The following is a 69067-nucleotide window of genomic DNA, read 5'->3' as shown; positions in this document are numbered from 1 at the left end:
GAGGATCTGAAGTAATGCCCTTTTTCATTCCTGATACTGGTAATTTGCATTTTCTCTCTTTTTTTCCTCTGATCAGTCTTATGGGTTTGTCAATTTTATTAGTCTTCTCAAACAACCAGTTATTGACTTTGTTGATTTTCTGTTTTTGTTTTTTCATTGGTTTCTACAGTTATCTTACCTGCTTTCTTTGAGTTTAATTTATTGTTTTGTTCTAGCTTCTTGACATGGAATCTTAGATTATTGATTGTCAACCTTTGGTCATTTCTGAAAGATTTTGTGTGTGTGTGGGAGGAAGAATGGCCCTGAGCTAATGTCCCTTGCCAATCTTTCTCTTTTTGCTTGAGGAAGATTGTCCCTGAGTTAACATCTGTGCCAATCTTCCTCTATTTTGTATATGGGACACTGCCACAGCATGGTTTGATGAGTAGTGTGTAGGTTTGTACCCAGGATGCGAACCCATGACCCCTGGGCCACCAAAGCAGAATGCACAGACTTAACCACTATGCCACGGGGCCAGCCCCTGACGCCCTGACTAGTTAGATGTTTTTAAAGCTATATAATTCCCTCTAAGCACTGCTTTGGCTGCATCCCATACATTTTGATATAACAGATTTTCATTAATTTTCAATTTAGATTACTGTCTATTTTCCATTGTGAATACTTCTTGGAATCATGAGTTGTTTAGAAGTTAAATTAAAATTTCCAAAGAGGATTTCTAATTATCTTTGTGTTTTAATTTCCAGTTTGACTACACTGTTCTCAGAGAACATACATGTATGATTCAATTTTTTGAAATTTATTGAAAATTGTTTTATGATCCAGAATATGGCTTATTATGGTAAACGTTCCATGTATACTTGAAAAGAATAGGTGTATTATGCAGTTTTTGGCTGTAGCTGGTTAATCAGATTGTTCAAGTCTTCCATATTCTTGCCGATTTTTCCTGTTTGCTTATTCTATGAGTCACTGAGAGAGGTATATTAGGATCTCGAACTATGATTACGTTTGTCTATTTTTCATTTTAATTCTGCTAATTTTTTCTGTATATATCTTGAAGCCATATTATTAGGTGCATACAAATGTGGGATTCTTATGCTTTTCTGTTGAATTGATTCTTTTTTTTTAAATTAAGATTGGCACCTGAGCTAACACCTGTTGCTAATCTTTTTCTTCTCCTCCCCCTCCCCCTTCCTCTCCTTCTCCTTCTTCTTCTTCTTCTTCTTTCTCCTCCCCAAAGCCCCTGAGTATGTAGTTGCATATTCTAGTTGCAGGTCCTTCGAGTTGTGCTGTGTGGGACGCCACCTCAGCATGGCCTGATGAGCAGTGCTAGGTCTGCGCCCAGGATCTGAACTGGTGAGACCCTGGGCCACTGAAGCAGAGCACGTGAACTTGTTGATGCAAATAATTCATAACCAATTTATAAATCAAAATTGGGGTGAGTTGACCCTGAGCCAAAACGTGAGGACCATATAGCCTGGGAGAGTCATTCCAAAGAGGAATGGAGCACTCCAAAGAAGTGGGGGTGTACAGAGTGGTAATACACTGTCAAAGAGCATGTATCACACATGATTGAAATGTCCGTTTTACAAGAGTCATGAGATTGTCCTGTTGGCACAGTGACTGATGACACAGCAGGTAGTAGGTCTGCTGTCTCAGTGGACACAGCAGGGTGGCAGGTCTGTTGTCTCAAGCTGGGTGGTCACAGGTGAGTGCAGCAATCAATTCCTAGTCTAGGGAGAGATGCTCACCCTTAAGGAAATGCTTGTGTGGGGGAAGTTGCACCTTTATCTTAAGGGCATTTGTTCTTGCCTTTGGGACATAGGAAATGCTTAAAGTGGATATGGCCACGTCAGGTCGTTTTGGGAAAAAAAAAGGTTAGGCCAAGTCAGCTTTACACCAAATGGCTTCCTCATATTCTCCAATATATCTTATTGCTTGTCATTTTTATCAACCTTAACTACTCAGCCCTGGGGCCAGCCCCAAATGGATTCTTTTATCACTATGAAATGTGTCTATTTGTCCACTAATACTTCTCATCTTAATGCTACTATGCCCAGCACTAATATAACCAGACCAGCTTTCTTTTGATCAATCTGTATACTGTGTTTCTCTCTACTCTTACTTTAGACCAAACTATTTTCCTATATTTAAAATTTCTCTCTTATAAGCAGAATTTAGTTGGGGCTTTTTAAATTCTTTTTGCACAGAGAAGGTTTAATTACCGTGTGGATACATGGTACGTATAAAATCTAAAAATCACTTTTAAATGAAATATTCTGTTGGATCCCATTACATAGTATGCAAAAGACTGATTTCATATTTCACAATGATTTTTTTCTGTAATTTTCCAGTTGAACAAGATAACTTCAATTACAGATGATGCATTCTGCAAAACTGACACGTTATATTGACCATATTGAAGAGAAATGCCTGGAGGGCAGTCTAATCATCTTGGGAAAGCGTCTAAATAGTTTTACCTCTAAATGTTTAAGTATGTGCTTACATTTATTCACACCACTCCTCAAAAAAGTGTAAGCTTCTGAAAACCATGAAAAAATAGCTTCTTTCTTCTGCTTTAGACACAAAACGTATTTACTTAATTCTGAGTATTCTGTGAGCTCCATTATCATATTGAGGTCACTAGTAATGAAAGACGAACTCTCCTCATTCTGGATTCCCAGAATCTGAAATCCCAGTTGAAATGTAGCCACGTGGCAATTTCCTGATAATCTGTGTCTTTGTAGAACTTTCATTGTACTTTTCTCCGTCATCTCAGTGCTTGCTAAAACCTCTGTCTTCTTGGAGTAATTTCTTACGTTGATGCCAGTAAGTGTATTTAGAAATGAAAGTTCTGATTCTAAATGTCCAAGCTGACCTCTCAGATCTTTTGAAGACTCCCATCCTTCAGAATCTGATTGATATATTTCTTGAAATGATTTTTGGACTCTGGAAGTTTCTTCCCAGGGGGTTGGCAGCTCCTTGTGAGGCAGGTTCAGAGCTGCCATCTCTGCTTCCAAGATGCAGACCTTGGGTATTCATGCATGGCACTGAGAGGTACTTGGTCCCAGGGGGTCCTCAGTCACTTCCTGACTGCTGTACACACCTCACCCAGTGCAAGAAGCCTATGCTTACTCCTAGCAAGTGTGGATTATTTTCCTAGCTTGGAGGGGGGATGGGAGAGCAGCAGTGACTCCAGCACCGGCACATAGAAGCCCACACTCACATATCTCATGGTCACTTGTGTCCCTGCTCACATTGCCATAGCTGTCTATAAGCAGCCCCCCACTTCAGGAAGTTGGATTGTTCCAACCCAAAGCCCAAGGGTGCCACAGCTTGTATTTCTTACCCAGTCTAATAATCTTTGTCTTTTAATCAGAGAGTTTAGCTCATTTACATTTAATAAAAATATATGAGGCAACAGCACAAAACAGGGGGTGTAAATGGAAGAGTAAATGGAGTTGAACATTTATATGCAGTTTTTTTTTCATTTTCAAGAAGTATTACAGTTCTACCTTAAGATAGGCTGGAATAAGTTAGAGACGACTTTTGAAGTTTCTAGGATAAACAGTAGAAATACAAGAAAACATAACTAAAAAGCTAATGAGAGAAATGGAATTAAAATAATACTTGATTAATAGAAAAGAAGCCAGGAACAGACCAAGAAACAGGTATAACAAATACAAAACAAATAGCAAGATGGTAGAATTGAACCCAACCATATCAGTAATAGATACCAACCCAAAGCTCTCATATCATTGAATTGCCAAGCCAGCCCTGACCTCCTACATGTAGACTCTTTTTATTTATTAAGATAAAATTCACATAATATTCACCAGTTTAATCATTTTAAAGTTTACAATTAGTGGCTTTAAGTACATTCACAATGTTGTGCAACCATCACTACTATATAGTTCCAGAACTTTCTCAACACCCTAAATGGAAACCCCATTTCCATTAAGTGATCACTCCTCATTCCTTTCCCCTTCCCCAAGCACTAATCTGCTGTGTCTCTCTGGAATTGCCTATTCTGGATATTTCACATGAATGGAATTATACAGTATGCAGTCTTTTATGTCTGGCTTCTTTCATTTTGCAAAATGTTTTCAAGTCTAGGCTTCTTTTTTTTTTTTTTCTAAGGTATTTCTTTTTTGTTTTTTTAAAGATCGGCACCTGAGCTAACAACTGTTGCCAATCATCTTCTTTTTTTTTCTGCTTTTTCTCCCCAAAGTCCCCCAGTACCTAGTTGCGTATTTTAGTTGTAGGTCCTTCTAGTTGTGGCATGTGGGATGCCACCTCAGCATGGCCTGATGAGTGGTGCCATGTCCTCGCCCAGGATCCAACCAGTAAAACCCTGGGCCACCGAAGTGGAGCATGTGAACTTAACCACTGGGCCACGGGGCTGGCTCCCAGGCTTCTTTTTATGTGAGGAAAAGATACCCTGACTTCTACTCTTGGTAGTGCCAGACTAGGCACATCAGACCAACACTTCCAATGAAGAAAAGTGGAAAAGCTGGACAAAAGTTAAAAATATATATGTGTCCAACTGCTTGAAAGTTCATGGATAATTATAAGACCTTGGAAAAGACATAAATCTCGAGAGCTAAACCCAGCATTTGGATCTGTTTTTTCCCCTAGAGATATTTGCCAATTTCAGGAGAGGCTTCTGCAAGGCTGAGAATCTGAGTAGCATTTTTGACTGACTCACAGGGATAGGGAGATTAAAGTTTGACCCCAGTACCTTTCAAATAGGGATGCTGGTAAATCTCTGTTTGGGGTTGGGACCCTGAGAGCTATACCTTAGGTTTGGGTGCACCAGAAACTGAGCAGCCCTTGGAGGAAGCGGAACCTAGCTTCTGTTATCTCAACCCTTAGAAACTGGTTTGAGGGAATCCCAGGTTGCTACTGCTCCCCAGGAACCTGACATATTTAAACATTAATCCCCTCTGGAGGAAGATAATATCATTCTCCACCTCAATCATTCTGTGAACAGTTTTCTAAAATTTTTTGAATTTTTTATTGTTTTTGGCACACACTAAAAATAACCAGAAACATGAAGAGACATGAGACCATAAACAAGAAAGACCAGAATCAACAGACAATAAAAGCAGATCTACAGAAACTCCAGACACACACGTGATGAAACAGAGATTTCAAAACAACAATGCTCACTATGATCAGCTAGATAAAAGAAAAGCTTCAGAAATTGGCAGGGAATTGGAAACTATAATTTTAAAAAAGAAGATAGTATATTTGAAAAAACTAAATAGAAACTTTAAAAATAAAATAATTAAAATTAATAACTCTATGGATGGGTTTTTCAACAGATTAGACACAGCTGAAGAGGAAATTAGTGAACTGAGAGATAGGCAAGAAGAAAATATAAAAAATAAAGCACGGGGAGACCCCCTTCCCCCTAAAGAAAAGAAAAGAAAAAGAAAATATAATGGAGAAGGTAAGAGACATAGAGCATAAAATGATAGAGCCTAGCATATGTTTTTGAGTCCTAAAATGAGAATAGAGAAAGAATGGGGCAGATGCAACATTAGAAAATGTAATGGGTGAGAATGTTCCCACCTTGAAGAAAGTCATCAAGAGTCAAACTCAAGAAGTCCTACAATCCCAAGTACAATTAAAAAAAATCACATTTAGGCATATCAGAAACTGATGAAAACCAAAAACTTAGAGAAAATTTTAAAGGCATCCAGATTTTTTATAAAGACATTATCTTCAAGAGAGGGGCAATTAAAGTGACAGTAGACTTCTCAACAGAAAGAATGAAAGCTAGAAGAAAAAGAAATGATACCTTTAAAGAGCTAAAAGAAAACTAGAATTCATATCCAGTGAAGATATTCTTTAGGAATGATGGTAACATAAAGCATTTCATAATTTATCTTCTTAAAATGCAAAGTGTCAAATATAAACAAGACAAATAATGAAATTAATCTTCTGGACAATAATCTAAAAGAAGATCTTCATGACCTTGGTGTAAGGAAAGATGTCTTAAATAGGATTCAAAAATATCAACCAAAAAATAAATTTGACTGCATTGAAATTAAGACTTCTATTAATCAAAAGACAAAGTGGTGGACACTGTGATGTGCCACCCAGATTCCTGCCATGGAATAAAGAACTTTTCACTCCAGCTGCTGGGAGAGCCAGCAGCAGACATCGTTCAGCTCTCAGCCCCTTGGGGATTGCCTTACCTGTCCCTTCACAGGGTGGACTGCATCCCACGATCAATCAATTTGAAAGCATAAAGTCCCGGTCCCCTCAGCTGAACTTGGGATAGCTTTGAAGGAGAGAGTCAGCTATAACCTGCAGACTACAGTGCCGCTCAACTTTTCCCTCTCCTCAACTGCTTCTTTTCCCAGATGTTGATCCCAAGAGCATTCTCAAATAAACTTCCTGCACACTCGTCTCCATCTCAGAATCTGCTTCTTGGGAAACCCAACCTGCCACAGATACCATTCAGAAAGTGAAAATACATTCAGAATATATCATGGATTTTGAATTGTTGGAAACAGAACTAAGAATAATTTATCTTTCTGTTTTTCTGCTCTATAACAGGCTTCCCCCATGAGACAAAGGGTGCATTGTACTGTATGTCAATTATAATTTAATAAAAAAAAATGCAACCTCCACCAAAAAGATCCTCAAACCAACCAAACAAAAAACTCTTCAGCAGGGCCTATCATACCCTGCAGAGCTGGCTTGTCTTCCTTTCCTCCTTTTGTCCCCCCTCCTCCTTCATGTGTACAGTTTCAGCCACTCCGGCTTCCCTTGAGGCATGGGAGATTGGCCTCCATATTTACTCAAATGGTTCTCCCTCTCAATTTTTATGTGAGTGTCTCTGCTTTATTTTACATTTTCTATTTTTTTATTAAAGAGTTCCTCGATCTGTTCTTGCAATTTTCCAATTCATTGTTCACCTCTGTTCCATCTATGGTGCTCTCATTTCAGCTATTATATTACATATATATGTTTATTTACACATGTATAAAACATGCTCTTTTTCCCACCGGCACAGCGAGGCACTCAATCAACAAGTGCTGAGTTGAAATGATGAGGACAGGAAGGATATAGGGAAGGGGACAGAGGGACAGTCACATTTTTAGGCACCTACTCTGAGCTGGGTACTTAACCAATACTTTCTCATTCAACTTCAAAAGTCCTTCCAGATGGGTATCATTAGCCTCAGATGCTACCAAGTCTGAATCCCAGATCACGATGCCTCCAAAGCCACAGGAGCTCACCCCACCTCCTGCACTGGCCAGCAAGTCCACTGTCTTCTCTCCCGCGCCCTGTGCTCCTCAGCTCAGCTGCCTGGCCTGGAGCAAGCCGAGTTCTGGAGGACACGACTCTGAGTTCAGCCAGCCCCCTGGGAGGGGCCATCATGCTGGGCACAGCCAGATTAGACCAGATCTGCAGCTGGCCTGCAAATTGGGGAGGGGTTTCCTCTACCTGCTGCCGGACTGCAGCCTGTCAGGACTTTTCTTTCTCCAACCAATCAAAGACCATTTGGAGCAGCCAACACTTGTGAAGTGGAATATACCTCCAGATCTTGAACCATGCCAGGTTTTCTTGAGGAGATATTTCAAGAAACACCTCAGAAGTCCTGTCCTGGACCCTGCTCCTCCCACTTACAAGTCGGCCTAAACTAACCTCTCAAAGCATCAAGGCCGTCACCTGTGAGATAAGGATGATGAAGATGGTGGTGATGATGCTATCTGTCCTGCCTGCTCCATAGAACTGCTTGATGTTCAATCTGTCACCTGTAAACATCTTCGTGCACATAATAGGCAAACCATTATTACTGTAACAAAAATATACAGCATGTAGCCTTTTACTAGCTGTGTAACTCTGGGAAACTTACTTTCACTGTTCTGTGCTTCAGTGTTCTTATGTGTAAAATGGGGATGGTGATAATGCACACCTCTGATTTATGTGAGAGGCTTATACAGGGCTATGAAGCTGTGTTCTATCACCACCCACCACTTACGAGCTGGCAATGACAACAGTCACCTACAGAATAGAAAGACTTGGAGCTCATTTCTGTGTGTGTCCGGGTCTATGTGTGTGGTATGCTAAGAATATGTCTGACAAGGAAAGGCTGAAGAACTGTTCTGGATTAAAAGAGACATGACAATTAATATGTCATATAGACATAATGATTAATATTTGATCCTAAATTGGACTCTGGATCGAGGGAAAATACTATGAAGGACAGTTTTGGTACAGTTGGTGAAATTTGAATTTGGACTATCTATGCGATAACGTAAGTATTAAAATTAGTATTAAAAGAGAGATACACCTGGGAAATCTGGACACCCACATGTAAAAGAATGAAAATAGACCATTCTTTTACAAACATTCACAAAAATAAACTCAAAATGGATCAAAGACCTAAAGGTAAGACCTGAAACCATAAGGCTTCTAGAAGAAAATATAGGCAGCATACTCTTTGACATCAATCTTAAAAGGATCTTTTCAGACACTATGTCTTCTCAGACAAGGGAAACAATAGAAAGAGTAAACAAATGGGACTTCATCAGGCTAAAGGGCTTCTTGAAGGCAAGGGAAAACAGGATTGAAACCAAAAAACAACCCACCAATTGGGAAAAAATATTTGCAAATCATATATCCGACGAAGGGTTAATCGCCATAATATATACAGAACTCACACAACTCAACAACAAAAATTCCAACAATCCAATCAAAAAATGGGCAGGGGACATGAACAGACATTTCTCAAAAGAAGATATACAGATGGCCAATAGGCACATGAAAAGTTGCTCACCATCACTGATCATCAGGGAAATGCAAATCAAAACTACACTAAGATATCACCTTACACCCATTAGAATGGCTAAAATAACCAAAACAAAAAGTAACAACAGATGTTGGAGAGATTGGGGAGAAAAAGGAACACTCATACTCTGCTGGTGGGAATGAAAACTGGTGCAGCCACTACGGAAAACAGTATGGAGATTTCTCAAAAAGTTAAAAATAGAAATAGCATATGACCCAGCCATCCCACTACTGGGTATCTATTCAAAGAACTTGGAATCAGCAATTCCAAAAGAACCATGCACCCCTATGTTCATTGCAGCATTATTTACAATAGCTAAGACGTTGAAGCAACCTAAGCGCCCATCAACTGATGATTGGATAAAGAAGATATGGTATATATACACAATGGAATACTACTCAGCCATAAAAAAGGATAAAATAGTCCCATTCACGACAACATGGATGGACCTGGAGGGTATTATGTTAAGTGAAATAAGCCAGATAGAGAAAGACAATCTCTGTATAACTCCACTCATATGTGGAAATTAAACACATAGACTAAGAGAACAGAGTAGTGGTTACCAGGGGAAAGGGAGGGTGGCGGGTGGGCACAAAGTGTGAAGTGATGCACCTACTACACGACTAGCAATAATGCGCAACTCAGATTTCACAAGGTTGTAAACTATCATAATCTCAATAAAAAGTTTAAAAAAAAAATCACCTAGAACAGTGCCTGGGCTATAGAAAGCACAATTAATGTTACCCGTTATTACCTACTAGGATGTAAGCCACATGAGGGCATAAACTTCATCTATTTTACTCACTGCTGTATCCCCTGGAACAGCCCTGGTACATAATATGTGCTTAATTAATATTTGTTGAATGAATAAGGGAACTGGCCTCTGAAGCAAGACAGTTAAGAACTATGGTGAGGTATTCAGGGTCAATTGTCCTCACACGCAGAGACTGACATTATTCACTCTGGTTCCTGGTCATTGGTTACCCTGGTGACCCCGGTCTGCAAAGCATCCTGAGATTAGTCCAATTGTTCCCATCACCTGGTTAACCAACCGAAAATGCACCTAGCAACTCCCAAATAAAATGCATTGTGATTGACTAACCCATGATTGTCTGACGTCTGTCCTAGTTCTGCTCCTCACTGCCTTGCCTGGTAAAGGGAGCGGGACTGCATTTTGCTGCCATCTTCTCTCTGCTCCTCAGCTGGCCAAGACAGGTTCTGACTGGCCGAGTCCGAGCCTCAGGCCAATGCTCACGTACAAGGAAGAAGGCTTGCCTTTGTAAGGAGCTTCAGTAGGCAAATCTCAGCTGGAAGTCATGCTGCAAAGAGGTCTCGGAGGGCTGGTGAGTCACCGACATGCCAAATCTCTTCTCCGAGCCCTGGCTGGCCAGCCCCCGCTGCCCAGGTCAGCCTGGATGCCAGCCCACCCTATCACTGTGAGTATCCTCATTGCTTACCAGATGCCGGGGAGTTGGGATGGTGGTCGCAGAGTCCCAGAGTGAGAGACCTCAGCTGTCCTTTGTTCTGCTGCTCTCCTTTGACAGATGAGAAAACTGAGGGCTGGAGATACAAGGTGGCCTGCCCAAGGCCACAGCAGTGACTGGCAGAATTGAGACTTAGAGCCAGCACTCCCGATTCTTAGAAGATGCTCATTTCACTTGGCTCTATTGTCCTATATTGAGGGGTGGGGCCCTCAAACTGAGGGCTTAGAGACGACACCTGGAGGCCCCTCCAGCCTCACCGACCCTGTTGAACATTCCCCATATGGGAAATCTGGTTTGCCAATCCCCAGAGTGAGCAGAATTAGGGGAAGAAAATCTGCTCAGCGCCAACTCAAGGGAAAGCAGTCATTACATTTTAATGAGGTATTTTCTAGATAAAAAGAAGTAGGAGGCAAAATTAAAAGTCAATTGTGTGCAAATTAAGTGCAAAAGAGTAGCATTCATTGGATGTCACTCCTTTCATATTTCCATAAGGTGAGTAACTTCATTCCAAAAATATTTGAGTCCAGGCTTGGTTTCATGTCAGTCCTAGGAAAGAATTCTTTGGCTCAAACTAGAGAAGGGTATTCAGATAAACTCTGTGGGATTCAGATGGAACTAACATCTTGGAACACTTGCCTTGGGTTGGGGACCAGGCCAAGTACCTTCGTGTCTCATGACCTCATGCCACCCTCACAGCAACCTACAGGGCAGGTGGTGTTCTTCTCATTTTACATTTGAAAACTGACGTTCGGGGTAGTTAAGGGGCAAGCAGCAGGAAGTGCAACATATGAATGGGGAGAAATTATACAGACCGAATTCAAATGCCACTCTACCATCCACCAGCTGGCAAAAGAGCCCCCTGCAGGAAGGCAGAAAGGATTGGAGTTCATTCTTATATGTTTAGGCTTTTTTCCACCCCTTAAGAACATGTCTGTCTATAAATAATATAAGAATCTGTATTTCTCTCCATTTGTGTAGGTAAGGGAGGGCGCATAAAGGGAACTGTGACTAAACTGATAAATGATCCAGAAAAACGTAGAAACTGTACAAGAACAGGAAGGACTGATTGGCACCAGCGAATACAAGCAATAACCAGGTGGAAAGTACAAGAAGGTGCTGCTATATGATGGATTATTCACAACTCCTGGGAGGAGAGCTGGCCATCTGCACCACGTCCTCTCCTCTGTCTGCCAGAAAAGGGAGACTCTGGTTGCTCCTCCAGTTGTAATGGGACCGTAGGAGGGATAATAAACCAGATAGTCAACCAAGGTGAACTCTCTTGGGAGTAGAGTTTGGAGGACATGGGGGAGCGGGAGAGGGAAGAGGCAGGGAAAAGGTTGTGACTTTAAATTATATACCAGCCAGAATCCCCAGGGGCACTGAGGCTTGACCAGCCTACAGGTTCCCCTGTGCAAGTGGGAGTCCTTCTGACACGCCCATCTGGACATTTTATTCTCCTGCTTATAACTCTTCTGGATAAAACCCAATTCTTTAACATGGTGCCTTGGGTCCCAGGCTTTCTCTCTGACCTCCTCCCTTGCCTCCCTTCTCCCCCATTAGACATTTCCACTTCTACAGTTCCGGGAACCTGACATGCTGTCTCCCACCTCTGGGCATTTGTACACGATCTACTTCGTGAAAACAGGCCCATCTATTAAACACGTGCATGAATTAATAAGTCAAATTGGAATTGATTCAGACACAGTCTGCCGCCTCTTTTGGACTCTGCAGGTCTCAAGCAGCCACTTCCAGTCCAATATAAAGGATTATTCCATCCCCAATGCCAGCTGGAGCCCAGTCATGGTGGGGCTGTATAACGAACTCATGGAGAAGACTGTGGATGGGTCATGGACGCGACTTCCAGGTTGTTGGCGCTCTCTGCAGTTACTGAAAGAGGCAGACCTTGCTAGGATTGCTAAGGCTGTCCCCAGTAAGTTCAAACCCCTGTATCAGGATTGCTTAACCTGGGCTGGAGGGGGCTCTGAATAATGCAGAACTTTTGACAAAACTTTGCCTATGTGTGTGCATTTTCCCCAAGGCGCGCTGTGTCTCAGCCCATCTGCCATATCTCTGGTGTGGCTTGCATTAGCCTGAGAGTCAGGTACAAGGCAGCCTGGACATGGTGATCCTAGACTCACATGACATTAGGCCAGAAAAGGAACTTGGAGGACACCTAGTTCAACCTGCTCATTTCACAGATGAGAAAATTGAGACCTAGAGAGCTGACATAGGGAGTTTTTGGCAGAGCCTGGACTAGAATCAGGAAGCCCCGACTCCTGGTTCCGTATTCTCTCCACCCTGTCAGCAGTCATTCCTGGTGTCTCCTTATACGTGCTCGCCCCACCACCTCCTGTGACAAGGGCAGCACGAGTGAGGAATTGAGAAGGGGCAGTGCCTTCACCCTCGTACACCCAAGGCTGGTAGCTCAGTGATGCTGCCAGTGGGCAACAGTCAGGTATCTTAGTGACCACTGAGGCCAGGAGCCAGAACCTGTTGGAGCAGGACTCATGCTCCCTCTAGTGGTCAGTTTGAGCTGAGACCCTGGTCAAGGAGAAAGGATGGAAAAGAATGGCAGAAGATGGGATATGGCATTGAAGAGACAGGAGGAGCCAGTTGGAAGACTTCTAATTTTATACACCTAACCTTTAATTAGAAATTCTGCTTTGATATTCCTGGAAAAAAATGCATGTGTGCATAAGCATTTGGATTTTGTGTATCGGAGGTTTTACCCTTGACCTCCAATTAAGGCCTCCAAACCCTTCCACTTCCCTTGGAGTTCATACTGTACAGACAAATCTCACGTAAATCTCAGACCTGTGGGAATTAGAGGAGGGGACATATTTGCTTATTTTACAGGAAGGGTTTTCACCTGCTTATGCCTTGATCTGCCAAAATCAGTGCATTTCAGATTAGCACTGGTTATTTAGTTGATAGAAACAGTCGTCTTCTGATTCCACGGGCAGTTCACTCCTCACCGTCCCTCACACTGCTGATCTCTTCTCCTCCCCGGAAGCTGCTCCTCTCCTTCAGAGGATGATGGGGCCATTCCAGGAGGCGCAGATGGGAAGCTGAGGGCGGTGGGTTTTCCTGAGGACCTCCTCCGCTCAGATCCTTTCTGCCCAGGAGACCCCCTGCACCGCCCAGAGGGTCAGACTCCAGCCTGAGGTCCGTCTCACTGACTTGACTCTTCTCTCTAGTCCAAATGATTGAAGATGCCCGCCTCTTTCTACGGATCACAGATACAGAGAGACTCGGCTTTGAGTATGTCATCTTCCACAGTGACTCGGAGAAGAAGTGTGTCTGCTTGTTCCAGCCTGGGCCCCTCCTGGAGGGGCTGCCTGGGTGAGGCATGGAGGACCATCCCAGTTGGCAGCTCAAATGGGCTTTTTCTTGGTCAAAGGACAGGAAGGGGGTGAGAAGCCAGTCGGTGGGTCCATGGCTGCCTTTCGCAGGTTCTTGGTTACTGCAGCGCAGAGGAGCATAAACCTCATTTTACCAGCTTCTCGGGCAGGGTGACTCCGCCAGCCCCTCAGCCACTTACCCAAGGTGTGGCCTGTCCCTATTAGGGACTTCTTTCACTGATCCTCAACCTCCTAAATAGCACTGGAATAAGCAGTGGACATTAAAAATGAGAAGGAAACGCTATTCTTGCTCAGTGGCTAGAATATGCCAGACCCAGTACACGGAGCTTTGGCTGTGTTAATTTAATGCTCACCAAAATTCTTAGAAGGAGATACTCTTTTTTTTCTAACTTATAGATGAAGAAACAGGTGCTCCAAGTGCTGACTCCACAGGTGCTCCATGTGACTGAGGTCATATGGCTAGAAATGTGGGATTCGGAGTTAGGTCTCTCTGCCTGCAAAGCCCATGCTGTTTTCTCTGCACCCTTCTATTTCCACCTGAGACTAACCCAGGAGGGAACACAAATTCATCAGAATTTGAGGTTAAAACGGGCCGTGGGTGGAAGGCTCCTTCCGCCACTTTGAATAGCTCATCCCCTACTAAGCAAGTGCAACTTAATTAGACAACATTGCTTGTCTTCCCCTCCCATTGGTTTTCCTCTCTCTGCTCCACCCTGAGTAATGTAAGAATGTGGACCTGGATGGCAGGGAACTCTTCAGCATTTCGCCTCACCAGCACCTGGCCATGCAGAGTGGGGTCCTGGGTCAGTATTGCTTCCACTTTCTCTCCTTGTCTGGCCCTGCAGGATCATCCATGGCGGTGCGCTGGGGACCATGATAGACACCACGTTTTTCACAACGGCATACTACAGTGCCAATGCAGTCTTTACAGGGACCATGACCATCACCTTCAGGAGGTCTGTTTCCTTGCCTGGGTTCAAGTGAGGAGTAAGCTGGTGTGGGGTTATTCCATGTGTTATGATGGCAAATAAGGGCTTAGGCGGCAATCTGATTGCAACGAGGAGATTTAACTTCTGCTTTTCTCATGGACCAATCTAAACTTTTAAGCTGTTCCTTTTTCATTCAAGGACAAGGCAACAGGCTTGAAGATGGGTTATGTGTTCGAACAAAATAAAAATATTCTACATAGGATGATGACGAACTATTTTTGGCCCCCGGTGACTTAGAGAAAATCAATCAATGTGCCCATAAATATTTAACTCAGTCCACAAATAATTATTGGGCCCCTACTGAAATGATAACTCCTTAGATTCGATTAGTGTCTTACTAAACACTTACACACACATTATTTCATTTGATCTTTACTATAACGCTGGGAGATAGGTACTATTATCTCCAATTTGACAAGTGAGGAAGCTGAGGTGAATACCCAGCTGGCAAGTGACAAAGCCAGGATGAAATGCAAGCATCGCTGCCTCATTCCAAAGTCTGCTTGCTTTGCACAACACTGCTCTGCCTTGGTGAGCTCTCAAGAACACACAGAGAAGGGCAAGACACAGCCCTTACTCTCAAAGGAGGGGAACAAGGTGTATTGGTCAGAGTTCTCTATAGAAACAGATGTAGACACAAAATATTATATTAATATATTAATCGATGTAGCTATTATAAAGAATACTAATATATTAACATACACATAGATAGATTTATTTCAGGGACTTGACTTATGCACTTGTGGGGACTGGCAAGTCTGAAATCTACAGGGCAGCCCATCAGGATGGAAACTTTTGGGCAGGAACCGAGGCTGCAGTCTTAAGGCAGTATTTCTTCTTCCTCAGGGAAGCCTCAGTTTTGTTCTTAAGGCCTTTCCACTGATAGATTCGGCCCACCCAGGTTATTGAAGATAATCTCCTTTACTTAAAATTAACCGAATCTACAAAATACCTTGACAGCAACTCCTAGATTAGCGTTGATTGAATAACTGGGGATTATAACCCAGTCAAGTTGACATATAAAACTCACCATCACATAAGGAATACTTGTTTACAGATTAGAGCCATTCTGCCAAAGAAGAAGAAAGCCTTCCATGTGTGGATAGAGCTACTTGATATTACGCAAACTGCAACTGGGTCCTGCTCACCTCTGTGGGCAACTCAAAAACTGGTCAGCAACTGGGAGAACTGCGACCAGAAAATAGGTGCTAATGTTTATGAACTTTTAGCCAAAATGTAGCATATGTTTCCTCACTGGGAAGATGGCAGGAAAACAAGAGGAGCTTGATCTTTCCAGAGGATGGGGAAACGGTTTGTTACAATGTTGATCGAGTGGTTTGTGGCTTCTATATGATGATAAAACAAAATGCCACACAGCCTGGGCTTGCCTTGTGGCTCCTCTCTCCCAATGCCCCTGATACTCGGCGCTTGGAGTAGAATCCCAGGACCCCCTTTCTGGTAGGGGCGCAGCCCCCCACCCCACAATAGAGTCTTTCACTCCTTTCTCAGAGACCAGCCCGTGAGCTGCTCTACCTCATTGCTCTCTCACAGCCCAGTCATCCTCGGCTCCGTGGTGAGGCTGGAGGCAACAGTAACTGGCACAGAAGGAAGAAAGGTATTTCTCTCTTGTGAAGCCCAAAACAGTGACGGGACCATCCTCTTTGCCGAAGCTTCTGGTAAAGCCATTAGAATTCTTTGTTCCTGCTGTTTGTGCCCATCCTTGTGACCGGGCACAGAGGGCGACTTCCCCTACTGCTGACAGGAGTGGCTGCCCTTGGAGACTCTTAAGGTTGCTCTTTCAGATTGTGCAAGTTTAGGGTGGGAGGGATGTCCTAATGAAGAGCAGCCTCTGTTAGTTATAGGATGGAGATCACCATAACATACTCATTTACCTCTCTGGGAGGCAACTAGTCATAAAGAGGCTTATGCAGCGGAGGGGAGGGGCAGCACAGTGTGCATGGTATCTCCCCTCTTGATCCCCTACTGGCTTCTAAAATGCAAAGGTGGGCTCATTGCTTTGACAACAGTAGAGGGAATTTAGATATTTCCAGAAGCAGCTGGAAGTGCCTCCAGGCAGACAGGAAAGGACTCCTTGAGCTAGTTTTTCTGGAAGATGGGGGGCAACTCACCTGTGTGCTCTTCACCATTCCAGCCATCTTCTTCCAAATGAAGTGACACAGACACAAGGCACTGTAAGGCACATCTCCTCCTGCCCTGGAGGGCAGGAAACCAAGCTTCCTTTGGAGCAGCTTCTGTTTCCCCCATTCATCTCCCTTCCCATGTTTACTCCAGCTCTTTCCTTCTTGGATTGTGGAAACGCCTCCAAATGTCAAAGCTTGTTGTGAATAAAGTTTTAAGATGAGGGTCATGTATCCAAATTGATATATGTGTATTTCTTCCCGGATAGAGAGTGTCTACAATCACTGGGATGGGAAAACATCATGTAACCTTAACATCCAACTCAGAAAAAAAAGGGCCAGATTGGGTTTGAGGGACCCAATGTGTAACTCAGGGGAGTTCAGTCATAGAAGCAAAATCACCTTCCACTGACTGCAAACAAGTCAAGGAAGCCTTGCCTGATGTTAATGACCTTGTTTTTAACTAAAGTCACACACGATGTTTTCGCCAGATATTTTTCCTTTTATTTTTTAATTCACTCCTCCAAGTTCTGCCATTAAGTAAGTACTGCTCCAAAACTGTCACTCATCTGCTGATGGGTAATGCTCCTTTCAAATGATCTTATATGGCTCTGCGTCCCCAGGAACATGAGGGGAGGATAGAGGGGATGAGGGGAATCTGGGCTCCAGGGCTGTGAGTGTGGCAGGAACAGATAGAGGAGGAAAACCTGGCAGGCACCGACCGCTCTTGAAAGCCAGCCCATTTCTTCTGAGCCCAGAGCCAAGCCAACACACCTGCTGAGGGTGGGGCAACGGGGAACAGGTTTTCACTCTAGGTCCCACCTCTGCCCACCCCCACAGTGGCCAAGAGCAGCCTCTGCAATACACCAATCCATTATTTCTCACAAGTAGGAATGCTTTAACTCAGTCAGTCTTCCTTTAAAAGGAAGTTTCAGCTTAGTTATCAACATTGCACAAAGAAAATGAGTCTCGTAGCTTAGAACAAGGAGTAGCAAAGTATTCAACAATTACCAGACAGGTTTGTAGACATATTTTTTTTTTAAAGATTTTATTTTTTTTTCCTTTTTCTCCCCAAAGCCCCCCAGTACATAGTTGTATATTCTTCGTTGTGGGTCCTTCTAGTTGTGGCATGTGGGACGCTGCCTCAGCGTGGCTTGATGAGCAATGCCATGTCCGCGCCCAGGATCCGAACCAATGAAACACTGGGCCGCCTGCAGTGGAGCGCGGGAACTTAACCACTCGGCCACGGGGCCAGCCCCAGTAGACATATTTTTTAATGTTCATGTTTTGCTTAATCTCCACTAGGGATAAAGAGCCCACTTTCTTGCCTGTCTCTTGGGTCTCAGTAGCACAGGAATGAAGCCTTCAAAAACAGCATCTTGCTCCCTAAATCATCAGTTTCTTTCCTGACCTAGATTTCCTGGGTGAAGAATGGATAATGGAAAGAAATGAAGGCCGTTGTTATGAAAAGTTTGGATTTTATTCTGCAAATATCCAGGGCCACTGAAGGTGCGTGCCCGCCTTTTTCAACAGGAGTGTCAGGATCCCAGCAGTTATATTTGGCCAGAGATTAACCAGACGGGAAGAATGGGAAGTTGGGAGATCAAAAAGGTTATGGACAGAGTCCAGATGAGAGAGAAAACCATAATCTTAACCGTCTAAAGTTGTCCAAGAGAAATGTAGTGTGGGTCACACGTGTAATTTTAAATGTTCAAATAGATATATTAAAAAAGTAAAAAGAAACAAGTAAAATTAATTTAAATAACATATTTCACCTAACCCAATATATCCAACATATCATTTCAACACGGCATAATATAAAAATTATTGAGATATTTTACCGTATTACCAGAAGTCTTAGAAATCCAGTGTGTGGATAACTTACAGCACATGTCAATTCCTAAATTAAATTTTCAGCGTTTAAGGGAAAATGTGGGTCTGCCAAAACAATAAAGTGTTAAAGCGAAAAATATTCCTCACTGCTTCAGTTCTTAATATAAATTAAAATTAAATAAAACTTGAAATTCTGGTCTTCAGCCACACTACCCAGATTTCAAGCGCTCAACAGTCACAGATGGCTACGGGCTCCCGCGTTGGGCAAAGCAAGTCTCTACCGTAAATACGTCCAGACGTTGCACCCAAAAGCCCAACTCTGCGTTAATACCCGGTTAAGTTGCGGGCGCCGGGAAAGTGCGGATCCTGCAGTTCCGGACGTCGTCAAGAGGTGGCACTAAGGAGAACGGCCTGACGCGCTCGGCAGGAGCGTCCAACCCCGGAAGCTAAATCCCCCCGCTCTGTCTAGTTCTTCCGGCTTTCTCCACCGGCTAATACACCGAGCCTGGTTTGCTCCGGTCCTGAAGGCTGCAGCGGGGCAGGATGGGCCGGAGAGCAGAGCCGCGGTGTGTGCGGAGCGAGTGAAGAGCGGCGAGTCGTTGCTGGGTACGGCGCCTGGAGCTGCGCACCGGCGGTGGGTGCTCAGGTCCCGACTCTCGACGGGCGCAAACGGCAGAGAGCCCCCGGCTTAGAACGCGTCGCCGGGTTACCGCCATCGCGTCGTCTTGTCCTCCAAGGTCGCCAGGGCCGGGGCTGAGCTCCCACCGACGTCACCCAGAGCCCGGTGCACTCGCAGGCCTCCTCTCCAATGATTCAGAAGTCACGCCCGGCCCTGCTGCAGCCTCAGGATGTCGGAGATAGGGTGGAAACGCTTATGGTAAACTGCGGGAAAGGAAAGGCAGGGAGGGGTTCCGGGACCGCCGGCTCGAGGAGGGAAATTCACGAGGTTGCCAAGGGTCTGCGGCTCGAATGCGCGCGGAACCAGTTGGGGACGTGGCAAGAGAGATGGAGTTTGACTAAGGGAATTGAAAAGGGTGGGAGGAGAGAGGAGGGGAGTCGCAGCCCAACCCTCGCGGCAGGCAAGGTCTCGCAGCTGCACTGGATCTGGGTAGAGATGGATGGAATTGCCAGAGCCTTGGGGAGTGTTGGGGGAATGTGCCTGCGCAGCCCTGAGCGAGGTGCGAGTGCTACGGAACGTCGCTTTGAGTTGCATGCCTAGAGTGACAGAGTTGGGAGGACACCTGGGCAGATATTTGGACTATCTCAAGGCCGGGTAAGAGTCCCATGCCTGAGAAGCGGTCGGTGCTCGAGTGAGCTGTTCCAGGACGGCAGTGCGCCCGCGGGCGGGGCTAGAGGACACCTTCTGGTTATCCACCTTCAAGTCTGCTGGGAACTCGTGGGGTCCGCGGGCGCCACGAGGCCACGCCCCTCCCGCGTCTGGATTGGTTGCTGTCATCGTGCCGCCAGGCCGCCATTGGTGGAGGCGGAGGCGGGGCTGGGTAGGCGGGTCCCGGAGGATCTGGCTGTGTCGCGATTAATGATGGGCGGAGGCCGGGTGCGGCTTGGCCTGGAGCAGCAAGGGCCCGGGCGGCGGCGGCGGCGGCGGCGGCTCTCCCTCCTGAAGTGCTGATTCAGGGCGATGGTGCGGGATTTTTTTTTCTTAAAAAATCTTCATTATTATTGTTATTATTGTTGTTGTTTTGATTGAGGTTGTGATAGTTTACAACATTGTGAAATTTCAGTTGTACATTATTATTTGTCAGTCATAGGGGATTTTTTTTTTTTAATCCTTAAAAAAGGCAGCGGCGGCGGCGGCTCTACGTTTACATTTTTTAAAACACGCTTACCTATTTCTCTTTCGGGGTCCTCCAGTTGTGGTCTTGAGATCTGAATTGGATTTAGGATTTAGTTTTTTAAAGCGGAGTAAGAACTGCTTGTGGAACCTGTTTGCCAACTATTTAAGTGCTCCTTACTGCCTTTGTGTTCCTGTGTTTTATTGTTTGGTTGTTTTTGCCCTCCCTCCTCAAAAAAAACCAAAAAAAACTGTATTAACTCATCTTATTTACCATGAATAACTTTGGGCTATTTAGAAAAAAATCAAACATGCCGTCAAAGGATATGCCATTTACCACTGACAATATCTTAAGATTATTCAAAATGAAAAGTGTAAATTCTGTTTATCTTTTTTAATAATTGTATTACCTGCTGTTTTTTAACTATTAGAGGTTAATCTATACTGCTGGTATATATTTAGCATCTACTGAGTGCTAATGCACCTGGAAAATTACAAAGTTTAAAAAGTTATGGACTCCATTTATTCAATAAATATTTATTGAGTCAATATGTCCAAGCAATGTGCTGTGAAAATAAAGACATAAAGAAGATAGTTCCTGCAGTGGGGGAGGGTGTGAGTGTGTGTGTTTGTGTGTGTGTGAAGGACAGCAGCCTTAAAACAAATGCCATACAACACCTGTGAGAGCACTGGGCAAGCAGCACCAAGGAGAAAGGCTCAGAAGCTATAAAATTGGAACTACGGGTCACTCCTACAGCCTTACAGGAGCTAAGGGCTGGAGGGAGCTGGAGATTACCCTGTCTAGGGATGGGGCATGCAGGGCCCACTAAGCTTTATCCTTTGGAATTGTGCTCAAGGGAGAGCCATGTGCAGATTTCCTGTTAGATGACGTGATTCATTCATTCTTAACTATTGAGCACCTACTGTGCACCAGCCTCCATGCTGGAGGTACCCGTGAACAGGACAGCCAGTGGCCTCTTCTGTCCTAGACCCTCAGTCATAAGGGAGCTGGGCTCAGGTGCAGTGGAAGCGCTGAGGAGGAGCACTGAACACCAGTGGGGGTTAGGGGGCTTTCCCAGAGCAGATGAGATCTAAGCGAGGCCCCTAGGGATGAACTAGACCTGGGAGGAGCTAGGGTGGAGTTTTCAGAAGTGAGAGGAAGGCAGAGTCCTTTATGGCTGCAGGGTGTGTAAAAGGGAGGAGGCTGAGAGAGCAGGCCACCTGATTCATGAAAGGCCTTGTAAGCCAGCAGATAGGACTTTATCCTGAAAGGAACATGAAACAATTCAAAGATGTTGTTTTGTTTTTTAATTGTAATTGAGTGAGTGTTAATGACATTTATCAGATACTTTATGGTTTCTAATCCATTTATCACTACTTGCACTTTTAGTCCATTGTTTATTTATTTTTTAAATTGATAACTTCAAATTGTACAAAATATTGTCTCTCATTGAAGGGTTTTGCATCTGGAAGCAATGTGGTCAGATTTGCAGTTTTAAAAGATGACTCTGGCCACCGGGTAGAAAATAGATTAGAAAGATCAAAGAGATAACATGACGCGTGGGTGAAGAGATGGTGGCAGTCACCAAGGCAAGACATGAAGGGGCTCTGAGCTAGGATGGACAGAAGCAGGTGAGTTTGAGAGCTGTTTAGGAGGTAGAATAAGGATGGTGCCCAGGTTTCTGGCTGGAGTAGCTGGTTAGATAAATGGCAGGGCATTCACTGGGACAGGGCACCCTGGAGGAGGAGCAGATTTGGGCGAGGGAGAGAGAAGAGTTCTGGTTTGGAAATGTTGTCTGAGGTGCCTGTGGGACATCTGAGTAGGTGGATATGTGGGTCTGATGCTCTGGAGAGAGGTTGCAAGTATGGATAGAAGGGTGGAAATTGAAGCTGTGGGAGTGGGTGAAGGGGTGTGGGAGCATTGTTCAGGAAAGAAGAACCTCTCCATGTAAAGGAGGAGAGGCCAGAGAAGTGAGAGGAAGACCAGGACAGTGTCAATCCCTGAAGCCAGAGGAAGAGAGCCTTTCAAGAAGGAGCCAGAAATAGTCAACAGTGGCATGCTGCTGAGCAGCCTGAGAAGTGCCCTGATTTTCACTTCAGACTAAGGCATATGGTGAAAAGAACATCGATTTTGAGTCCTAGCCAATGACTTCAAATGCTGCAACTTAGGATACATTTGTAACCTCTGTGAGCTCCAGTTTTATCTGTAAAATGGGTTTAAATATCTAGCTCTTGAGAGTGTTGGGAGATTTTGAGGTGGTATATATAGATGCCTCACCCGGTGCTGCTCTGGGAGCACAGAGGTGGGTGGGTTGGTATGGTTGAGGCTGGAGACCACCAAGGAGGCCACTAGGATGGATCGGTGGGGGTCAGGCTCTGGGAAGACTGGGAGTCATCAGGAGGACTTGGTCATGAAGCAGTAAGTAGAGTGAGGAGTCTTATGTGTCTCCTAAATTTCCCACTGGAATATCTCAGTGTGGATTGGAGAAGAGGCAAATGTGCGGAGAACTGTTGACCGAGTTGTCATTTGGGGGTTTGGGTTTGAGATGCCTGTGGACCATTTGAGGGGAGATGGAGGAGGCGTGGGGATAGCAGAGTCTGGAGAGAGGCTGGACTGGGTTGGAGATGTGGGCGTTGCCTGCATGTGTATGTGAAGTAGAGTGCAGTGTGGGTGTGGTGAGGGTGCCCTGAGAGGCTGCAGCTGTAGGAGATAAGAGCAACAGCAACATCTGCAGGCTGAACCAAGGAAAAGGACAGAGAAAGCAAAAACAGAGGAGAGGCGGTCAGCAGAGCACCAGCGCACCAGCAAATGCACCAGAGAGACCAAGAAAGAGAAGGCCAAGGACAAGAAAGGGTCCTGGGATGCGGCAGGTCCTTGGTGAGACACAGGGCAGCTTTAGTGGAGGAGCTTTAGCTGGAGAGTAGGCCGTGGTGGCCCGAGGGGTGACCAGAGAAGAGGGAGTGGAGATGACGTGGCATCAGGCTGGGAAGATGGAGGGCTTTTAAGCTTGTTTCCAGGCAGAGGAGAAGATGCTAATGGAAGGGAGAGGCTGAGTGTGCACAGAAGAAGGGCTCATTGGTGCCATACAGTCTAGGATGAGGCCAAGAAACACAAAACTCATGGGAATATGGGTCAACAAAAGGGGCAGGCTGTCTCTCCTTGGGGGAGAGGGAGTTGCATGCCGACGTGGGCCTGTTGAAGCATACACATTTAGCTGGGTTGTACTTGTTGTCTTATCAATTCTACCACCCTTTAATACTTCACAAGCTATTTGAACGTGGTTATACGCTCCAGTATTTATTATCTGAATTTATTTAGTCCTTTCCCCAACAGTCTTTTAAGTAATTCCAGCTATAATTTGAGACTTGCCTGTTTGGTGGAACGTGGAATGATCTCTCTTCTCTATGAAACAAATACCACAGATTACAGACCTTTTAGTTCTGGCTGTAAGCACTTATGTGAGGTGTGTAACAGACCACTTCATATTCATGTTAGCAGTGTTTTAGGACAACAGTATGCCATTTATTAAAAAATAGCACAAATGCCATCTGACGAGGAGAGAAGATCTTCTCAGATGGAGTTTGCCAAGTGTCTCCTTTGGAGAAGCGGGCTTTTCCTGGTTGAGTTTTTTAAAGCGCCTTTTCACAACCATTTGTGATTGAGTCTGGATTCTGGGGCGTGTGTTGCAGGGAGCACATTTGGTCTTTGAGAGAGTCCTGCCCTTCTGGGTGGTCCCTCTAGACTAGCCAGTGTGTGTGCCTGTCCTGGCTTAAAGGAGGGCTGGCAAACCCAGGAGAGGCTGCTGGTCTACCGCACCGTGTGCGCTCTGCTTATGTCTCAGCACGATAGGTGGGTATAAGAGAAGGAGAAAGTAAGGAAATCATAGGTTTTAGAGGAAGTGGCGCTTGTTTCACATTGCATCTGAGCTTACAGTTTCACTTCCTTTGTCTTGTTTCTGTAAATATCTACAGGTCCTACAACCAAGGGAGCCTAGAAACCAGCGGTTCAGAGTTAAAACACTATGTTTAGTTGATTTCGCTTTTATGAAGATGAGGAGATAGCCAATAACTTTTATTATCAGGACAAATAGGGAAGTATAGTCAGTGGCATGATTTACAGATGGAAATGGACATGTTGCTCAGTAAGAGCAAAGTTACTATCAATGCTAAGACCAGAGAGCTGCTTCTTGCAGTGTACTATGTTCTCAATAACATTCCAGCACTGTTAATTGCTGGCTACACTTTTCACTTCTCCAAAGTACAAAGATAATACAGGGCACCACCAGGTGAGTTTCTAAGAGATCCTTACAAAGGTGAGCCTCGCTCTGGCAAAGCCACCAACACAGTGTTCTCTTGTCCTGCAGTTGCATCCAGTGATCAAAGCTTTCCTGTGTGGCTCCATCAGTGGGACCTGCTCCACTCTCCTTTTCCAACCTCTGGATCTCCTCAAAACACGCCTGCAGACTCTACAGCCCTCCCCCCATGGGTAAGGCCTGCTGCCCCCCAATTTAGTGAGGAGCTGGTTTCAACAACTTCTCCCAGACACAGGAGCATCTTTACTGTGTTGTCAACTTACATTCTGTTGGATGCTCAAAGAAAATACAAACCGTGTCCGACTTTCATGTGTTTTTGTGTATATTCTTTTTTGTGAATATTTTTTGTATTTGACAATTCTTGTTAATTAAATGGGGTCCTTCCATGAGCAGCTTCCTGGGATCTGCCTTGGTGACATTTGCATTTTATTGTGCTAGCCTGTAATGTCGTAACTGTGCTGCCTGGTACGAGTAGTGAGTGGTCCTTGACATAATGTTAAGTATTGAGTGTCTCTTTTGTGCCCCCATATTGGCTCAGCACTGTGGGAAGTATACAAAATATATATATAACAGGAGGTTATCTCATTGCTTATGCTGTGAATGGACAGATAAACATGTATATGCCAAATCATGAACACTTAGGAAAGCCAAGCTTCCAAGATGCATTGTGGAGATTCTTAAGTGTTCTAGAAAAGAGCCCATACAAAGAAATTTTTGAGTGTGGAGTTCTTTTGTGAGGATGGGGTCTAAGTGATTTTTTCTTCCCTGCCTCCATTTTGTCTCCCTCAGATCCAGACGCGTTGGGATGTTGGCTCTGCTCCTGAAGGTGGTTCGCACAGAGAGTCTTTTGGGCCTTTGGAAAGGGATGTCCCCTGTAAGCTGCCTTTTGGGTCTTCTCTTGTTCCTTCTCCTTTGATAACTAGCCATTTCTCATCTATCTCGCGTATCCTCTCTGTTAAGGATCCAAGAGAGTGGTCAGTGGTGGGAGGAGCTGTGTGGTCTTCCTGTCTCTCTCACCGTCACTAACTTCTCTCTGAGGGCTCGGGGAAACAGTAGGTCTGGACGCCCTGGGTACGACCTCTTAGTGCAGCACAGTCTCTAGAGCAGACGCAGCTGGCGCCCCCGCCTGTCAGCCTGTCCTTGCCCTTACCCATCAGTGCAAGCAGGCTGAGACTGCCACACCTGCTCTTTGTCTGAACCCTTTTTGTGGCCTTAGGAACTCACTTTGCTGGAATAACCAGGGAATTAACGCCCACCCCACCCTTGCCGCAGCCCTTGGCCAATGAGAAATGAGAGTTGATGTTTAAAACCTCACTCCCCTCCTCACGCCTAACTCTGAGGCGTGTCCTCCACTGATTCCCAGAGGTCCCCAAAGGGATTAACTTGACCATGGCAGTAACTGGTTAGATTACACACCCTTTACTGACTGCCTCCTCTCTTGTTTCTCTTCCCTATTCTCCTATTAATGTTCCCTCTACACCTTAAGTCAACAACATGCATGCAAATCCTGGGTCTTCTTTTGGGAAAACCCAGCTAAGACAGTACTTACAGTGTTCGTCTTTTTTTGTTTTTCCTGCGGGGGAGAAAGATTATCACTGAGCTAACATCTGTGCCAGTCTTCCTCCACTTTGTATGTGGGATGCCACACCCTTTACTGACTGCCTCCTCTCCTGTTTCTCTTCCCTGCTCTCCTATTAATGTTCCCTCTACACCTTAAATCAACAACATGCATGCAAATCCTGGGTCTTCTTTTGGGAAAACCCAGCTAAGACAGTACTTACAGTGTTGGTCTTTTTTTGTTTTTCCTGCGGGGGAGAAAGATTGTCGCTGAGCTAACATCTGTGCCAGTCTTCCTCCATTTTGTATGTGGGATGCCACCACAGCATGGCTTGATGAGCAGTGTGTAGGTCTGCGTCCAGGATCCAAACCTGTGAACCCCAGGCCACTAAACTGGAGCGCTTGAACTTAACCACTACACCACCGGGCCAGCCCCAGTGTCAGTCTTTGATTTCTTTCCTTCCTCCAACTTTTTCTGCAGTCCATTGTGAGGTGTGTCCCTGGCGTTGGAATCTACTTTGGCACTCTCTACTCTTTGAAGCAGTACTTCCTGCGAGGCCATCCCCCCACTGCCCTGGAGTCGGTCATACTGGGGGTGGGCTCTCGCTCAGTTGCAGGGGTCTGCATGTCACCCATCACTGTGATCAAGACACGTTACGAGGTGAGTTTGACTGCTTTAGGCCCTCAGGGTGGGTAAACAGAGGCACTGGGCCCTTGAGTCAAGTGACCACTGGTGTCAACTCCTGATTTATAACCTAACGTAGAGGTGGATGTGGTCAGAGAACCCATTTGTGTAGGCAGGCCAAGCCACATGTGAACCAGAGCTCGCAGTGCCCTGGTAATGCCACATACCCTGAAGTTTGCTTGGTTCATTGCTCAAACCCAGGGCCGCTGTGCCAGTCACTGGTTCTATGCTTCCTTTGCAGAGTGGGAGGTACGGCTATGAGAGCATCCATGCAGCCCTGAGGAGCATCTATCGCAACGAGGGACACCGGGGCCTCTTCAGTGGCCTGACAGCAACACTCCTTCGTGACGCACCCTTTTCTGGAATCTACCTGATGTTTTACAACCAGACCAAAAACATCATGCTCCATGGTATGGATAAAGGAAGGTGTGGTGGGGAAGAGATATCCCTAAGACATCACCTCCTCACCACTTTCTTTTGATATGAGACTATTTGTTGTTCTTAGCAGCGCCAGATTCTTAGCAGAGTTAAGGAGCTGAGTCATATCAGCTTTATGTCAGGATGGGGCTGGGTGCAACGGTTGACATGACAGACGTGGTCCCTGGCCTTTCGAGTTGATAGCCTGTTGAGGCAGAGTACTGATAGTACTGTAATTCTTGAGTGGGGAGGGGGTGGAATAAAGCACGTTTTGCATAGGTCTTGCAACCATACTTCCCCAATTTGCCTGATCTTAAGATTGCTGGGTCCCACCCAAGGACTCCTCAATCAGATGCTTTAGGGTAAGACCTAGGAGTCTGTATTTTTGAGGAAGCACTTGAAGGTATTCTTATCAGACGAGTTTGGGAAACTGCAATGGGTTAGGAGCTGGAAGAAAAATATTTTCACGTCCCTTGCTGTGTTCCCAGTTAATGTGGTTTTGAGCCCTTCATTTGGCTGAAGAGAAAGGTGCCAAACCTCAGGCATTCTGGCAGGCCCACTACCTGTAAGATCATGTTGGGCAAGACATGGGCAGAGTCAGTGGGCAGTAAACATCCACCCAAGCAGAGCCAGGTATTGATAGAAACACATCCTGTAAAATGAATCTTTGTTCAATAAGGTTCCTATGGATAATTTGAGCAAAGAATTGCAACCAAGGTCATTTAATTGGGGAAGCTAGAATGCCACCATCAGGTGATCAGTGATGATCAGCTGCAATTGGGGTGTTTGGGAGATTTGCTGCTTCTCCCTAGGCACCAGGAGGTATGACGCTGTAGATCACAGCCTTATTTTGCAGTAGAAAATTAAGGCACTATCAGAGCTTGGATGTACCTTTTTAACTGCTCAATCCGTCTTAAAATTTTTTTTATTTGGTATTTAGAAATCATTTTAAACTTACAAAAAAGCCACGAGAATAGTACAAATAACTCCATAGCCCTTATTATTCTCTTTTTATATGTATAATTGCTTTTTCCAAACCATTTAAAAGTAAGTTACAGGGGCCGGCCCAGTGGCGCAGCAGTTAAGTTCTCATGTTCCCCTTCGAGGGCTGGGGGTTCGCTGGTTGGGATCCCGGGTGTGGACATGCACTGCTTGTCAAGCCATGCTGTGGTAGGCATCCCACATATAAACTAGAGGAAGTTGGGCATGGATGTTAGCTCAGGGCCAGTCTTCCTCAGCAAAAAGAGGAGGATTGGCGGCAGATGTTAGCTCGGGGCTAATCTTCCTCAAAAAAAAAAAAATTAAAATTAAAATTAAAAAAAAGTGAGTTGCAGACATGATGCCCCTTTCTCGTGAAATACCTCAGTGTGTATTTCCTGAGAACAAAAACATTCTCATATAACCATCCTACCAAATTCAGGAAATTTAACATAGTTATAATTCTTTAATCTATAGTCTGATCTATAGTCTTAATTTCACCAATTGTCCCAATAATATACTTTGTAGCAATTTTTATTTTTTATTTTTAAGAGTATAGGCCAGTTACATAACTTCAGCATGGGTTTATCTGATGTTTCCACGTGACTAGATTCAGTTATACATTTTTAGCAAGAGGACCACATATGTGATGTTGTGTCCCCCAGTGCCTTATGTCAGGAAACTCATGGCATCAGTTTGGCCCATTGTGGGGAATATTAACTTTTTATCACTTGCATAAGATAGTGTGTCCACTGAAAACTCAATTATTTTTTCTTTTGTAATTTGTAAGTATCTCTGTGGGGAAAGACTTTGAATCTATATAAATCTATATAAAACATCCTGTTCCTTTCATCCATATATTTTGGCATCAGTCAATGATTCTTGCCTGAATCGATTATTATTATGATGGTTGTAAAAAGGTGAATTTTTAACTTCATTATTCCATCCACAATTAGTTACACCTTTAAATTTTTAATTCTTAACCTCATTGGAATCCAACCCCTTCTGGCTTTTGGAAAGAATTAGTGGGCAACTTGGCCTTGATATTTATCTGATGAATGTGAGATTTGTTTATAACTGAATGTTGCCTTTGTCCTATTTCAGACCAGTTGGATGTGGCCTTTCTTCCCGTGGTAAATTTCAGCTGTGGGATATTTGCTGGTATTCTGGCCTCACTGGTAACTCAACCTGCAGATGTTATCAAAACTCATATGCAGCTCTCCCCAGTGAAATTTCGGTGGATTGGCCAGGCAGTGACACTCATATTCAAAGTAAGGATATAGAAAAAATACTGGTTCTTATTGTGGTTAAGGCCCTCTCTCTCTAGAGCAGTAGCTCTCATCCTTTACACATTAGAATCACCTGTGGAACTTTGAAAAATCCCCATTCCCAGGGTACAACCTGGGCTGATTATATCAGAATCTCTTGGGGAGTGAAATGCTGACATCAGTATTTTAAGTTTCTCAGTGATTCCAATGTGTTGCTAAGGTTGAGAATCACTGCTAAAAACCTATGGGTTTTTTTGGGTGGTGGGGGGGGGGGCGTACATTAGGACAACCTGTGCCATTTGTTAAACATGCGGATTGCTGGGCTCCACCTCAGACCTACTGAATCAGGTGATCTGGGAGGACTAGTAATCTCATCTAGGACCTAGGAAGAAATACAGTCAGGAAAAACCCACAAACACATTGTTTGTTTCTAGGCGCTTGCTCTAATACAAATGGACAAATGGTATTATTGAAGACAAAAAGTACAGTAGATGTAAAGTGTACTAAAGTGCTATTTAAAAGCCACTGAGTTGGCCCTTTGGAAACAAGTTCTTTTATCACACATCAAATATCCTTGTTCAAGGTAAATTTGTCACTTACATCTTTAGATTTTTCTGTACTTCTCAATTTTTCTGTGTAGCAGGGGAAACACAAGAGCATATGCATCGAGTATCTGTCTCACCCTGGATCTATGCAGACATTTGTGAATCTGATCAGATTCCTCACACTGCTTAGGTTGCCTGCTTTCTTATTCTCTACACCTAAAATCATAAAGTTTGAAAATATATTCTCAGTATATATGAAAATGGCAGGAATTATAACAATAGGAATGAAGAAATCAATCCAGATTATGAGGGAGGAGTAAGAGGTGTTTTGTCTTTGATTCTTATATAGGGCCACCAAGAACATACAGTCAGTTACAAAAAGATGTCCCTCCAGGCAGGCAAATTGCCAAAAGGGCACCTTGTCCTTCAGCCTGGAGCCTGGGCCCAGGGCTTGGCAAGCAGACCTTGGTCTGTATTTCAGCTGCCACCTGGGGCTGGGTACTTCCATGCACTGTACAAGCTGTACAACTGCACACAGCAACCCCACAAAAAGATTTTCAGCTAAGAGATAAATTCCCTAGGATAGAGCAAGCCTAAAAAGATAGAGCTTAGTGACTATGCAAAAATATATAGTTTTTAAGTTCATTGTCCCCTTGGACCCTAGCTTTGGCATTATTTATAAAAGTCTAAAAAACTAAGACTTAAAAATAGGGTAACACAGAGAAAGTCTCCTACTCTTGTGCCAGGTGTATAACTGCATTGTTACTTTGCTTCCAGAGTTTTGACGTTCGTTTTCCTCCTAGGACTATGGGCTGCGTGGCTTCTTCCAAGGAGGTGTCCCCCGGGCCCTCCGCAGAACTCTGATGGCAGCCATGGCGTGGACAGTCTACGAAGAGATGATGGCCAAGATGGGCCTGAAGTCCTGACTGAGAGGGGACTGCGAAAAGATGGGATCTGTTGCCCTGCCTGCTTTCTGCCATGGGCTGCCTCCTCTCACCATCCTGGAGTCAGATGAAGTCCTCTCTGGAAAGCTAGGCAGATACGTCACCTTTGGCTACCCAACTCAAGTAGAGAATAGATGGGCCTGACTCAAGCCCTCGGAATCTCCCCAAAGAGGAGTCACTGATACACGCAGCCCTTTGGGGAGTCAGGAGAAGGCTTTGCGTACCCTGCAAGGCTACTTGAAAAGGCATTTCCGGAGAGAGCTCTGCCAGGTGGCTCCATCTCAGCCACCCGTCTACACCACGGTGCCTCTTTGGATGTGTTCTTGGGCAAGGCATCACAAAGCCAGAAAGGCAGTATGCCTCGTGCTGTAGCCGAGGAGCTCCAGCAGGGGAGGCGGGGTCTTCAGAGAGAGGAGTCACTGTCACCAGGCTGAAGTCTGCGTCTGAGGGGATGTTAGGATGAGGAAGAAAAGGTTCCTAATCACCTTCCCAGAGACTCTGGAGAAGGGGGGACAGTGGCTTCCTAGCCTCTTAAGTGTCCAAATTAAACTTTTTCATCTTGGCTCCTGTACTGTTTCAACTCTAAGTTGTTCTGGCATTTTTGTGCAGCTGAAGTTCAGATAAATAAAATGAAGCACTTTATCACTGAAGACTTTGGCATACCTAGCGTCATCACTCTGTCCTGAAATAATAAAATAGTCTTAAGTTGGCTGGTTCTTGACCTATGTGGATTCTAAAACCTAAAAATTTTTTAAACAGCTTTATTTTATATATCATACAATTCACCAATTTCAAATATATGATTCAGTGATTTTCAGAAACTTTACACAGTGGTACAACCGTCACTCTAAATCAGTTTAGAACACATTCATCCCCAAGCAGGTCTCTTATTCACAATTAATCCTTGTTCTGAGCCCCAGCCAGCCACTGATCTGCTTTCTGACTCTATAGATTGGCCTTTTCTGTACATTTCATATAAATGGAATCATAAAATATGTAGTCTCTTGTTCTGGTTTCTTTGGCATAAAGTTTTTGAGGTTCATCCATGATGTGGCATGTTCAACACTTTGCCCTTTTTATTTTATGGTTGAATAATATTCCATTGTATGCCTATACCATATTTTATTTACCCATTCATCAATTGATGAATATTTGAATTGTTTTCACTTTTTAACATTCTTATTTTTTTTTTTTTTGAGGAAGATTAGCCCTGAGCTAACTGCTACCAATCCTTCTCTTTTTGCTGAGGAAGACTGGCCCTGAGCTCACATCCATGCCCATCTTCCTCTGCTTTCTATGTGGGCCGCCCACCACAGCATGGTGTGGCAAGCAGTGCCACGTCCACACCCGGGATCTGAACCGGCGAACCCCAGGCCGCCGAAGTGGAACGTGCACACTTAACCGCTGCACCACTGGGCCGGCCCGTATTATTATTTTTGAATAATGCCACTATGAACCTTCACAAGTGTTTGGGGGACATATATTTTCATTTCTTTTGCATATATGTCTAGAGTGGAGTTCCTGGATCACGTGGTGACTATGTTTAACCACTCAAGAAACTACCAGACTATTTTCCAAAGTGGCTCCACCATTTACATTCCCACCAGCAGTATATGAGGGTTCCGATTTGCCCACATCTTCCTCAACACTTGTTATTGTCTGTTTTATTTACTATAGGCATTCTAGTGGGAACCCAAGTTTTTCTATCAATTTTCATACTTAGGAGAGGGCTGTTAGTTCATCCAAACAGCAGAAGGGGCAAGTCTGGCCTCCTGGTTAAGAACATGGGCTGTGACCCAGGGGGCCCAGGTTGAAAGCCTGGCTCTCTCCACTTCCTCAGACACTTTTGAAACTGGGCTTGGGAAACGAGGTTAGTAACATTTCCTCCCTCCTGGGGGTGGGTGGTAGGGTTAAATGAGCAAATGTTTCTGGCACATTTTCTTGGTGTCCTAGGGCTGCCACAGCAAACTCCCACACGCTGGGTGGCTTCTGACAACAGAAGTTTATTCTCTCACTGTTCTGGAGCCTACAAGTCTGAAATGAAGGTGTCGGCCGGGCCACGCTCTCTTCTCAGTCTCTATGGGAAGATGTTCCCTGTCTCTTCCAGCTTCTGGTGCTTGCTGGCGATTCTTGGCAGTCATCACTCCAGTCTCTGCTTCTGCCTTCACAATGCCTTCTCCCCCGTGTGTCTGTCTCTCTGTGTCCAAATTTTTGTCTTCTGTTAAGGACACCAGTCATTGGTTTAGGGCCCATCTTACTCCAGAATGACCTCGTCTTAACATGATTACATCTGCAAAGATCTCTGTTTCCAAATAAGGTCCATTCATAGCAACTGGGGTTAGGGATCCAACATACCTTTTTGGGGGATACAAATCAACCTATAACATACATATTAAGCTTAATGATTTATAAGTTTGAGTTAAGTTTATACTTTAGGTTTTAGGTTAAAATGCCCTATTCAAGATGATATGGGGAGGAGTATGGGAGAAGACAAAGGATCCTAATCTCATAGTGGCACCTAAGCCACTGGTGCTTGGTGACCTGTGCGTGAGGCCTTGTGCTGGAAAAGCAGGAAAGTGCTGAGCACTGGGAATGGTGCTGGGCCAGGAATGAGGGAAGGCAGTTTACACAGACAATGGATGGAGTGGCTGCATCCTAAGAACTTAGACTCTGAGGCAGGGTGTCAGGTCCTTTCCCACCACCTCTTCAGTCTCCTTTGACCCTCATTTTGGGCAGTGGGAGCCTAGCGCTGGTGAGGGCCCTGCAAGGGGGCAGAGATGAGGCCCAGAAGCATAGGCTTCATCCCAATGCAGATCTGCTCACCTTATACTTGGCTGGTGAATTTAGGCCACTTAGAGACCCCTTCTGTGCTCCTCATTTGTTGTTCTGGGGCAAATAATCACAAGATTTGGAGAAATAGCTAATTTTCTCTAAACATAGGGTAAAATTGAAATTTGCCTTTGTGAATCCTGACTGCAGAGGCAAGTGACCCCGGGGTCTGCATATGCCAGGTCCCCAGGCCCTGTTTCTTCCTCTCCTGCGTCTCCCACGAGTATTATTACAGTTCAGAAGGAAGTGGCTAGTGAGCTGCAGCTGGCTTTGGGAACATTGCCCAGTGTCCTTTTTTTTGATTGATTTGTTTTGGCTGCCTCAGACTTAAAGCAAATTATAGAGGCTGGGCTTTGTGGGAGGAAACAGTCATCTGGGGACTAGAGATAAGGCTCAGGAAAGCAGGAACCAAAGGAGGACAGAAGCAAAGCTTTGAAGCTGCTATCACAGTCAATTTCCAAAAATACATCATGAAGCTTTTCAAACAATCACGAGAGTACAGCAAATGGTGCACTGGCCCTTCATTCACATCCTCCAGGTGAAACAATTATCAGGATTTTGTCACTCTTGCTTGTCTTTCCTCTCCCCCCCCTCCTTTTTTCTTTCCTTTACGAAGCTTTTGAAAGCAGATCCCAGACATCACACCATTTCACCCTTCTAGACTTCAATATGCATCTCCAAAAATTATGGACATTTCTCTTACATAACTACAGTGTTATCCCACCAGGAAAAAGTTAAATTTTTTGCATATCATCCAATACGGAGCCCATAGTCACATTTACCTGATTGTCTCAAAAAAGATTTTTTACAGTCGGTTTATTTGAATCAGGATTCCAACGAGGTCCTGAGATTCTTTCATCAGCTGTTCGAAAGGGTAAGTCTGAGGCAAACCACGATTGGAGTGAGTCAGTTCCTGAGGGCCCAATCAACTCGGGGAACCCAGCAATAATGACTGCGGGGTTGGGGGGTTGAAAAGCTGAGGTCTGCTCACTAAGGCAATGTCCCTTCCACGGCGCCCCAGGCTGAGTCGTGTGCATTTCTAACTTCTTGCTGACTTCAAATTCTCAAATCTTAGCCTTTGTCACTACGCCCTCTCCAAAAAAAGCTGGCTCAATGCAACAGCCTCCAGGTGTTACTTCAGCGTCCAAGTTCTTCCCGCTCCTTGGGAACCACCGGCTTGGGTAGCTAATAAACACTCTGGAGTCTAAGATCAGTGGTTCTGAAACTTGGGTGCACACCGTTATCATCTGGAGAGCTTTAAAAACTACTAATGCCTGGGTCTGCCGCCCAGAGATTCTAATCAGCCTAGATTGCGGCCCGGGCACTAAGAGTTTTTAAAGATCCCCAGGTGATGCTAACACGCAGGCAAGGCAGAGAACCACGGAGGAGCCCTCCAGAGCCACTTTCACCCCTCAGCTCTCCCAAGCCGGCCTCCCACGGTTAAGCAGGAGCTCTTTCTGCGGGCGGGGAGAGCACAAGCCCCGGGCTGCGGCGGGGGCGGGACCGCGAGCGCGGAGGCTCGGATACGGGGCGTGGCTCCGCGGCGGGGGCGGGGCCCGCGGGGACGAAAGGCGGGAGCAGCCTGGCGCGGCAGCTCGCCGGCCCCAGACCAGCGGAAACGCCTCCGTTTTTCAAAACAAAGAGGAGAGGCGGGAGGCGTGTGCGGTGCGCAGGGCTGAGACTTCCTCGGGTTGGTCCCTCAGGCACAAGCGCTTCAGCATCTTTGGGTGACAATGGAGGGAAGCATGGGGGGCGGCCGGCGCTCGGGGTCCGATGGCCTCCGGTGGCCTTCGAAGACCATGCCGGCCATGGAGGAGCTGCAGAGCAGCTTGCAGGAGACCCTGGACGTACTGTCCCCGCAAGAGCTGCGCAGCTTCCGTCGCATCCTCAAGACGGTGGACGAGGAGCCGCGCGTGAGCCCGCTGCAGCTGGAGCTGGAGGGCGGCAGCGCGTCGGGGCTGGCCAGCCTGCTCGCCAAGCACTACTACCTGCCGGCCGCGCCGCGCGTCCTCGCCAAGGTGCTGCAGCAGCTGCGCCGCGCCGACCTGCTGGCCCGCTGGCAGAATGCCGCCGCCGCCGCGGACGACTACGGCCCGGGTGAGCGCGGGGACTGCCCTCCCGCCCGGGGATTCCCGGCCTTGGGTGGGGGGGCATGGGGGGGGTTGGGTGAGCGCGGGGTTCGGCCCTTCCTCCCCGGGCATCCAGGACAGCCCCGCGCCCAGGTTAGCGGCGGGGGACCGGCCTTGGATGGGGGAGGGGTAGAGGAGCAAAGAGGGTGCGGGCGTCCGGGGATCGAGAAAACGCGCTGCGGGAGGTGGGAGCCCAGGGGTAAGTGGGCAGGAGAGTCACCTTCCCAGGCACGGAATCCCAGTGACCAGTTAAAGAGTAGCCATCAGGGTCTACCAATTCATTTTGGGGTCGGCTCGGAAATCAGACTGACTTAGCAGGCCTGGGATACATTTTTAACGAGTAGCTCCAAGTGATTGTGATGTGGGAGGTTTTTAGACGAGGCAGAGAGAAACGGAGTGTTAGAATCCCCACGGCCACATCTTCAGTGGGTGTGTTTATGGGGCGGGGGTCCCTCTTCTTGCACGCCTTTAGACCATTTGCCATAAATCTGGGAAGTTGTGGTTTATGATAAAGAAATGTAGTATGTAACAGGATGGGGGAGGTTGGGGCTTTCCCCGCGAAATTTAACGTGTGTGTGTGTGAGAGAGAGAGAGCGCGAGAGCGAGCAGCCCTTGTATGCAAGGCGTTGAGGTGGACGCTAAAAGGTGCCATCGCTGCTCTCTGACCTCAGCATGCTTATGATCTGGTTGAGTTTTGAGGTCTGTTGCTGATTTTTCTTAAGATTTGTAATGGATGACAACTGTAGTCGCCCACAGAACATGACCTGTAGGCAGAACACGGCCCCATGGAGACTGCACCTGTGCAACACTGATCACCTTGTCCCTCGGGACTTCCTTGTTTATGGATCACTCTTTTAATCACCCCTTTAGATTGAGTCTCTTGCTGTTGGCAAAGTGGTTTTCTTTCCCAGAATCATCCAAACTACACAATATGGTTGCACAGTGTAGGTACCCAGTAAGTACTTGCATTGAATGCTGAGAGACAAGGTTAAATGAAATAAGATAGGGTGTGGTCTTTTACTCCGCCTTTCCCTTTATTGTCGTCTTGGTCTCCTCTTCAGGAAGTGCAGGTGCAGTAATGTTAATTAGCCCTGGTCTTTTTCCTCCCTGGCCTGGGTCTTTCTGCCCTTGAACCTGACTGGGATCTAAGGGAGTTCTGTTTAAAGTTTCCAGCCTCATGAGTTTGAGAGAGGGTGTTCATAATCCAAGAAACCTGGTCTAAAAGGAGATTGAAGCCTGCCGGATCCAAAAACATAAGAGACAACTGAATTCCTTAGGAGGAGCTTCCTGTTAACAGGAACAACAGCAGATCTTGATTAGAAAGAAAAAAATGAAAAAAAAAAAAAAATAATGTTCTTTTTCTGTTTTATTCTCTTTTCGTGAAAATTCATCCAGTGATTCCAAGAAAGGTTCCCAAGAGAAGCTATGATTGTGTGGATGGTGAATTGGTAAATATTTTCACTGTTTCTCCCACACTGTACACTGGTTAGTAAAGAGAACATTTAGCCACCGTTTGAACTTTTTTTGTGCTGCTCCTCTTCCGGTTAAAGGGGACTATCTGTGTGGTTGTCTCCAGTGGTCAGATCGTTATAATAGAAAAAGGTAACAATCACCAGTTAAAACCACTGCATGCATTAACCAAACTGAGGTATGCAGTGGTATCATCTCCAATTTACAAGTCAAAGGAGGTGAGGCACCGGAGGTTAAATGAAGATTCTATGGCCTTGGGCAACTACATAAATTGCTGGCTGCAGGGTACTTTTGGTTTTTTTAAAGTTTTAATTATGGAAATTTTAAACAAATACTAAAGTAGAATAGAAAAATGAATGTCTCAAACTCCAGCCCAGCTCTTATCACCCTGCTTCAAGAATTAGCAACATGTGATCAGTCTTGTTTTCTCTGCTTTCCCCTCCCAGTTACTTTAAAGGACATCCACTTTCATCTACAAATATTTTTTTTTTTTTTTTGGAGGACGATTAGCCCTCAGCTAACTACTGCCAGTCCTCCTCTTTTTGCTGAGGAAGCCTGGCTCTGAGCTAACATCCGTGCCCATCTTCCTCTAGTTTCTAACATCCGTGCCCATCTTCCTCTAGTTTCTAACATCCGTGCCCATCTTCCTCTAGTTTATACGTGGGACGCCTACCACAGCATGGCTGCCAAGCAGTGCCATGTCCGCACCTGGGATCCGAACCAGCGAACCCTGGGCCACCGAGAAGCAGAACGTGCGAACTTAACCGCTGCGCCACCGGGCCGGCCCCTCATCTACAAATATTTTAGTATATATCTCTGAGACCTTTTTCAAAATAGGACCACAAAAAGAAGTTCCTTAACCTTGGCAAAGATGCACTTAGTATTCAGATTTTCTTGGCTGGTTCCTTTGTCTTTTACAGTTGGTTTGTTTGAATCAGGATTCTGATTCAAACAAGGTCTACACAATGACATTTGATTAGTTCGTCTCTTGAGACTGAATTTATGGTACTTCTCCCTTCTTTAAACTTTTTCTTCTTTATTTGTTGAAGAAACCAGGTTATTTGTCCTGTAGAATGTCCCACAGTCTGGATTTTGTTGACTGCAGCCTGTGTTGTCATTTACCATTTTCTTATCTCTCCGTATTTCCTTAAACCAGTAGTTATGGCTGCATATAGGAATTTAAAAACAGATTGGCCTAGGGGCCGGCCTGGTGGTGCAGCGGTAAAGTTCACACGTTCCACTTTGGTGGCCTGGGGTTCGCTGGTTCGGATCCCAGGTGTGGACATGGCACTGCTTGGCAAGCTGTGCTGTGGCAGGTGTCCCACATATAAAATAGAGGAAGATGGGTGTGGATGTTAGCTCAGGGCCAGTCTTCCTCAGCAAAAAGAGGAGGATTGGCAGCAGATGTTAGCTAATCTTCCTCAAAAAAAAAAAGAGATTGGCCTATTAGTCCTAGTCTGAGAAAGATATGTGAAAGGATGATAAATCAAGTCATGCCTCCCCTCACCCCACCTCCAGAACTGACTCAGAGAAGCAATCAGTGTGCCTCTGATCTGAACTGGAAAGCCTTTCCATTAATCCTAGAAAAAACTTGTTGTCTTATATATATAGGTTTGGATTTATATGTATATATATTTGGATTTCTGAGCCTGGTTTGGTTTAAATACTGTTTCTTGGCTTTCCTGGAAAACAGGACCGTTATGACCTGAGTGGCAGGCGGAAGGCCTTCCTCATGTGTGTGAAGAGGAACAGGCCCGGGGCTCAGCACGACGTCATGCTGATGAAGGAATGGCTTGGCCAGTGCCAGTTCGAACATACATCCTGCATCGATCCTGACAAAATGGTAACAAATTAAAAACAAAAATGAAAAATTGTAACTTGGATTTTATAACCTTCCTTCATCTTTTTTTTTTTTAAAAAAAATGGGGTTTTGGTCCCTGGCGAGAACCAGGACCTGCTGAGTAATGATATGTGTGTCCTGATGAAATTCTTGATGCTTTTGTAATCTTATGTGTGTGGTACCCCAGCTCCCCTTCCAGTCAAGCAGGGGCCTCTTGGGGTCCAGTCTTGGCTGGGGCTGTGTAGTTGAAGAGGGAAGGAAACCCAAGATGGGATCCTCAGCAAGATGGGCAAGGAGGCCCAAGGAAAAGCTGTGAGTCCGGAGTGGGCTAGGTCCAGAGCATTTGGGAGCAGGGGAGACCAAGGAAGCAGCTTTGAGAGGTCAGTAGGAGGCCAGGCCAGAGGGATTCCAGCAACTTCAGAGCCCAAGGATTTTGAGTCCTTGTGGGACTCGCTTGGAACTGTGGGAGGGGGTGGGGCTGAGAGCCCTGGTAGAACTGCATTGTGACTTAAGGAGATGACACAGAGAAAAATACGGTGAAAGAGTGGTGGCGGTTGGGTGGGAACTCCTTTTTGACCTCTTTGACCCTAGCTGAGCTGCAGCCCAGACCTGCTCTTATTTGGGGACAATAACATAGGAAAGCCCTTCATAGATCCTTTGAGTCACTGCTAAGGAGGATCAAGGAAGGGCATAGCAGGACTTATGAATGCAGCATGGACTGCCAGAGTTGGAATCCTGTCTCTAACTGTTGTTACCTTAAATCTGGTTCTCAACCTAGGGTAATTTTGTCCCCCAGAGGACATTTGGCAATGTCTGGAGACGTTTTTGGTTGTTACAGCTGGAGGGTGCTGCTGGCACCTAGTGCATAGAAGCCAGGGATGCTGCTAAACATCCTAGAATGCCCAGGACAGCCCCTGCAGCAAAGAATTATCTCACCGCAAATGTCAGCAGTTCAATAGTTGTAGAAACCCTGCCTTAAATTGACTACTTATCTCTGAAATGGCTGTGATGATAGTAACGGATCTTGCAGGGCTGTTGTGAGGATGAAATGAGCTGCTATGTGTAAAAGATCTCAGAATATTGGCTGACTTATAGTAAGTGCTCAGTAAAGTTAGATTTTATTAATATTTCAAAGCTAAAAATAGACTCCTTCATTTTTCCCAAGGATTGTACCAGAATCTCTTCCACATTACGTGATTTTTAATCCAGTCTTTTCTGTTCAGGTGGAAGATATTGCCAGTGTTCTTTTGGTTTATTCTCCCAAAGGTCCGGAAGTCACCTTTTTCTGTACATCTTGTCCACGTTTATTTGTATATATTTAGCGATCTTACTGGCAAAAGTATTTTGCTGTTTAAGTTTCATTTTGCAGATTATCGTCATGCTCTACGTAATGACATGTTGGTCAATGACAGACCGCATATGTAACAGTGGTCCTATAAGATTAGTACCATATAACCCAGGTGTGTCCTAGGCTGTACCATCTAGGTTTGTGTAAGTACACTCTGTGATGTTTGCACAACGATGAAATCACCTGATAATGCATTTCTCAGAATGCATCCTTGTCATTAAGCGATGCACGGCTATTAGTTTGGTTAAACATCTTTTGGTTATTTTTTTCCTTCTGTATAAATTACCCATTTGTATCCTTTGCCCTTTTTCCTACTGGATTTTCTTTTCCTTGTTCTTATTCTTTAGTTATGTTCCTGGACATTATTATTATTTTTTAAGATTGGCCCTGAGCTAACATCTGTTGCCAATCTTTTTTTTTTTTTCTCTTCTCCCCAAAGCCTCCTAGTACATAGTTGTATATTCTAGTTACAGGTCCTTCTAGTTCTGCTATGTGGGACATGGCTTGACAAGTGGTGCCACGTCTGTGCCCAGGATCCGAACTGGTGAAACCCTGGGCCACCAAAGCGGAGCTCATGAACTTAACCACTTGGCCACGGGGCTGGCCCCCCTAGACATTATTTATTTACAAAATATACTGCAGATATTTTTTGTCTACCCTGTTACTTGCCTTTTGATTTTTTTGTCGTCTTAAGTCATATCTAAGTCTTTTAATTTTTGCAGTAAACTTGTGAGTCTTTATATTGTCTTCTTGGTTTTTGTGTCTTGATTGAACCCCATGCCTTCCAAACTTTAAAATTTTTAAATTATTTTTCTGTAATATTGTTAGAGTTTAAGGTTTACTTTCTACTCTCTGTAATTTTTTTTTGCAACAGTGTGAGATAGGAGGTCTGACTTTCTTTCCAAATGGACAGTCAGTCACCTCAACATTTATATGAAATTTCACCTTTATCATGAATGAAATTCTTGTATATACTTGGATCAATTTCTGGCTTCTAAAATATTCCATTCATCTATTTGTTTGTACTTAGGCCCGTATATCACTGTTGTATTCATCATGATTTTGTAGTACATTTTGATGTCTAATAGGACCTATTCCTCCTCATTGAGTTTGTTTTTGTTTTTTGCTTCTGAATTTCTTGGTTGTTCTTGAGCATTATCTGTTCCCTATGACCTTGAGAATAATCTAGTTAAGCTCCACAGAAATCTTTTGGGATTTTGATTGACATGACATTGAATTGAGATTAATAGGAGGTGAATTGACAAATTAATAGCATTGAGTCATCTCAGTCAGAAGCATCAGTATGTCATGGTTTGTTTACATTGCCTCTTCACTAAAGTTTTTTTTTATCGTTTTCTTCCTCTAGGTAATGTGCATTTCTTCTTAGGTTTATTTCTAGGGATTGGTTTAACTTTGGTGTGACCATGTATGAGATTTCTTTTTCCATTATGTAATTTGAATGATTATTGCTGGGTTATTGGGAGCTCTAGATCATTGTATCTGGTCAAGTTGCTGATCTGTAGTTCTGTGGTTTTTAGTTGATTATTTTATATTTCTAGATAGTTGTGTTATCTGTAAATAATGAGCTTTGGCTCTTTGTTTCCAGTATTTGAACTTCGTTTAATTTTTACTTATTGAAATGGTTAGGATCTTTGTTACAGCTGTATAGGAGCAGTGATAGCAGCCATCATGCCTTGCTCCTCTTTTTAGTGGGCTAGGTTCTGATGACATCTCCTGATAGATTCTGGCAGGTATATATTATTCAGTAGACTCCTCCATTCCTTTTCATTTCTAGCTTACTTATAAAATAATAATTTTTGTATATAAAATAAGTTAATACAAAATTTAAATACATTAACCATTTGGGGAGCTATAATTCTCTTGTATTTGTGGTAGAGAATCAGAGATCCCATAATTTTGTCAAACAAGAACCAGTGGCACAAGAAGAAATCATGAATTCTGAGAGCAAGCAAAAGAGAAGTGAAAGTTAGAAACTAGTGTTTACCTCATACTTCCTCTGTTAGAGATGTAGGTATTTCCGTATTTGTCATCTCATCGGATCACCTTGTAAAGGGGCCATCTCTAGCATTTCTGGGTTTTCCTACCTCCGGTTCTGTTTTCATATGTTATCCTATTTTACAGGAGTTACTTGGAAAAATAACATCATTTCGTGATGGACTAAATGAAATTAAAGATGAAATTGGCTGCTGTCTTGTTACTCTGATGTCCCATGGAGAAAATGGCTTTATTAAAATGAAAGATGATGAAAGAGTCAGCCTGGAAGACATTTTTGAAATGTTTAACAATAAAAATTGTCCAGCACTTCAAGAGAAACCAAAAATCTTTATAATCCAGGCCTGCAGAGGAGGTAGGTGGAGACTTCTTTGTAATAGTCCTGTTTCTAGGAAATTCTCATATTGATGATTGAGGAAAGAAATGCAAATTAAAAAAAATTACTTATTTTAAATTAAGGGGCCCTGAGCTGATGTAACTTTAGTTATGTAGTATACTAGGGACTTTGAGCTGGGAGGAAGGGATGGAAGAAAAACATAGGTGAGATAGAATAGTTAACTTAGGCTGAGGAAGGGTCCAAGTCACTAACTTCGTGAGGTGGGTCAGGGAACCTCAAATTCTGAGAGAGATGTGTGCAGTTTCCAGGGACATCCCACCATCATGTGATTCCAGGTGCCTTGTGGGACTAACGTCTGACTTATAAAGCTTTTGTGGCTATTTCTCTCTCTCATTGAGATACAAGCTTGTTGTGACTTTTATTAAGGGTTACTGGTGTCAATGGTGTACTATTGTAATTTGTATTTTCATTCCTCAAAAAATAGAGAAAAGAGATAGTGGTGTCGAAACGGATGATGAACCAATGGACTCTGACGACATATCAGAGAAGAGGAGGCTGCCTACATTCAGTGATTATTTCATCATCTATCCCACCCAGGCAGGTAGGACAGTGAGGGTAGAAGACAGTGAGATACACATTCTTCCAGAGGGGTTAGGTTATTCCTGATGGTTTTCTAAATCTTTAAAAAAAATTACCTGTGCTTTACGAATTGACGTATTTAAGGAGAAATGTTTATTAACCCATCCATCTCCCTTCAAAAAATGTTTCACTTTCAGAGATGGTAGGTTGGCATCTTACTATTCATGTCTTCCAGGAAGGCACCAACCTCTTAGCAAAGTATCACATGGTAAATAAGATTGTTGACTCTCATGTGAAAAAGATCCTGGACCAAAAGATCTGCCACTTGCTATCTTTAAGACCTTCAGTATTTCTTAACCTCTAGATGTGTCAGTTTAGTCATGTAAAACAAGAATGATAAAACTCACTCATGTCATTGGGATGTTATGTAAATTAAACTATGTAATGCAGATGTTGTGCTTATCTTAATAACTGGCGTAATAAAACCAAAAAAAGAAATTAGCTACTCTTATTGCTAATATGCTAATAACATTATTATCATTATTATTACTAATACTATTACTACTAATAAGTTAAAGTCCAAAAGAATCTTGTGTACTGAAAAGGTGGACTTGATTCACTGGTGTGAAGGGAAACAGAAAAATGTAGAGAAAGTAGAAGTAAGTGGTCAAGGATGTTTATTCAGCTGTTTTTATCTTGACTTTATTTAAAAAAGATTATGATAGTTTACATATATGTATATACAATTCAAGATGAAATGTTAGTGAAGAAATGGAAGCAAAGGAAAATAAGGGCAGTAATGTAAAATGAAATATACTTAATGGTGAGACATTAAAAATGTCCCTATTGAAGTTAGATATAACATTCCACTCCTTGGTTATTTACCCAAGAGTGATGAAAGCATGTGGCCTCATAGAGACTTGCACACGAATGTTCACAGCAGCTTTATCTGCAATAGTCAAGACTGGAAACAACCCAAATGACCATCAACAGGTGAATGAATAAAAACAGATCGTGATATATCGTACATGGAATACAACTCAGCAATAAAGAAGTGAGCTCCTGATACATAATACAACATAGATGAAGCTCAGAATAATTATGCTGACTGAAAGAAACCAGACAAAACAAAGTACATACTGTACGACTCCACAAAGGAAATTCTAGAAAATGCAAACTAATCTATAGTAACAGAAGGCAAATCAATGGTGCTTGGGGATGGGGTGGAAGGGAAGGATTACAAAGGGGCATGAGGACATTGCGGGGAATTGATTGGTATGTTCATAATCTTGATTATGGTGATGGTTTCATGGAAGTATACATATGTGAAAACTTATTAAATTGTCTACTTAAAGTATGTACAGATGATTATCGATTATAAATTATACTTTAATAAAACTGTAAAAATGTTTAAAAGTTAGGTGTAAGACAAGCTTGCTCACTATCACCCCTACTATTTAACATGGCGTGGGTGGTCCTAGCTAATACATTAAGGTAAGAAAAAGAGATAGAAGGATAAATATTCTAGAAATTATTAGTGTTGAATATAGTAGCAATAATCACTTAAAACGTATAATAGAAAATAAAAAGATACCATGTTATTTTTCTTGCTTTAGTGAATGATGTTTAGAAATGACTAAAAAAAGATGAGTAAGAATTTTATTAGAGAAAATTACAAAACATTCCTAAAAGACATAAAGGAAGACTTGAATAAATGATTAGAAATACCATGTTCATGGATAGAAATTTTAATACCATAGAAATGACAGGGTTTTTTCCAAGTTAATTTATAAATTCAATTCCAAAGTGTTTTTTCATGGAATTTGACAAACTAATAATAAAAGTATTATGGAACAGGTAAGGATCAGGACAAGGAGCCTTGTGCTGCAGTTTTGTTGAATGAATGAATTTTACGAGTATGTGCTGGACTCTATGTTTGAGGGCTAGAGATTCAGTATTGAACAAAAGAGCTAAAAATCTGTCTCCACGGAGCTTATGTTCTGGTTGGGGAGACAGACAGTAAACACGGAGAGAAAATAGATATTGTGTTACTTTGTGATTCCATTTGTATAAAGTTCAAAAGCAAACAAAACTAATCTGTGGTGTTAGAAGTCAGGATACTGCTTGCCCTTGGAGCTGCAGAGTGTTTGGAGTGGTGATGACCAAAGTGGGCAAGATGGAGTGCTGGTACCATCTTGTTTATTGATGAGGGTGCTAGTTATGTGAGTGTGTTCATTTTATGAAAATTTACTGAGCTATTATATGCCCTATGCTTTGCATCCTTTTCCCTGTGATGGTTACTCTTCAATGAAAAGTTTACCAAAAATGAAACAATATGTTAGATGGCGATGAGTGCTATGGAGAAAAATCACGCCAGAAGAGGGAGTTGTTGAGGGGTAGGGAGTGGAGACTGTAGTTTTTAAAAACAGATGTATAGAGATGTCCCCACTGAGAAGGTGATCATTGTGTAGAGATTTGAAGGACATAAGAGAGTGAGCTATGCAGTATTTGAGAGAATTTGTCTTGTAAGATATGAGTGCTTAGGGTAAAGAAATAACAAAAGCTCTGTGTCAGCCCACGTAGAGACAAATAGACCATTGGGGTTGAACCTAGAGGTAGAACCAACTATGTAGGGAAACCAGATATGTGACTTAAGAAGCCATTACAAATCAATGGTGGAAGAATGGGCCATTCTATAAATAGTGCTAGGAAAACTGGCTTCTCCATGGGAAAAAAATAAAAATTTATTTTCAGATTTCTTGGCATAGAGTTCATTTTATCTTTAATCACCTGAAATCTCTAACCTATCTACAGTTATGTTCTCTTCTTTATCTCTAGAGTTTGTGGCTTCCTTTTATTCTTGATCAATCTTTCCTGTGGTGTATTTAATTAAGAACCCATTTTTACTTTTGTTAATTCTCTCTAGTGTATGTATGTTTTTGATTTCATTGATTTTGGCTCTTATTTCAATTTTTCTTCATTTTGGAGGGTTTATTCTACTCTGCGTTTCCTGACTATTTCAGTGCGGTACTTGGCTCCTTATTTTCTACCTTTTTAAAAAATAAGCATTTTTAAAGCTCTCGTTCCCCTCTAAGTATTGCTTTCGCTGTAACCCTTACATTTTAATGTGTCACAACCTTATCCTTCAGTTCTAAGAATTCGTAAATTTCCATTATTTTATGCATTAGTTATTGACAAATGTCTCTAAATTTCTGGTGTTGGGATTTTAAAATTTCTTCTTTTGTTATTGATGTCTGGTTTATTTGTGCTGTGAACTGAGAAAGAATATCAACTGTGATACCAATTTGAAATCAGTTGAAACTTGGTTTATGTCTTGGCCTACGGTAAATTTTTAATGGCTATCGGACTATCATATTCTGTACGAGCTTAAGACTATGTGCTCTCCACTTCCCGAGTGCTGGCTTCTATAGAATTCTATTAATTAAGCTTAACTGTGTTGTTCAGATGTTTTATGTCTGTATTAAATTTGTCTGTTTGACCTGCCAACAATTGCAATAGTGTTACTGTGTCACGTTATCATGGTGGGTTTGTCAGTTTCTTCTGTAGTTCTAATGTGTATTTTTATTTTCTTTATATATTTTGAGGCAACTGTAGTAGAGGCATATGATTTTAGAACTGTTACAACTTGTGGTGAAATAAATATTTTAACCGTTGTTTGTGGACGTACTATCCCAAATAGTGGTTTTTTTGTGTTAGCTTGTTTTGTCTGATTTTAATATAGATACTCTAGTATTCTTTTGGCCCATATTTGCCTGGTATCTATTCTTTAGACCTTTTTCTTTTTACCTTTCTGGGCCCTATGTTTTAGGTGATCTCTTTTAAACAGAATATAGTGGGGCCGGCCCCGTGGCTGAGTGGTTAAGTTTGCACACTCTGCTTTGGTGGCCCAGGGTTTCGCCAGTTCGGATCCTGGGTGCGGACATGGCACCACTCATCAGGCCATGCTGAGGTGGCATCCCACAGGCCACAGCTAGAGGGACCCACAACTAAAATATGCAACTATGTACTGGGGGCTTTGGGGAGAGAAGAAGAAAAAAAAAGATTGGCAACAGATGTTAGCGCAGGTGCCAATCTTTAAAAAAAAAAAAAAAGAATATAGCTGGATTTTGTTTTTTAACCCAGCTTGACATTATCTTTCTTTTTACTGGTGAGTTGGGACAATTTATCTTTATTGTGACTATTGATATATTTTCATTTTTACCACTTTGTGCTATTTGTCCTATTTTTCTTTGCCTTTTCCCTCTCCTTTACGCTCTTACTTTTCATTGATTGTGAGTTCAGTTTGTCATTCTTCCATTTTCTCCCCTGCTCACTGGGAAGGTGTACATTCTGCATCTCTTCTTCTCATGGTTGCCCGTGAAATTTCATTCATGTGTACGTGGTCTGAAGTTAATAGAAAAGCTTATTCCTCCTCCCTGATGACATGAGGAACCTTAGACACACTGTCTCATCTTCTTCCACACTTAGGCACTGCTTTAGTTTAACATTTATTTCTACCCTTTATTTTTTGTATCTTGGTTAACATTCTTTATTTATATGAAAGTATTTATGTATTCTTAAACTCCTTCACCTTCCGCCTGATTTTCTTCTGAATTAAAACATTAATCCAACATGTTTTTATCAGATATGTTGGCAAGTACCAGGGTGGCAAGCACTATTCTAGGTAATGCCTATCCCTTTTTTAAAACTCCACAAATTAGAATGTTATTGTAATATTTTATACAGTCCATGTTTGTTTATGTTTACCCACGTAGTTAACATTTTCTTTGTTCTCTATTCCTTTCTGAATCTTAGACCATTTTTCTGGGTTCATTTCCATATATCCTTTAGAAATTCACTTAAGGAAGATTGAGGTGGTAAATTCATTTTAAACCCAAATCTGGCTGATTGTTTGACAGTATCTTTGCTTGTTCCTTCTTGTGATTCTTTTATTGAAACATTTCATGCTTGGTTATTTTATATTTTGTACCTACTATTTCCAATATCGAAAGTCTTTGGGAGTCACTCATTTGGTTGTTTCTGTTGACTGTCACTCATGGCGATGTTTCTTTGTGTGTTTCAACTCTTAGCTCACCTGTGGAATCCAAATTGGTGGTCTTCCTGGGGGCATAAATGGGGAATACTTCCTTTAGAGAGGACTATCACCCACCTGGATCCCTGTAGCTCCCTTTCAGGGTCCAGGGTTAATGCAGGAGTCCTGGGTTCTTCTCCCTCCCTCCCAGGCTTGCCGTCAAAGCTTTTCCTTTCTAGACGTGCCGGGACAGACATCTTCCTGTAGGCACCGTGCAGCTCTGTTTTTCCTCTTTGCTTTCTGCTCCCAGTTCAGGTTTCAACTTCCTCATTTGGAGGGATGTGGTGCCTTGGAGATTTCTATGAATTCCTATCAGCCCAGAATAGCATTAAAATTTTATTTTAATCAAGAATCAAATTTTAAAGCTGGAAGGGTATTTAAAGTTATCTAGTATCCAAAGCAGGAAACTTGGAATATATGAATCTTTTAGGGTCACCCATTTTCACTTCATCAGATGATGCATACATACATGGTCTGGCGGTACCAAATACGTATGGGGATCTGGGCAACAGGCACTCCATATACCATTGATGAGAGTGAGTGAGTACCACCTCTTTGGAGAGCAATGTGTGATATCTAGTAAAGTTAAAAATCTGTTTACTCCCTGACCCAGCGATTTCGCTTCTGGGTGTGTGCCCTAGTGCTGTGGTGCCCAAACCAGTGGGCACATGAACTCACACAGCGATACTTAACTCTGTGAACCACTAGCTCAGGTAGTTGAAGGTTTGGAAAGTTAGATCATGCAGCATTCTTTTCTGTGATATCATTGGTTAGCTAGGTTTTGGAAGCTTGCTGAGATAAAAAGCGAGTACCATGGTGGAACCCTCAGTTGATAAGTTGTGCAGCGCCCAACAGGTGCACACATCCCATTAATCAGTAATGGTGGTTATTTAAGAACAAAATAAAAATAGTTTTCTTTCCATTTGTGTGGGGTTTTTTCCCCCAAGTGCCAATCAGTTATTAGGATATAAATACTAAATGTAAACCTAACTACTTTAATAAATGGAACTCAGTTATTTCTTTTAGTCTAGGAGCACTGTGAAAAAATTACCGAGACACTAAGGGTACTGTGAACTGAGAAAGTTTGGGCACCTCTGCCCTAAAGAGTCCTCTGCCCCTGTATATGTGGAATACAGTGACCAACTGTCCCAGTTTGCCAGACTGAAGGGTTTTCTGGGATGCTGGATTTTTCACTGCTGCAACCGGGAAAGGGGCAAATGAGGACGAGTTGGTCACTCTAACATGGGTGCTTCTTTGAAATTGTTTACAATAGGGATAATTGAAGTGGAGAGAAAGCTAAAGTCATTGGGAGTGGATATTCATACAGTAGAATATTGTGCAACAATTGAAAAGAATCGTGGAGAAGTTTTAAATGTAGCAGTGCATGAAGATTACATAATACAAATAGTATACCTTGAATATAAAGATTTTAAAACACAAAATAACATATTATCACTGTATCTATAGCTTGTAAAAGTATAAAAATATGGGCAAAAAGAAGAGCCAAAAGCTTTGTGATAGGGACTGCCTCTGGTAGAGGCAGAGAGTGTAGAGAAGGAGGGAACAGAAAGTAATCAAGGAGGAAATTCAAATGAGGCTTCAACTATTTCTCGTCTGAAAGGAAGAGTTGGAACAAATATGCAAAATGTTAGGATTTGTTAGATCTGGGTGGTGGATAGGCAGGTGGGTGTTCTTTACATTATTCTGTGTTCTTTTTGTATATTTAAAGATTTTTGAGAGATGGCAAATATAGGGATTGGCAAAAAAGGGATTGGAAGCAAAAATGTAGGCAACACTGATGCAGATTTGCTGTAAAGGGAGTTGAGAAATGGGGACATTGTCTGGATGGCGATGAGGGATAAAAAGAGTTTTGTTTTTAAGGTGGGCAGTACTGCTGCACAGATGCTGATGGGATGAGCCAGGAGAGAGGGGAAATTTTCAGGAGAGAATACAGATCAGACAGCTAGGAAGCTGAGATTTTGAGCCTAGGCGGTATATATCCTTCAGGCAACATAGGCTGATTTTTCAAATGGAAGAAAGAAGTTACCATTTTCCTCTATTGGGAGGACTCCAGAAAGAGTAGATTTGAGGGGGAGGGGAAATCAAGAGTTCGAAATGGTGATTAGCCATCGCAGTGGACATGCTAAGGAGGTAGTTGATTATTTAAGTCTAGGATCAGGTGACTGGTGTGCATTGGAGAGAGAAATGTGAGAGTCGTCAGCTCATAATGTTCTTTAAAGCTGTAGGCCTGGATGCGGTCACAGGCCTTATTGCAATATGAATAGAATGCCAAGATGAAGAATCAGCAGTGGATGCTAAGAAGGAGCAGCCACTGCTGTGGAAGCCACGTGAAGGAAGTGTTTTAAGGAGGAGGAGGTAACTGACTACATCAGACGCTACTCACAGGTCAAGTAGGATGTGGACAGAGAATTCACCTTTGGATTTAGAAAAGTGGAGGTCACTGCGAACCTTGACAAGAATAGTTTGGGATATGGACAAAATTGTGGACTCAAAGGAGTAGAAATACAGCTACATGCAAGAGAAAGGATTGGCCTTAGAAATATAGCATTGAGTGAGAAAAGTCACAGTAGACTTTTGTGTTTTTTAAAAAATTTAAAACAAAACCACACATTGCAGTGTTTAAGGATACATATATATATATGTGGTAAAACTATGACTTTTTTTTAAAAAAAGGTGAATGGTAAATACAAAATTAAGATTAGTGGTTTCTGTATGGGGAGGGAGGGAATGGGATCTGGAAGGAGCACACAGGTACGTGCTAAGTTCCTAATATGTGAATCAATCAGCAGAAGACCAATACCCCAATAGATCAATGCATATAGGCAGCTAACTGAGAATTCCCAGGGAGCACAGTTAGCATGGAGAAGATGCTCAACCTTACTTATAAGAAGAAAGTTAAACAAGATTGAAGTACCATTTTTCATCTATCAGATTGGCAGAGATCGGAAAGTTTGAATGTGTCCTCTTGGTGAAGAGATAGGAAATTTACTTATTAATTACTGGTGGGACTGTGCATTGGTATCACTTCTTTGGAGGACCATTTGGCATCATCTAGCAGAATTACAAATGCACACGTACTTCCTGTCTAGGAATTCATCTTCCAGGTATCTAGTAGATGTCTGAATGACATGTGCTCAATGTTATTCACTGACACTTTTTTATAGCAAAGTATTAGGAACCATTTAAATGTCCATCCATAGGGGACTAGTTAAATAAATTATGGTAAATCATCGAGTAGAATACTATGTAATGGAGGAAGAAGCCCTTTATTTATTGAAGATGAACAACCTTCAAGGTGACTTGGTGAAAAAAAGTCAGATCATAGAACAGCATGTATAATATGCTGCTGGGGTTGGGAGGAGAGTGGTTACACACTCGAACATGTATAAACTTCTTCATACATGGAACAGATCTGGAAGGATGCACAGGAAACTGATACCGTTAATTTTCTTGGGCATGGGACAAAGAGGGAGGGAGACTTCACTAGATTTCTTTTGTAATTTGAATTTTGAACCAGTTAAATGTATTATCTATTCAAAAAATGAATTTTAAACATTTTAAAATGGAGTTATCTGCTTTTAAAAATTGGGAGACTTCACATAAAAACTCAGATTTCTCGCATCTGGCTCACCAGAGACATACCAGCTACGTGACCCCTGCAGGTCCCAGAGCTTGTCACTCCTGGTCTGTGCCAGAGCCATGTCTCCTGCATGCAAGAGAAACAGCAACATGCTTTCATCAGTTTCTTGGCTATTTGTGCTGAGTCTTGTGAGTGGGTCCTGCTCATGTTCCCTGGCCAGAGTTGTCTACCCCATTTTACAGTGCAAGTTGGGGGATCCCAGTCCTGGTGATCTTTTGACCTTGTTTGGTAGATCTCTGGACACTCACTGGCTTTCAGCCAGAGTCTAAAGTTCTCCACTTTCACTCATCTGACTCTTTTTTTTTGTGGTTTAGAATCTGTCCTGATGATTGAACTCATGGCCACAGACTTACCATTGCTGATAATTTTCAAAGCAATGAAAAATGTATGATCTTTCATTTGGGAAGATTCTTGGTAGCTACTCTTGATCTTTTATTTTGTTCACTGGCACATGATTCTTCAGAGGCTGCAGGCTGCATTAGGGCGGAGGCTTTCAATGTCATTTACCATAGCCCACAGTAAGAAATCGCTATTGTATTTCATCAAATCTAATCCCTTGATTGTAAGACATAGCATTATTTTGTGTCATCAAGAAGCTACTAATTAGGGGCCGACCTCGTGGCACAGTGGTTAAGTGCGCACGTTCCACTTCGGCGGCCCAGCGTTCGCTGGTTCAGATCCTGGGTGTAGACATGGCACCACTTGGCAAGCCATGCTGTGGCAGGCGTCCCACATATAAAGTAGAAGAAGATGGGCACAGCTGTTAGCTCAGGGCCAGTCTTCCTCGGCAAAAAGAGGAGGATTGGCAGCAGATGTTAGCTCAGGGCTGATCTTCCTCAAAAAAAAAAAAAGAAGCTACTAATTAATCTATGATACAGCAGAGATTATACAGCACATCCAGGTTGTAGAGATACTAAAGTGAAAAGAAATCTTAGAATTGATAAAATATGTAGCTCATTATAATGTTATATACACTTACATAAAAGTATAAATATATATGTGACAAATACTAGTTTTAAAAATAGTACTTGCCCTTACTATGTTTGAGATACTTTAATATTTTCTGTTATATCCTATGCTATCCCATTATAAAAAAATGTTGGTTTCAATCTACTAAATTGATTTCTTGACTGATTATTGGGCCACAACTTGCAGTTTGAAGAACACTGGACTAGATGGACTAGTGAGCTTTGTGATGTGGTGTTTCTAACTCAGATTTACTCTAAGACGGGCAATACTGAAATTCCCATATGGTTCCCACACTAAACAGATATGTTCTCTGGATTCTTTTACAACTTGACTGAGGTATAGTTGAAGTATAAATTGTACGTATTTCACGTATACAATTAAAACAGGTATGAGTATATACTCATGACAATATCACCATGATCAAGATGAGCAAATATTTCCATCACCCCAGTTTCCTCATGTCATAATCCCTGCCTGGCTCCATCCCATCCCTAGGTCACCACGGATCCGCTCTCTGTTACCACAGGTTAGACTACCTTGTCTGGAATTTTATAGAACTAGAATTGCACAGTACGTATGATGTTTTCTTCCACGCAGCACAATGGTTTTGTGATTCATGCATGCTGTTTTGTATATCAGTATTCATTCCCTTTAATTTCTGAGTAATATTCAATTGTGTGGATATAACAATTTGTTTATCCATTCCCTTGAACATTTGGATTGTTTCTAGTTTTTGATGATTACAAATAAAGCTGCTGTGAACGTTTGTGTGCAAGTCTTTGGGCGTGTTTTTGTTTTCCTTGGGTAAATACTAAGAAATGGAATGACTGGTTCATAAAATAGGTAATGTTTAACTTTTTTTTGGTGAGGAAGATTGTCCCTGAGCTAACATCTGTTGCCAGTCTTCCTCTTTTTATGTGAGGAAGATTGTCCCTGAGCTAACATCTGTGCCAATCTTCTATTTTGTATGTGGGATGCCACCACAGCATGGCTTGATGAACGGTGTGTAGGTCTGAGCCAGGGATCCAAACCTGTGAACCCCAGGACACTGAAGCAGAGCGTGTGAACCTAACCACTACACCACTGGGCCAGCCCCTGTTTAACTTTTAAAGAAACTGCCAAATTCTTTTCCAAAGTGGTTGTATCATTTTTCATTCCCACCGGCAGTGTGGGAGAATTCCAGTTGCTCCACATTCTCATTAGCGCTTGGTACGATCTGTTTTGAAATTTTAGACAATGTAATGTGGATACAATAGTAGCACCTTGTGGTTTTAATTTGCGTTTCCTGGAAGGCTAATAATGCTGGTTTTCTTTTCATGTGCCTGTTGGTTATTCATGTATCTTCCTTTGCCCAACTTTGTGTTGGGGTGTTTGTTTTCTTAAGTTGTAAGAGTTCTTTATATATTCTGGTTACAAGTCCTTTCTCTGGTATGTGTTACAAATATTTTCTCCCAATCTGTGGCTTGCTTTTGATTTTCTTAACTAATGTCTTTCAAAAAGCAAAAGGTTTTCATTTTAAGTCCAATTTATCAATTTTTTTCTTTTATGATTTATGCTTTTTGTGTTCTAAGAAACCTTTGCCTACCCTGAGGTTGCAAAGATGTCTCATATTTTTTCTGTTGCAATCCAGATTCCTTATGTGAGGGTGCAATTTTGATATTCCCATTGAATTTCCACACTAGATAGACATGTTTCCTGTTTTTTAACCTAACTAATAATAAAAATAATTTCAGTAGTTAAACTTTTGGGAACCCCCAAATAAATTCCCTATGGGTGTATGTAGGGGTTATTTAAATGTTTAAATGCTACAGCAAAAGTTTAAAATGCTATAGCAAAAGTCAGCAAGAAAAATAAAAGGGATAAATGAAGCAAATATGGCAAAATGATGATAACTATTGAATCCTAGATATAAGTACATGGAGGTTTGTTAAACTTTAATTTCTACTTCTGTGTATATTTGAAAACTTTTATTTAAAAAAAATGCATATAAAAAGAATGCCCTCGAGGGGCTGGCCTGGTTGCATAGTAGTGAAATTCATGTGCTCTGCTTTGGCGGCCCAGGGTTTGCAGGGTTGGATCTGGGGCACAGACCTAGCACTGCTCATCAAGCCATGTTGTAGTGGCATCCTACATAAAAGAGAGGGAGATTGGCAACAGATGTTAGCTCAGGGCCACTCTTCCTCACAAAAAAAAGAAAAGAAAGAATGCCCTTGAGAAGTTACGTGTATTGGTCACACGAGGTCCCTGGGAGGCTCAGGTGCTTCCTTTGTTTGTGCCTGTTTCTGTTGTGGCCCAAGACACAATCCTGATAACTGGAGAGTGTTTCTGTATTCGCACTTCAGAGCCATTTTCTCGGCTTTAACTATGAGTCACAGAGCAAGTTAGCTGCCAGTAGAGGAGGAAAATGGACAAAATGTTTCTCTCTTTCCTTTGCAGACCATGTCGCTTTACGGCATCCCCGCACTGGCTCCGTGATGATCGAAGCAATGGCTGAAGTCTTTAAACAGCATGGAAATAGGTGGCACATTGCTGACTTTTTCACCAGAGTAAGTAAATTCCTAGTGAACATGTGCTCCATTCACTCTGAAGCTAATGCACTTGATGAGAACGTTTTCCTGAGAAGATTGACTTTAGCCGTGAAAACATGAGAAATACTGGAAAGTTGCTTGAAAACAGTGGCTGGTGGTGAGTTTCGAGGACTTGGCAGCACTGTTGAGAAGACCTGGCTGAGCCAGATGCTGAGGAGAACTGATAGGGACACTTTCTAATCATTGGTAATACGAGTGAGTGGGATATTAGGTGAGCTTGGAATTTCCCGCCTGCCTTGTGGTCCTGCCCTGCGGTCCTGCCCTTGCAGTCGGCTTCAGCCTGACTCGGGTCCCCCAGGAGAGGGGACCACAGAGGCCTTCTTTAAGGACTAACACTAGCTCTCGTTTGTCCTCCCAGCTCGTAGCTCATAGTAGATGTTCACGGAATGAATGAGTAGCCAAGAATTGCAGCAGATTTATACATAAACAGTAGTTTGGTGGATGGCCCAATTACAGTCGTCTGTCATATCAGGATTGAAGAGTAATTTTCTTCTTAATCTGGGAGTTTTATACCCAAAGAGGGCTAAATTTAGAAAAGATGGTACATGAGCACAGTACCATCCATACTAACATTTATTGCGTTGCTCACTCTGTGCCAGTTCTGTTGTCTGCGCTTCACAGATGTTTATCCGTTTATCCATGTAAGCCTTCCGACAACCTCAGGGAGGTCCTGGGATTCACATCCACTCTTACACATGGAGAGCTAGTTAGTGACAGAGTTGGCATTCTAGCCCAGGCAGAGGGCTTCTAGAGTTTGTCCTTAACCACAGTTATATATTAATTACTCCTCACCTCCTCCAGGTATGGTAACTATTTTTATTTCTTTCAAAAAAACATTTAATGTTAAGACTTTACATATGATGCTTAACAGCTTTCAAAACTCATTTGAGATAAGCTCGTGGGGGAAAGGTTGAGGGACTACAGACTGTTTTGACAGTTGTCCCAACCACATTCCCAAATATATTGCTCAATTTCTCTTTTTAAGAAAATAGTTTCTTGTTAGCCTCTCAGGAATACGTAATAGCAAAGATTTAACCAACTGTAAATAGAAATCCATTTTAGTTAACGCTAACTGAAAAATTGGTTTGCTTACCAATGTTCAGTAAGTCTTTATTGAACATCTTTCTTTTTCTTTCTTTTTTTTCTTTTTTGGTGAGGAAGATTGGCCCTGAGCTAATATCTGTTGCCCATCTTCCTCTTTTTGCCTGAGGAAGATTGACCTTGAGCTAACATCTGTGCTAGTCGTCCTCTATTTTGTATGTGGGATGCCACCACAGCATGGCCTGATCAGCCGTGTGTAGGTCCGAGCCTAGGATCCAAACCCATGAACCCCCGGCCACCGAAGAGCAGTGTGTGAACTTAACCACTACACCACTGGGCCAGCCCCTGGTTCACTTCATTTTTAAAGCGCTAGCTGAGTAGATGCTGGCAAGAAAGCCCAAAAATGAGCATTGTGCGGCCTTTACATTAAAGGCACTTACAACACAGTGATGAACTTACAACCAACCCTGGAATTGTAGAGCTGTTGGATACTTTGACATAACATCCATCCCCTTCATTTTACCAGGAGTTACCACGGCTCAGGAGAGGTTAATATCTTGCCTGATATTACCCAGGGGCAAGTTGAGCCTGAACCCAGGTCTGTGGACTCCTGAGTCCAGTGCTCTTTCCATCCCATGGCACTGCGTTCCAAGCACTTGGTGGGACGTGGACGGTGTTGGCGTGGTTTTCCTGATGCCGTCGTGTAATTCTGCAATCTCGTTCTGTGGGGTTAACTAGAAGGCTGTCGCTCAGGGCCTCACATTATCTTTTCACACTTTTTCAACAGTTTGTGCTTTTATCTTTCAGGTGAATAACAGAGTGGTGCACACTGAATTTCATCTACGTGAGGAACCAATAAAAGTATCACTTGTAATGGAATCAACTTTAACTAAATCGGTGTACTTTTGACATCAGGAAGATTTCGAAAATGACTGCATTATAACAGACTGTAAAGAGCCGTGAGCGTTTGACCTCTAGTACGAATGGTTATCGTTTTGAATTATGACTGTCACCAGTACTTCTCCAGTTTGTTTTTTATATATATGTTACTTTTGTAAGGTTTAACTGTGCTTATTTGATACTTGTAAATAATTTGACTTTTTTTTTTTAAAAGATCACTGTTTTCTGACAAATGTTTTTCCTGAACTGTTACCCAAACATGGAAGTCCAGGTCTCTGTGTACTGTTTTTATCATGTGCTTCTCTTGCCTATTACACCCACCTTCTCCATGCTCAATCTAGTGCTGGTGGGAAGCCTCATTTTCTGGGCTTAGTGGTCAAGACCTGCCCTTATGTGGTCTTGTCATCTTATTTCCCCACACTGTCTTCTGCAGCCAGACGGATCCCCTTTTTGACCCCGTAAGCCGTTCTCAAGTGTGACCTGGGTGTCTCTGCCTGCACTTTGTGCCCTTGATGCCTTCCACCAGTTCCCCTGCTTCCTTCCTGCTGCCTCAGACCTTTGAACTGCTGTTTTCTCTGCCTGGAACATGGTTCCATCCCATGTAGGTGAGTCCTTTCCATCCTTCAGAGTTTGGTTCAAACATCATTCGCACAGGATAGCTTTCCATAACCCCTCACGCTAGGTCAGTTCTTTCTCAGTGCTCAGAGACCCTATGCTTTTCTTATGTAGTATTTAAATGTGTCGTGGCTGGTTTTGTTTTTGTTGTTTTTTGTGTGTGTGAGGAAGATTGACCCTGAGCTAATGTCCGCTGCCAATCTTTCCTCTCCTTTTCTTGCTTGAGGAAGATTGTTGCTGAGTTAACATCTGTGCCAGTCTTCCTCTGTTTTACGTGGGATGCCACCAGTGTGGCTTGACGAGCGGTGCTAGGTCTGCACGCAGGATCCGAATCTGCAAACCTCGGCCCGCTAAAGCAGAGGGTGTGAACTTAACCACTACACCCCCAGGCTGGCCCCAAGTGTCGTGGCTGTTTAATATCTCTCTCCAGTTCAGTCGTAAGCTTCAAGAGGCAGAGGCCACGTGTCTCGTTTATTGCCGTATCCGAGCTTCTGTCTGTCCCTTAAGACACAGAGAAGCCGTGCAATGAATGTCTAGTGAATGACTGATCCCTGTCTTTTAAGTATTTTATCCATTCCTCAGACCTCGCCTCATTACCTCTGTGCATGTCTAGCCAACTGCTGGTCATCCCCACCTACTTGGATGTCCCATGGCTGCTTTAACGCAACAAGTTGGAAGTTAACCTACGTTTCCCCTGTATCTCTTTGTAAAACCCATCCCATTATTAATGTTCCTTTGACTGCCCACTGCCTGCAAAATATACCCAAAATTCCCTTAGGATATTCCAAGTCCTCCTCTCAGGCCTTAACCTACACTATCTGTGCATTGCCTGTTTGTCCTCCGTCTGGGCCACACCAGGCAATTCCCCCTTCCTTCAATAACCTTTTCTCCCAGAATCGGGCTTGTGGATGAATGAATGTTGAATGAACACTCTTGGATATGTTATCATTTCATGTTCACTCTCTCCTTTTCTGCCTGAAATGCCCTTTTTTCTCACTGTGTGCTTCCTCTATGCCATGCATTGTTCAGGGCACCACTTGGGTCCCATCCCACTGTCAAGAAAGCCTGTCTGTAGACCACTGTGTTTAGAGAAGCAGACTGTGGACTGAGCATGAGTTTTAACTGTAACCGTGTTCTGACTTTCTGTGTAACTCTGAACTGGGTTTGGACCTCACTTTCCCCATCTATATACAAGGAGATTTGGCTCAGCTGACTCTGAGACCTCGTCCTGCTGGACTTCAGTGAACTTCTTGGTGAACTTGCTCATGAACATCCTGCGGATGGGGCTGTTCCTGAGCCCAGCGGTTCAAGCTGGCAGTCGCTTAAGACTGTTGGGCAGGGGTTGGGTGAGAACGCTCTGAAGATTGAGGGCCAAATTGACTGAAGCAACCCAGACTCTCCAGGCCTGTCTCCATTTCAGGGATAATTGTGTCCTTTTTAGTTAATGTGATTTTTTAAGTATATATACATGTGATTTAATTTTTAAACCTTTGACGTCAGATATTTGACATGTCACTTTTTTTTTTATAAAGTATTAAAATGTCTCCTTGGTTTATAAAATATGAACACCGGGTGAGCCTTTCTCTATTCCCTCGCATCCTAGGATTTCCAGGTACAGGGGCTCGTTTCAGGGGAGCAGCAGCAGCTGAAATATCAATAGCGCCTATTTCCTGGGAGAGGTCAAGTGACTTAACTCAGAGACACAATCAGCGTGTGGTGAAGCTGGGATTCCAGTACATGAACTAATACGAGACACAAAGGCCCAAGCGATGGAGAAAAGCTGTAGGATGGAATGATTTCAGTGGACAGAAGGGACCAGAGTATTTAACTGAGAGAATGAGAGCTTTGGGACAAAGGAGGGAAAAGTGATTTGGGAACATTGTTCAGACCACTACAGGTAGGGTTGGTGGACGGTCCTCTAAGACAACCAGATCCCAGACAAACAGGTGAAGATGAGCAAAGAGGAGGCCTTAGAAAGGGACGGGGGAAGGGACCCGAGATGAACTTGATGCCTGGGGCCAGCTCGGTGCCCATATTTTCTTAGCTTCAAATCAGGATAGGGGCGCTGCTAGCCACCAATGCCGTGTGAAGTATAGCCCAAAAAAATCTGCAGTCCCTAGCACAGTTTTATACTTGAAAACAATTTTTTTCTTTCATAATTGAGATTTTATTGGTTTTTTTTGAGGATCAATAGACATTTCAATCTGAAATGTACACAATTCTGAACATATACCAAACATCTAAAAAATCATGTGATTCTTTTCTAAATGGTTATTCCAGTGACTTTCCAGTTTAAAGGTGGGAGGCAAATTTCCCTTAACAGGATATCAAATACCATTATCTTCAAATGTTGATGCCTGTTACATCATAAGTCCTACTAATTCACAATTTAATATATACACCACATACTGAAATTTTCAGTCTTTCACAGCACATTAACAAAGCTACTAGGAAAACTGGACTTCCGCAACCAAAGATGTTATAGAGGGCACAAAATCCTGACAGGGAGAGTCAAGATCAAGGACTGGTTTTCTTTAGGAAACACTTCTACCAAAAATAACATGGGAATGGAAGTAATTTAAAACGTTCAAGACATATTAAATGCACAACTGACTCCAAATTGCCATTTAGTATGCTTTGTATCATAGGCTGTAAAAACTGCCCCTATCTGTGGAATGTTAAGCTGAGCCCAAGAAGACTAAAGTCTCCCTATTCAGTATCCTCGCTATTTTCTGGTTGTACCAAAAAACCAAGTGATTTCACTTCTTAAAAGAAGCGTTTACACTTAAAAAATGGGATGAGGCACGGTTCCCTCCTTAAAAATGTTTCTAGAGCTACTAAAACACTTGGCGTTTACAAAATAGTTGATAAGAATACAAGGGAGACTGATAAGACATGGTGCGTGATATTGGTCAGAATTGGCTTCTTTCCTGCCCGTCAGAGTCTCGGTTTTCTGCAGGGAAGAAGTCTTTAGGCTCTGGTTAGTCACTCCGGCCTGTTTTCCTTTTGCCCCCCTTTTTCCCTTTGGTTTGCACATTTTTGTCTGAAGATTTATCCTTCCCCACGGCCTTTTTGGGTTTCGTTTTCACTTTTGCAGGAGCAGGTTTAGCTGACAACCTTGCCATCTCCTGGGTTCCTCCTCCGTGCCCTCCACGGAGCTGACCCTCCTCTTGGGCATCTTGGTGGTGGGGCGGGCGCCTGCCGGGTGCCTTCGCGAAGCTAGGCTGCTGCCCCTTCCACCGCCCCGAGCTGCTGGGACCTGCCAAAAAAAAATTTTTTTAAGGCCAGTTTTTATTTTTTAAATACAAATCCCAAAAACCAAAGTTGGCAAAAGGAAGGCTCTGAGATGTTTATCAAAAATGGGCATGAGTAAAAAATGGTGGAGAAATTTCTTGTGCAGAGGACCCAGAGGCTGAGAGGTGGGGAGGAGGACACCTGGCTGGGCAGCCAACACCTTTCTTTGACAAGTGCCTCTTAGGCCAAGGACTTCTCACTGTGGTTTACTACCACTACTGTATTTTCATCTTTGGACTTTTCTCAACTCATTTCCTCACCAAAAATTTTCATCATGCAGATCAGTTCTCAAGGGCAAAGTTATTTTGTGGAGAAACAAATACCTAAGAATAATTACAATTTCCTAGTTTTTTTAGTGGACACATTCTTGAGACTCTCTTGTGCATAGGGGAGGGAGCTGCTGAGATGGTGTGGGAGTGTCCTAGAAGGCCCACCAGACAAGTCCTGCAGTGACAGAAAAGCCAGCCATTCAGTTTTCATATAGTGTGCTTTTTTTTTGGTGAGGAAGATTGGCCCTGAGCTAACATCTGTGCCAGTCTTCCTCTATTTTGTATGTGGGATGCTGCCACAGCATGGCTTGATGAACGGCGTGTAGGTCTGCACCTGGGATCTGAAGTCAACCCCAGGCCAGCAAGGCAGAAGCTCCAACTTAACCATTATGCCACTGGCCCCTCATATAGCCATATAGCTATTTTTAAGTCTTCTTTTTTCTTTTTTTTTTTAAGAGCCAAAATGTCTCCAGATATTTTCAGCAGTTTCTAAGGATGCTGAAAGCCATGGCTAAGTTTACTCCTTCCCTTCTATGTCAGCTCTTCCTTTAAACACAGTGGGGTTTTGTTTCAATTTAAAAACAACCTGTGTTCCTCAGAACATTTACGAACAAATGAGGAAGAAAACCCCATCCAGTTTCTCTCTGTGTATATCAGTGCTTCTCACCCTTCGCTGCACATTAAAACTATCTAGAGAGCTATTCTTAAAAATCAGATGTGTTTTGGTTTGGGGTTGGGCAAGTTTAAAAGCTCTCCAAATGATTCTAAGTGTAGCCAGGGTTGAAACCTACCGTACAAGTAATCATTTGGCTATTGGCTATTTCTTTACAATCATTTTTTAACGGATAGGGCTTCAACTTTTTAAAAAATAACCACCCTCATCCTGCAACTCCGTTTTGTACCATAGATTATATTGTAATTACTTTTTAATGGTTGCATAGTATTGTACTGGACGGAATAAGTCTTTATTAACTAATCTATCAATTGATAGGCAATTTTTCTTCTACCAGAAAAAAAAACCCGCGTGCATACCATCTGTGCATTCTTTTTAATTTTTTCAGGAACACTTCCTGTAAGTGAACCTTTTAAAACCTTTCATTATGTGCTGCTAAACTGTCCTCCAAAAAATGAGAATTTCTCCAGCTTTTGTTTACTAGACACCGGCTTGTGCTCAACACTCTTTCCCACATAGGAAACCGCAGCTTAGCTGCGGGACCCGCTCAGGCTCATAGATACAAAAGGCTGGGTAAGAACTCGAATCCCGATTGGCTGGCAGGCCTCAGGCCCGCGTCCTCGACTGGAATTGCAGCAGGAGCGGCCGAGACACCCGGAACATCGCTGGGGCGGAGAAAGCCCCCAACTTGCCAGCTGCCCAGCCCAAACCAACCGGAACCAGCCCCCACCTAGGCGCCCTTTCCTGGCTCCCCGCGCCAGCGCCGCAAGCCCGCCTTCCGGAAAGAGAAGGCCCGCCCCCTCAGACTCCGCCCTTCCGCTAGACTCTCGTTGTCATTGGCTGGCGGCGGAGTACATAAGGACGTCATTTCCGCCCGCCTGTCCTTTCCGCGCTGCCCGGCGAGGGGTCCATACGGCGTTGTTCTGGGTGAGCGTTCTGTAGGGTCCCGGTCGTCCCTCCGGGCCACCAGAACAAGCTTCCTTCTCAGCTGAGGTGTGCGAGGACTGGGGATGAAAGCCGGCAGACGCAGCGTGTCCGTCTCCGGCTCGGCGCGCTCCCCTCGGGTGCGGCGGCCGCACGTGGACGGGCTCGGGCGCGCGGGTTCCCACAAGGCCCTGGGGGTGGGGGTGGCGGACCGTGGATGGCGGGGCGCAGAAAGCAGGCCCGGCGCAGTGCGCTGCGATCGCGCCGGCCCTCGATCCTGAGCCCAGAGACCCAGGCGCCAGTTTGTAGCAGCTCTTTGGGCTGGTCGGGTTTTCCCGTTGGCTTTGTTGCACTTGTTGCGTTCAGGAGTTAAGGTTCTTGGCAGGGTTTTGAGGAGAATTAATGACTGCAGGGAGAAGTAATGCAGAAGCGCCCACCTACAATCTGCTGGAAAATAAACCTGTTCCCATCTCCGCTATCTCTGCTCAACCCTTGCGTATTCTCGAGCATGGCTGCTCTTTCACAGCTGGTTGTTAGTTTCGGTCATCGATAACTTATACTTAACTCCTGGGTAACTTGAGAAGGGTTAAGTCTCAATTTACTGTTTTTGATTAGTTTCATTATCTGAGTGTTCCACCCACCTCCACACCCACTCTTCGCTCAACAAGATTCGCTGTGATGTGTGGCATACGTCTGTCAGTGGGTTTCTGCCCACTAAACTGGAAGCTCAGTGCCTGACACCGTAGGAAGTGTAGTCCACGGTTGCATTTAAATATGAAGTTGCTTGGCTCTCAAGAGTGGTTAGAATGCACCTGTTCCCCTGCCCGACTTAGTCACTGGAATGAAAAGGACCAGATTTGTAACAATCGTTTTCAGGTTCCCGTCGTAACTTAAAAGGGAAGCTTTCACAATGTCCGGAGCCCTTGACGTCCTGCAAATGAAGGAGGAGGATGTCCTCAAATTCCTTGCAGCAGGAACCCACTTAGGTGGCACCAACCTTGACTTCCAGATGGAACAGTACATCTACAAAAGGAAAAGTGATGGTCAGTCATTGCTATATTTTTTTTTTTTTTTACATGCCAACTTTATAAGTTTGATCCTGCTATTCTGATGGGTACTGCTGCATGAAGTAATTTTCTAACATCTGCCTTGAAGGACTCTCTACTAAGTAACAAATGAAACCAGATCTCTAGATTGGACACAAGCTTTAAAACTAAATAAAAGTGTTCTGGTTGTTTTTGGAAGGAGTTTTCTGGGCTCCAGTGGAAGAGTATGGCAGTTGCTAGGTTGAGTCCTGAAGGAGGTGTGAGATGTGAAGATGATGAGGAAGCTCATTAGCTGAGTTCTAGTAACTTATCCCCCACAGTGTCTGTCTCATAGGTTCTGATACTGGTGGTTCAACTGAATTCTGAGAGGAAAGTCTAGAGCAGTAGTGGGAATTCACAGTTTGGCTCGGGGGGTAGGTTGTGACAAGGCACTAAGTTGGGTAAGGCAGTTTTTCAGCTTAGAGATAGAGCTGCTGTGGAGGATTTCAGCCTGGGGGAGGCAAGCTGTAAAGGAGTTTGGGGGGTGAATCTCATCTCAAAACAGAAGGTAAGAGGAAAGAGCTGTAAGAGACCAGGAAGTGGGTAAGAAGTTGTAGGAATCCAAATGGGGGCCTGACCAGGGTTAGCACAGGGGGAGAGAAAGGAGAAGATGCACTTTGCCTACTGAATCAGCTGCACACTATTAAAGCTCAGGGTGGAGGCCAGTCTTGGCCAGTGAACTTCTGAGTGTCGGAAGTGTGCTATATTAAGGGCAGGATTTTCGCTAACACCAGTAGAGCTTGCCTCTGTGACTGGAGTTTGATAGTACTCGCTGCCACATACATTCGACTTTTTAGGTAGTTTTCCATTTGCAAAGCTTGGTCGGGTGATAAAAAGCCTTGTGCTCTCATCTAGGCATCTACATCATAAATTTGAAGAGAACCTGGGAGAAGCTGCTGCTGGCAGCTCGTGCCATTGTTGCCATTGAAAACCCAGCTGACGTCAGTGTCATATCCTCCAGGAATACTGGCCAGGTTTGTGGAACAATATGCTTGGTTTTTATTTTAAGAACGATCAAGGTTATAGATGTTTTGGGATGTGTATAAAACCATAAGAAAATAGAAACCCATAGTTTTGCTGTTCAGACATCATTTTAAATTGACCCGAGCTGTAGGAGTTGCCAGTGTTTGACATTTCAACATACGTACCACTTGGCATTTGGCAGTATGTTAAAGTTTATGTTTTCATGTCATCGTGTATTTTCTTGTGCCACTAAATATTGAGAGATGACCCTACTAAAGTGGTTCATCACATCTTTCTGTAGTCAAATTTTGTATGTTTAAAATGATGAAATGGTAAAATAAAAAATTTTGATGTTAACTGCAGCATTTTTTAGAAAGCTTTTCTAAGTAGGGTGCCAGTGCTTGTCTCATAAGCAAGAGTGAGAATTTTTGCCTGCTTAAAGAAAGGAAAAACAGCTTAATTTTTTTTAATGGCCAATGAGGTAAAATTTTAGTAGTGTTTTTACCCTGTTTCTATTTTGATAATTCTTTTCCTTTGTTCATTTTTCTATTGAGAAAGCGAATAGATTTCTTGCAAGTTGATTTTGTAAGAGCTCTAACAATGACTTCACCCCATTTCTAATTTTTAAAAAGGTTTGGCTTGGATTTTGACAGATTTAACAGTAAGAGCCTTTTTGAAGGGATGCAGGAAATACTGAGCTCTATAGAGAAAGAAAGTGGCAGGGTAAAGAAAGCTGGATGTATTCCTGCTTTGTAATAGGGTGGCTGTGATGAAATTTGGCCAGAAGCTGGAAGTGCTTCCTGGGTGCCAGGCACTGTTGTGTGTTCTGTTGATTCATTTAATATTCATAACCTTCTGAGGAACTTGGAGACATGTAACTTGCCCAAGTCACTCACAAAGTGGCCTAGATGGTACTTGAAATCAGGCAGATTGGCTCTGGAGCCTCCAGAAGTGAGGAGGCCAGTGAGCCACAACATTTGAGGGGAGTGGGAGTGGAGAGAGCATTCCACGCAGAGGGCCTGCGGCTTGGGGGCGTGCTTAGCATGTTTCCTAGCCCTGGTGTTGTAGGTACTTTGCAGGTACCATGAAGGTATTGAAGAATTACTGGATGTTTTAAGTGTTTGATGTTTTCCTTTCTGAGGAGGGGGGTGTTTGGGCATCCAACTAGATAGGCTGCCTCGTGTGGTCACAGAACTGGGTGTTGGCACATGTACACTTGGACAGTTCCTATGACTCTCTGGAGTACTGCTAACTCTTAATGTTAATTCTTCAAGCGAGCTGTGCTGAAGTTTGCTGCTGCCACTGGAGCCACTCCTATTGCTGGCCGCTTCACTCCTGGAACGTTCACTAACCAGATCCAGGCAGCCTTCCGGGAACCAAGACTTCTGGTGGTAACTGATCCCAGGGCTGACCACCAGCCTCTCACAGAGGCGTCTTATGTTAACCTGCCTACCATTGCTCTGTGTAACACAGACTCTCCCCTGCGCTATGTGGACATCGCCATCCCATGCAACAATAAGGTAACAACTTTACCATCGAATTCTAGACGTTGAGAATGCGTACTCTAGAAATAAGTGGACACTTATTCTGCACATTGTTAGAGCTTGGAGTTGAGGCTTCTGGCTGGCCGATGAACTCACAAGTGTAGGTAGTGTGCTACATGAGGGGCAAGTTTTTCGCTAACACCACAAGGGTCTCTGGCCCAATGAGTGGAGTTTGATAGTAATTCTTGCTACAAGTATAATTTTAATGTATAAGAGCTTTAAGGAGAGGGAAAAACATTTGAAAAATGGCCTGTTTTTTGCTTTTCTCCATAATTGTTCTACTTGGGCCTCTCGGGCTTTATGCACTTGGACTTTCTGTTTTCAGACCAACTTGACGAATCCTGCTATAAGATCCTAAAAAGGTGGGTTGCATGTGGTTCATTTTGGTCTGGTTTATCACTCATCTCAAAACCCTGGTTCTCCATAAGAATCGCCCAGAGAGGTTTTTTTTGGGCCAGGCACTGATCCCAGGGATTTCATTTCGTTGCCTGGATGGAGTCTTGACAGTAATATTTTGTTAAATCCCCATGATTCCAATGTGTAATCAAGACTGAAGATCACTGATTTATGGAATAGTCTTTGTTATAAACAGTTTCAAACTAAGAAATGTGTCTATTCTTCCTAGTACCAACAGCTTAGACGATGTAGGGGGAGGAGCTTGCTACTTGGGGTGGACTATCACTTTTTAATAACCTGGCACTCTTGCAGGGAGCTCACTCTGTGGGTCTGATGTGGTGGATGCTTGCCCGGGAAGTTCTGCGCATGCGGGGTACCATCTCCCGTGAACACCCATGGGAGGTCATGCCTGATCTCTACTTCTACAGAGATCCTGAAGAGGTAAGCCTCCTCTATGAATGCTTGTCCCATAAACACGTTGGACACCTTGATCTGTGCTTCTTGGAGGTAAAGTTTGTCCCTATGTATTTTTTCCTTTTTCCTAACCAGATTGAAAAGGAAGAGCAGGCTGCTGCTGAAAAGGCTGTGACCAAGGAGGAATTTCAGGGTGAATGGACTGCTCCTGCTCCTGAGTTCACTGCTACTCAACCTGAGGTTGCAGACTGGTCTGAAGGCGTGCAGGTGCCCTCTGTGCCTATTCAGCAGTTCCCTACTGGTATGTACCATGATGCTGGTGCATCGAGCTGGCGGCTTGGCATTTGGATGTTTCAAATCTAATGTTAATTCTCCATGGCTACATATACTAGCATTAGAAAGTTTCATCCCAGTGTGCTGTCGTTGTGGTAATAGCTTTTGACAGGCTGAATTCAGGTGCTTTTGAAATGGTCTGCCCTTTGAAATGTGTGTCTGATGAGTGCAAGGCAGATTGCTTGTGGGCGTGGGGTGACAAGTACTTTGGGAATGGAGCTGATGGTTTTTTGTATTTTCTTAACAGAAGACTGGAGTGCTCAGCCTGCCACTGAAGACTGGTCTGCAGCTCCCACTGCTCAGGCCACTGAGTGGGTAGGAACAACCACTGAGTGGTCTTAAGCTGTTCTTCCACAAACTCGGAAAATGGAAATAAGGTTGACGGAAAATAAACAAGTTTCTAAAAGTTGTGTCCATTTATTTCAGTTTTTTAATTCCAGATCAAGATGCCTAAGCTCACTTTAGGTCTCTTGACATCAGTTTTACTTCTGAAGCCCACTGTGGATAAAGTATATTGCATTTTACTTGGGAGTTTTCCTGAGCTTTTTTGGGGACCATCTGTGTTTTGAAAATAGATGTAAACAATTGCACGTACATAGGGTAACCTTGGAATGTTTTTCCAAGGTCCTGATAATCTTTTATTGTCA

The 69067-nt window shown here is 43.5% G+C and overlaps 5 protein-coding genes, 2 non-coding genes and 1 pseudogene across 14 annotated transcripts in view; 7 read left to right on the top strand and 1 right to left on the bottom strand.

The window, feature by feature from the left end:
- The window catches only part of CCR8 (C-C motif chemokine receptor 8), an 8478-nt gene extending 7767 nt beyond the window's left edge, over window positions 1-711 (top strand). Inside the window, exon 2 of the mRNA XM_014859598.3 lies at window positions 1-711. This exon is cut by the window's left edge and continues 2465 nt beyond it. The gene's annotated coding sequence lies outside the window, so the exon portion shown is untranslated.
- A 1654-nt stretch (window positions 712-2365) lies between these two features.
- On the bottom strand, window positions 2366-3150 carry LOC106842852 (centromere protein P pseudogene; annotated as a pseudogene).
- A 6752-nt stretch (window positions 3151-9902) lies between these two features.
- On the top strand, window positions 9903-17012 carry LOC139041405 (acyl-coenzyme A thioesterase THEM4-like). Of its 4 annotated transcripts, none has more exons than XM_070493054.1 (6): window positions 9903-10245; window positions 12025-12223; window positions 13491-13635; window positions 14501-14611; window positions 16154-16259; window positions 16797-17012. In XM_070493054.1, exons 1-6 carry the CDS (start codon window positions 10126-10128, stop codon window positions 16812-16814), a joined length of 699 nt encoding a protein of 232 aa, XP_070349155.1. In that variant the 5' UTR covers window positions 9903-10125; the 3' UTR covers window positions 16815-17012. The 4 variants fall into 4 exon arrangements, with proteins under 4 accessions (XP_070349155.1, XP_070349156.1, XP_070349153.1 ...); XM_070493055.1 differs by having other exon boundaries at window positions 9904-10245; window positions 16196-16259; XM_070493052.1 differs by having other exon boundaries at window positions 9904-10245; window positions 16154-16320.
- A 1239-nt stretch (window positions 17013-18251) lies between these two features.
- Window positions 18252-31829, top strand: SLC25A38 (solute carrier family 25 member 38). 3 transcript variants are annotated; one of them, XM_014859631.3, is made up of 7 exons: window positions 18252-19492; window positions 24772-24893; window positions 25510-25594; window positions 26759-26938; window positions 27204-27372; window positions 29462-29628; window positions 30974-31829. In XM_014859631.3, exons 1-7 carry the CDS (start codon window positions 19424-19426, stop codon window positions 31094-31096), a joined length of 915 nt encoding a protein of 304 aa, XP_014715117.3. In that variant the 5' UTR covers window positions 18252-19423; the 3' UTR covers window positions 31097-31829. The 3 variants fall into 3 exon arrangements, with proteins under 3 accessions (XP_014715117.3, XP_070348767.1, XP_044610716.2); XM_044754781.2 differs by having other exon boundaries at window positions 19112-20257; XM_070492666.1 differs by lacking the exon at window positions 29462-29628.
- Window positions 31830-35483: 3654 nt separating this feature from the next.
- On the top strand, window positions 35484-60087 carry LOC106842871 (caspase-14-like). Its single transcript, XM_014859632.3, has 7 exons — window positions 35484-36040; window positions 37468-37520; window positions 39236-39385; window positions 42873-43098; window positions 43565-43681; window positions 55818-55927; window positions 57818-60087. The coding sequence occupies exons 1-7, from the start codon at window positions 35677-35679 to the stop codon at window positions 57917-57919; spliced, it is 1122 nt and encodes a 373-aa protein (XP_014715118.1). The 5' UTR covers window positions 35484-35676; the 3' UTR covers window positions 57920-60087.
- Window positions 60088-63276: 3189 nt separating this feature from the next.
- Window positions 63277-68830, top strand: RPSA (ribosomal protein SA). 3 transcript variants are annotated; one of them, XM_014859633.3, is made up of 7 exons: window positions 63277-63688; window positions 64562-64728; window positions 65626-65744; window positions 67008-67253; window positions 67986-68114; window positions 68223-68388; window positions 68668-68830. In XM_014859633.3, exons 2-7 carry the CDS (start codon window positions 64596-64598, stop codon window positions 68760-68762), a joined length of 888 nt encoding a protein of 295 aa, XP_014715119.1. In that variant the 5' UTR covers window positions 63277-63688; window positions 64562-64595; the 3' UTR covers window positions 68763-68830. The 3 variants fall into 3 exon arrangements, with proteins under 3 accessions (XP_014715119.1, XP_014715120.1, XP_014715121.1); XM_014859634.3 differs by having other exon boundaries at window positions 63644-63825; XM_014859635.3 differs by having other exon boundaries at window positions 63649-63754.
- On the top strand, window positions 65403-65553 carry LOC123279747 (small nucleolar RNA SNORA62/SNORA6 family). Its single transcript, XR_006518009.1, has one exon. It is a non-coding gene; the product is annotated as a small nucleolar RNA SNORA62/SNORA6 family (small nucleolar RNA).
- On the top strand, window positions 67320-67473 carry LOC123279746 (small nucleolar RNA SNORA62/SNORA6 family). The gene has a single exon (XR_006518008.1). It is a non-coding gene; the product is annotated as a small nucleolar RNA SNORA62/SNORA6 family (small nucleolar RNA).
- Window positions 68831-69067: the final 237 nt, after the last annotated feature.

Source organism: Equus asinus, chromosome 21 (genome assembly GCF_041296235.1).
Source record: "Equus asinus isolate D_3611 breed Donkey chromosome 21, EquAss-T2T_v2, whole genome shotgun sequence".
Taxonomy (NCBI): Eukaryota; Metazoa; Chordata; class Mammalia; order Perissodactyla; family Equidae; genus Equus; species Equus asinus.
Note: the sequence above shows the minus strand (reverse complement) of the source record. Positions and strands in the feature narration are given on the sequence as shown.

Bases quoted from the DNA above. Each gene is read 5' to 3' on its own strand.
- LOC139041405 (XM_070493052.1), top strand. From the start codon at position 10,126: ATGCTGCAAAGAGGTCTCGGAGGGCTGGTGAGTCACCGACATGCCAAA. The intron at 12,224-13,490 runs GTAAGTTCAAAC...TCTTCTCTCTAG, and splicing joins GATTGCTAAGGCTGTCCCCA to TCCAAATGATTGAAGATGCC. The intron at 16,321-16,796 runs GTAAAGCCATTA...TCACCATTCCAG, and splicing joins CCTCTTTGCCGAAGCTTCTG to CCATCTTCTTCCAAATGAAG.
- SLC25A38 (XM_014859631.3), top strand. From the start codon at position 19,424: ATGATTCAGAAGTCACGCCCGGCCCTGCTGCAGCCTCAGGATGTCGGA. The intron at 25,595-26,758 runs GTAAGCTGCCTT...CTTTTTCTGCAG, and splicing joins TTTGGAAAGGGATGTCCCCT to TCCATTGTGAGGTGTGTCCC. The intron at 27,373-29,461 runs GTATGGATAAAG...GTCCTATTTCAG, and splicing joins CAAAAACATCATGCTCCATG to ACCAGTTGGATGTGGCCTTT.
- LOC106842871 (XM_014859632.3), top strand. From the start codon at position 35,677: ATGGAGGGAAGCATGGGGGGCGGCCGGCGCTCGGGGTCCGATGGCCTC. The intron at 43,099-43,564 runs GTAGGTGGAGAC...CTCAAAAAATAG, and splicing joins AATCCAGGCCTGCAGAGGAG to AGAAAAGAGATAGTGGTGTC. The intron at 55,928-57,817 runs GTAAGTAAATTC...TTTATCTTTCAG, and splicing joins TTGCTGACTTTTTCACCAGA to GTGAATAACAGAGTGGTGCA.
- RPSA (XM_014859633.3), top strand. From the start codon at position 64,596: ATGTCCGGAGCCCTTGACGTCCTGCAAATGAAGGAGGAGGATGTCCTC. The intron at 64,729-65,625 runs GTCAGTCATTGC...GCTCTCATCTAG, and splicing joins CTACAAAAGGAAAAGTGATG to GCATCTACATCATAAATTTG. The intron at 65,745-67,007 runs GTTTGTGGAACA...TAATTCTTCAAG, and splicing joins CCTCCAGGAATACTGGCCAG to CGAGCTGTGCTGAAGTTTGC.